Here is a 72,089-nt window from a genome sequence, read left to right on the forward strand (position 1 = left end):
ATCATGTAGAAGAGGGGAAATGTATTCTGTGTGACTAAGTAAGGCATATCAAAGCCAAAGATAGAAGTAACAGTGGGAAAGAATTGAAGGTTACTTGACTTTAACAAGCAATGAGTTTCCTGTTATCAGAGATATTCAAGCTGAGAAATGTATCTTTCCTATTGGACAATCACAATGAATTCAGCTTATTAGTGAGGGGTGAGATATGATAATTCATGATCTCTTCACACAATGCATCTATGCTATTTTTAAAAAGAATCATACAAAAGTCACTCTTCCTATTTTAATTGATTATGATTTTGATTATGTAAAATCTTCCACTCTTTTTTTTCACCTTTGGCTATCATAACTTCCTGTTCGGAAGTGGAGGGGTAGAAAGCCCAAAGGTATCATACACATCTAAAAGCTCTTGAAATATAACATTTTGAAGAGTTCTGAAGTGAAGCAGTAAGAAATAAGTATGGATTAAATGTCTTTTTAAAAAAATGGGTGTTAAAAATTGATGGAACTGCATCTGGCACACCACACTGAGGAATTTGCCAAGCCCCCAGTGTTTGAAATATTTTTCGTTACACTTGACAAAGTCAACCCTGCTGAATGTCTCCAAAGATATTACCACTATCGTTTGGCAAAGCAACCTGTAAATCCACAGTTCAAGTTTACAAACAGTATCTTCCATTCAAAAGCAAAATGCAGTCCAATTCCATCTAAGTGAATGGACCTTTTCCAATGGGAGGGATATATTTGGGCAAGCACACTGATTGAAAATACCATCCATGATGTAACTATTCAAAAAAAATCATACTTCAGCTTTATATAGCAGATCGTTATAGGCCTTTTGTTTTACTTATGCTTCATCGGAAGGGTTTATTTTGTTTGTATATGCCATTAGTTCTGAAAGCAAGGCTTTACAGGGTGGGCTGCTGTCTGTTCATGCACTGTCTGATTATCTTTTCTTTGTCCTTTCTTATAACTTCTGTACTTTCCTCTACCCACCAACTCATCGCTCTTCACTGGCATACTTTGCCTCAGATAGGAGGAATTCCATTTCCATTTTAATCTTTCCCTTTCTGTGGGTTTAATCACAAGCTTCACATAACAACCCATAAAAGTCCTACTACAATGAGAAGTGATACATGGATACAAATGGAGCACCAAGAATGACATAAAAGAATTTCTAATCCTTAGAGACAACAAACCCAGCCTAGGTCAACCCTGATGGATTCCTTTCAAACAAATACTACTGCAAATATTCTTAATTGAATTCTTTCTTCTCCCTTTCCTTTTCCTTCTCTTCTATCTCCTTATCCTCCTCTTACTCCTCACCCACCCCTTCCTCCTTCTCCCCTTCCTCCTCTTTTCCCTTGCGCTCAGACTCCTCCTTTGCCTTCTTATGAGTAGTCGACAGACACACTCCCCTTGAGACAAACCCTCACTTCTTTTTTGCTTTAACTATTTTTCAGATATGGTTTTATTCGGTGTCCAGATCAGCTTCTGAAAGCAATTTTCCTACTTATGCTTTCTTCAAAGCTGGAATTACACTTATGTGCCACCAGAACTGGTGCCCAAATATTTTGTTCTACTTTTGCCAATACCAAAGATTAAATTAACATCTTTTCTTGCTTGGTGATCACTATAGCCTGTTCCATGTCTCCAGTGGGGTTTCCTGATGATTATCTTTCTCACACTCATATTTCTTGGCTTGCTTCAAACCATGATCATCTGGATCTAAGTCTTCTAAGTAATTAGAATTATGATGCAAAACAGTGGCTCCAGGTCCAAAATGTTTATTTTTCTAAGCCACTATTAATTTGAGTGTTTGGTTTTATATGTAATCAAATTTCATTCTAAGTATTTTGCCATTGGGCTCAGAAAATAAGATCCTAATAAGCCCAAACTGATAAGCTCAATCCAAGTGATATCTGTTCTAAAAACTAGCGATTGATTCCACAATCAGATAACAGTGTCCTTTCTTTGTGATTTTTCATTATTTTCTTTGTAACAGCATATGTAGCAGTTTTAATTATTTAAGTATTTGTTTCTCTCCTCTCTTTTTCTTAGTTATCATATAGGATTGGTTTATAGCGTGAGATAATGAACTACTAGGAGACCTAACATCCAGGAGGCCATGAGTGCATGCTGAATGAATTAAAAAGTAGAAAGTTTCAAGACAGTAAGCAAAAAATGTGTCATAAGAGAGAAATGTGGCAGTCAAAAATGTGCTCTATGCATCTACCCAAGTCACAATACACTAAAGACACTTGCATATTCATGTTCATTGTTGTACTATTTGTCATAGTCAAGTTGTCGAAACTGCCCAGATGCCCTATAATAGAGGAATGGTTCAAAAAATGTGGGCACATACACACAGTGCATGTGAGAAATTTTACTCATGCATTAGAAATAATAATATGCCATTTATATATGGAACTGGATGGACCTAAAACAAATCATGTTAAGTGAGGTAAGCCAATCTCAGAGAGACATTTTCCCTCATATGTGGAAGCTAGATCTAGCACACAACTGAACGTGATAACTGTAGAGGACTGTATGCATTCACAAATACTATCAGACTAACGGCAGATTCTCTTAGGGCAGGAACTCAAGGGAATAACTCCTCTGAATATTTAAAAAATAATACTTATCAAAATTCATTCCAGGCAATGGAAGCATGCATTGTTTTGTTGGTGGTGGTAGTGTTATTGTTGGGGTTGTTATTTGCTTTTCCTTTTAATTTTGTCTTTCCGGGGACACAAAAATGGGCATAGAAATAGAAGGCAGAAAGGTACACAAAACACAGTCATGGTATTTGATATACATTATGTAAAAATGAACTATGCAACTTGTGGTCAGGGACAGGAGGGGAAAACTGGGGACAGTGAATGAAGGAGTGACATTGTCCAAAGAAGAACAGTACTTATTACCTGACTTATGAAATGGTAACCCTTCTGCAAACACCTTCATAATAACAATAAATTATATTTTAAAAAATGTATCCTGTGATTCTTGCAAAAACCATTCCTGAAATCAGAATAAGGTTCAGTGAAGGAAAGTCGTGAAGGAAAGTATCCCTAAGACAAGCAGAGGACGGAGGTGCCCGGATGCTTCTAAGGTATTCGCAAACCACATGGAGCTACTGAGCAATAAAATGTGGCTATTCTGGATGGAAATATGCTCTTGATATCAAATACATAACATACTTTGAAGGCAGAGTTCAGAAAAGAATCCAGTGTCTCTCACTAATAATTTCATATTGATTACATTTTTAAATGATAGCTGTGAATAAAGTATGATATTAAAATTGAAAAGAATAAAATTGATTAAAGCTTTTTAGTCATGTGCCTTCCTGAAAACTTGAGTTGCTATATATGCCTTGTATTGGTAACTAGGTTTATTTTTAAATATGTAAGTACTACTTCATGAGTACTTAGGTATTAATGTCTCAGATGGTAGCTTTGGCAAAATTGGAAGACACTAAAAGCATGAAATAACAAAAAAGAATTTTTCTGCTTGCCCTAACGATTGAATCTGTTAGCAATTTTAGAATGGACTGCTTCTAGTTGGATTCTTAAATGATCCAATTTCACCATTTTTCTTTATACTATTGAGGTCCTTCATAAATTTGCCCTGTTTTTCATTTCCATTCAGTATGCACTCGGAATAATTTCCTGTATCTCAAGAAATGCAAATCCTACACCAAACTTCATCAATCAATTAGTGCCTTTTTTGTTCTTTCTCTCATATGAATGAATATTGCTTCAAAGTCTCTGTTCAACTGAGTATTCCAGAAAAGTGTGACAATAGTAAAGATTTGAAAGGAGATAATTAAATTTTTTCCATTCCTAAGTCTTATATTAAATACCCCCCAAATTTGTATCCCTATCATAGATCTCTTCCTGGTTTGTATGGATATAGAGCTCACTGCTTGTGTGTCCAAATCTAAGGTCTTAAAATTGAATTCAACCTTTTCTCTCTCCTCTAATGTTTCCTCTCCTGTCAATGGCTCTCTGGGTGGCCTCTCACTGACCTAGATCTGCTCCCTTTCTTGATTGTTGTTATCAATAACAGCCACCTAACTACTGAGAATGCAATATCCTGAGATATTTGGAAGTGTTAGGTCCTGCTGTACTTGAACCCAATGATTCACATGACTGGCAAGCCATAAACTCAGGTGAGCAGATGCTTTATGAAGCTAAGTTCTGGTGGAAGTGGTAGATCATCTGACCTCAGCCACTTTTGTCACCCTTGGGGAATCTCCTCACAATGAATCTGACTTCTTTTATTTCTAGCTATCCATGTGCAAGAAATATGTAAGCTTTATGTACTTGTATGTCAGAATATGTCAGTTTTATGTAAGATGTATTTTCTTGTATGTTTCTCAGAAACATTGGTAGCCACTGAGGAAAGGGTGACTCTGGTTTATGCTCTTGTCTTTTGTTTTCCAAGCAAAATTCTCAACATTAAATCTCAACCCACCATTCTCACTTATGTCTACCTGAAATCTATCTCTAGCCATGATTATAAGGCTTTTGAGCACTTTATTTTGTATTTAGTTCTTTTTTTAAAATAAGTTTTTTTTTTTGGTGAGAATACTGTACAGCTGAGGGGTTACAGTTACATGAGCAAGGTAAAGAGTACATTTCTTATCAAGTATTGTTGTCTCCTCCTTTGTTTTTCCCCTACAATCACTTCCCTCCAGTCTCCAAAACTATATTCTCAGCCCCCCACCCCCACTTAATTTGTAAAGTTCATTTTTTTGACATAGCATCTTGTACATCTCATTGTTGCAATGGATAAACCTGTATCCCTGTTTAAATTTTTTTCCCTTCCCCTCCCCAAATTATGCTAACATCAAATACAGTGAAAACAGGGGTTATACCATAGGGGAGGGACATACAAAGCAACAAAAAAATCATGTGGTAACTTATAAATACATTTTGTTACTGCACTTTTTATAATACTTTAAATTTTGATTACTAGCCTAGATTATAAATATACTCATGTTTTGGTTCTTTCCAATTTATTCTCTATATTGAAGCCAGAATTATCTTTTAAAAACTCATTTCAATTCACAATTTTCTCTGTAAAATCTTCCTTCTTACCTTAGCATAAAGTCCAACTTCATAATAGTGATTAATATCATTATAATCCTTATCATAGTACACATACCTTTTTGAAAATTAGCATATCATTTTATAGAAGTGTTTCAATGTGACATTTCCACTCATGAATTCAACGTACTTTGTCCAAATTCACCTCTCCATTGTCCTGTGTTATCTCTCCTTACCCCATCTTTAAACAATTTTGATGAGGTTCAGACATGTATATAAATAAGCTAAATCACATTTACCCATTCTTCAGTATATTAATCTATCCCACTGATATGTAACCCCAAATAGTCCAAATATTTTATACTCATAATTATTACTATTGTTATTTTAGGTTCAGTTTCTATATGAGATAGAACATACACATTTATCTTTCTCAATCTGGCATATACTGCTTAACAATTTTTCCAGTTTTGTTCATTTTCCTCAAGACAATATGATTTCCTTCTTTTTTACAGTGAAATGATATTGCATTATACACATAGGTAGCAGTTTCCATTATGTGTCTATATGACACCTTCTTGGTCACTTGTGGGATAACAAATCTGGTGCCAATGCTTATGTCTTATAAGTAGTGTGGCTAGCAAAATCGGTTTCTAGTTCTCTCTATTATATGTGGACTTGCATTAATTCAGCTATCTGTCCAAGAGTGACAGAGCACTGTCATGTATTATTTTTATTTTTTGAGTAAACTCCCTCTTGATTTCATAGTGCTTTCAGTAATTAACAATCTTGACGAATAAGTTGCCTTTTTCCCTGGCAGCCCTGTTGGCATTTGTTTCTTTTCTTGATATTAGATATTTTGACTAAGATATGATGAAGTTTCAATACCATTTTGTTTACATTTTCTTTGTGACTAAAGATCCCAAATGTAAGTCATTTGGGTCTTCTATCTAATGGTCAGACTGGGGGATTAAAGTATACAACTCTTATTATGTAGTCTTCAAAGTCTAAAGATGCTGAGTATGTAAATAATTACAATTGTTATTATATCCTAGTGAATCCTTGTTTTCCTTATTAGCCTGAACTGATCTTGTTACTAATTTTGGCTTGAAAACTGTGTTTTTGTTTTTATTTTTCCCAACATGAGCAACATTATTCCTGCTTGATTCAGGGTTGCAGTTGCTAAGGAGAATCTTTTTGTGGTCTTTCACTTTAAACTTGTATTTTCATCAGTGAAATATAATTCTTATGGGCAAGACATAGGATGCTCTTTTTCAATCAAATATACTACTTTGTGTCTTTTGTTGGGAGAAGTGACAGGCTTAACATTCAAATTATTTTTCTTATTGATCACTTTCTCTATTTCTCTCCTCTGCATACAGCCATTACTTGAATTCCTTTTTTTTATTATGAAAATACTGTACAGAGGGGTTACAATTACATGGGCAAGATAATGAATACATTTCTTATCAGGCATTGTAGCCTCCTCCTCGAATTCCTTCTTTATCAAGTTATAGCAGTAAGATTGTAGCTCAAAAATCTTACCTTATCTCCAATTACTTGACAATTCTCCTCTTTCTCATACTCTTCCTGTTCTGTGTTTAACAATTTCAATTTAAATATTTCCTACATGGTCTTCATTGTATCTACTAAGTTTTCCTCCTTTTGAAGGCATACTTATATTCTACAAAACTCTTTGTGGATCTCTATAATCTTCATTGATTTGTTCATTGAACACATTCTGGGAATATATCATGTGTCTGCTTGTCATGCTGAACGAGGGAAAGAATAATATTGTCCACTAGTCTACTTAGTCTACTTGGTCTATTGTCTGTCTACTAGTCTACTTAGAAGACATAATGTAATTAGTAGTTGAACAAGTAACCAGTTAAATATTATAATAAATACTAGATTAAAAAATCTTTGTACCAGAAGCTTTTGTACCTATACCTACTGACTTTAGAACAAATGTGTCTACCAAGAGGAAATTAGAAACAAATCTCTCCCCAAACACACACATGGCCTCTCATAAATACATAGGCTCAACATTAGTAAGAATCCTCTGCATGGAGATAAAGAATAATTGGATATTTACTAATTTTGTGAATATGTATGCATTATGTATGTATTTGCATGTATGCATATGTGTGAATCTCAAAATGACCCCTTATCTTTGTATGCAGACTTTAAAAGAAAGAAAAGGACTATTTGTCGTAAACATACAGAGGACATTTATGGAAGGAATAGAAATAGATTTCATCATCTTTTCTTTAGGAAATAAAATTTAAGATGAAGCCAACAAATGTTGGTAGCAGAGGAAAATCATGAAGGAAATTGTACTGAAGGAAATTTAAGCAAAGTTAACCTTGTTACTAAACAGAGGTTTAATATTCATGGGTGAGAATTATTTTGTGTTTATTATTTTATTTTATTGTTAAGGCATTCTTTCCAGATATTAGTCAGGTATTTTATCACCTACAGCACAGCTGTAGCTTTTAAAAATTATTCTTTTTGTTTTTGAGATAGGATCTTCTAAAATTTGTCCAACCTAAGATTGTTTCTCCTGCCTCAAAGTCCTAACTATCTGGAATTATAGTAGTGTTACACCATTCCCTAATGGATCAGACTAATTTTAATAGAACAAATGCCTAGGCCTCATAGCTTTTGTGTGATCAGTCTTATGTCCCACAGAGTAGGCTTTGAGGACCCTGAATGTAATTTTTAACTGATATATAGGCTAAAAGAAAGCAAGAAGGGAGGGATGTAACTTTTTCCCTTTAAATAGGATCCACATTTGACAGGGATACCAACTAGTTTTTGTTCTCATCCTGAAATTACTCTTAGGGATGAAGTAATCTTCAATTCTGAACCTAAAGTTGCAAAAAAATAGGAGAATTCACTTGATAAAGGCTCATGTGTGGAAAAAATGTGCAGAAAATGTCTATTGTATTTCATGTAAGTGAAATATATTTAAATAATTGCATCATAATTTGTAGGAATATCTATAAAAATGAAAGTTGAAAGATTCATGAGTGAGTATGAACTTTTCACTAGAAAACAAGGAAGAAGAAATATACTGTAGATATTATGATTAGACCTGCTTGTAAAGTGTATCATGCTGTGTACAGGATTGCAGAGGAATGAGACACGTAGACAACCCCAGGATTGATAAAGAAGGGAGAATATTTCTAGAGTCACAAAATATAATATTTGCAGAATAAGGGAATCAAGTAAGGAAACAAAACCCAAACAGAATCCAAACAAACCATGTACACCTTTTTTTAAATATGATTTTTATTGTGAAAGTATTGTACAACATTGTTACAGTTACATGAGCAAGGTAATGAGTACAATTCTTATCAAGCATTGTTGCTCCTCCTTTGTTTTTCCCCTACCATCCCTTCCCTCCCACCTCCACAACTACACCCCACCCCCACCCCCATCCTACACACCCCCTCCCCTAAATTGTAAAGTTTGTTTTTCACCATAGTTTCTTGTACATTTCATTGTTGCAATGGGTCAATTTGTATCCTTATTTAAACATTTTTGTTTTTTCTCTTCCCCTCCACAAATTATACCAACATCAACTACATTGTTGGTGGGAGTGTAAACTTGTTCAACTACTTTGGAAAGAAGTATGGAGTTTCTTCAAAAGACTCCACATAGAGCTCCCCTATGACCCAGCAATCCCACTTTTGGGCATTTACCCAAATGTTCACAAACAAGACCATACTAAAGCTACCAGCACAACTATGTTTATTGCAGCATTATTTACCATAGCCAAGATATGGAACCACCCAGATGTCCCTCAGTAGATGAATGGATCAAGAAAATGTGATATATATATATATATACATATATATATACATATATATACATATACACACACACATTATGGAATTCTATGCCTCCATCAGAAAGAATGGCATTGCCCCATTTGTTAGTAAATGGAAAGACTTGGAAAAAATTATAGTAAGTGAAGTAAGCCAGGCCCAAAGAAACATAGGTTCCATGGTTTCCCTTATTTGCAATAACTAGTATAAGTCTAGAACAAGCAGAAAAGGTCAAAAGCTAAATACATATGACCAGATAAGATGAAACTAAGAGAAATGAACCCCAAGATAGTGACACAAGTGTTCTTTGTTTTCTTTCTTGGTATTGTTTCTAACATATTTATATTGTACCATGTGATTTTTTTTGTTGTTGTTGCTTTGTATGTCCCTCCCCCTTGGTATAACCCCTGTTTTCACTGTGTACATCTTTCATAGGAGAATCATGTTACGATTAAGCCCTTTAAATGTTCCTCTGTATTTACTCTGCACAGGTAAAACAATGAAGAAGCTTACCCATCTTTCTCAGAGGTAATCAAAAAATATGTTCAAAGACTAATAGAACTTAATAAAAATCCCAAGATTCTCTATTTCACGTCTTTGATTGACATGTTTGGAAAATGTGCAACGAGAAACTAAATATCCTGATAATCCATGGAATAAATATTCTGATCCCCAATAAATCATTTTGAGAGGCCAGTACAGCGGAGAGAGACCGATGCTTTCAGACCATGAAAAGACAAAGTGAGGATCTTTTGCTTTCTTGGGGGCCAGGCTCCATAAACTGTAATTGGGAAGATCTGGAATGGCTCTCCATTTCTCTCTTGCTCCCAAAGGCGAACGGGGCTTCTCTGTTGACATTGCTGATCAGAACACTAGCAGAGGGCAGCAAGAGGCGCTTTTTGCTGTCTCCTGAGACCAGGTATAGTAAGCTTTCCTGGGTACAAGGAAGAAAATCCAGCTCATTAAAGCCAGAAAGTTTTCTCTGACATTTTGCTCTCTTTCTTGCACGTTTCCCCTCTTGTCTTCATTTCTCAGCCTGACCCTCTCATCTCACCTCTGCCCACAGGGTCAACATAACTTCATGGTTGACACTGATTTTTCTAACAGCAGCAATTTTAACCCAGTAAAAAGTATCCCCAAAAGCACAAAAGGTATCAAATTAAAGTGCCTCTCTAACAACTTGATACCCTGGCTAATTCACAAAGGCATCAAGTGAAGTATGTGTTGTTTTGTTCTTGGCTTATGAGAACAAGTGGATGTTCATGTGCCCTTGTCTCACCCTTTGGCTTTTATGAATAATCACTTTTCAACTGTGGTGTTTGTGAATAAAAGTCACATTCATCCATTTGTTCTGAAGACGAATACCTTCATGTTCTTGCCACTGTAATTATCTTTGTACATAGCTATCTGTAAAGCTCACAGGCAAAAGGATTCAGTCTCTGGCCTTAAATTAATTCGAACTGTGTAAGTTTATCATGGAAAATTTACAATATAATCAATAAGTAGTAATACGTGTAAAAGCAGTCATTTTGAACACTTCACCTATGTTAATTTTTCACCAGCTTCATCCAACATGGTTCTGTATCTTATTTATTTATTATTTAGTTATTTTTATTCTTTTGGCTCATCACAATTATTTCAAGATACATCTCAGAAAACCTATGTTTTCACCTCTAGGTAGTTCAATGTATTTTAAAGAAATTCAACATAATAAAATCATCCTATATGTAGGCTGCCTCAAAGTAATAACATTTAGTTACTTTGAAAATGCTTTAGATTTTATTTATTTAATCACAATCGTAATCTATTCATTGTGATTTGTAAATTTTTTAAAATAAGTTTCATTGTGAAAATACTGTACAAAGGGGTTACAATCACTTGAGCAAGGTAATGAGTACATTTATCAAGCATTGTTGCCTCCGCCTTTGTTTTTCCCCTATAGTCCCTTCCCTACCTTCTCCACAACTACTCTCCCCACCCCCGCCTAAATTGTAAAGTTCGTTTTCCAATATAGTGTCTTGTACATCTCATTGTTGCAATGTGAAATGTTTTTAATTGCTTTTCAAATTCCAGATGAATCCTTCATATTCCCTTTTCATGAAAAATATTTCTTTAAAAAAACTTTGATATTCTATTCTGAATTTTTCTGATCACATTTCAAATAGTGCAATTTCCTATTTTCTCTGCATCCTTCAATTTGCAAAATTGACCAATTTTTGATGAAGAGGTTTAATCAGATTGAGGTTTTATCTTTTTGAACAATGATGCTTGTAAGTGGTGTCATGCAATTGCATCACCAAGTATATAATACCTTGTCATCTTTCTTTGTAACAGGATACTTTCTTTTCCCAAATTGAGTTCTCCATGACCTAGATTACTTTAAAGTTTATTAATTTTATTAAATTTTTTATCAGAAATCTTACTGCTCAATTTTATACAGTGACACACTTCAAAAGCTCTTATAGTCTTCTCCAATAACTAAAGACATATAAATGATAAAGAAAAGAGAAGCAGAACTGATTTAGAAAATGACATTGGATCAAGTGCCTTGAAGGAATTAACTGATGTTTTAAATCTTGACATAATAAAGAAATATTACATTAAGAAATTTAGCAACTCTGGGGTTGAACCCATATTTTAGCTCACATTTTAATTGTACCACAGAAAAAAGTGGAATTGTGTTGATGTTGGAGGATCAAGTATGTTCAATGTGTGATTATGAGTACTATGCAAAATGTAGACACACATCACAAATATTTTAATATAAATCAAGATATGCTTTTATAAAAGCATTCATCTATAGACAAATGTGGACATATTAAGTTGAGTTTTTCTGCTCTAACATAACATATAACCACACCTCAAATTCAGAATATCATCATTTATCCAAGTAATCCCTTATTCCACCAGTAATAACTATTTGCCTTTGAAGGGTATCTATGATTGTGACTTCTAATAATTCACATTGGTTTTGCTTATTTTTGACCTTTTATACAATGCTATCATACACTGTAATTTTTATGGGTTCAGTTTCAATTGTTCAATATTTTGTTGGTAAAAATACTTCTTGATATAACATGTAGGATGTAGATCTCTAGTGTAGCTATCCTTATCTTGTTCATTTTCTCATTGCTTATTTGTTTTTTGGTGGTACTGGGGTTTGATTTCAGGATCTTGTGCATTCGAGTTGATCCAAATGTTCCAGTCACTTTAATTTTTTTTTCCTTAGGTAAGATTTTGCAATTTTTGACCCAGCTACCCTTGGACCATGATCTTCCTACCTATTCCTTCTGTACAGATGGATCACAGGCACAGTTATATTTATTAATTATAATACATTTCTATATTCTATTATTAATGCATGGTTGAGTTTTTATAGGTTTTTTTTACTATTATAGCATTGTAACCAGTTTCTTTTGATATTTGTTTATGGATTTATATATCTGAAAGTATAATATATGCCTTGTAAATATTCATGAATTCAGGTTTACCCTTTGTTTTCAAAGAGTTTTCCATAGTTATTTGCACCAGTTTACATTCCATCACTAATGTCTGAGAACTTTAAAAAAACACATCTGCTTGTGCTTTAGAATCCCAGCCCTATACATTTTAGTATATACTTCATCAACATTCTTTTTGGTTTGTTTTCCCTTTCCACAAAGGTTAATAAAAATAAAATTTTGCATTCATTGGCGATGCAATTTTATTCTTTATAAATCTCCCTTTTTATCATTTTTCTAGTTTTTTTGTTGTTGGGTTTCCTTTTGGTTTCAATGATAACCTTTAGCTTTCTTTGATTACTATTAAAATGAAGGATAAATCCAATATGTTACAATAAAGAGTAGAACTTTAAATTGTGTATATTTCATCAGTTTTTGTTTTTATTGTAAAAGCAATGTACAGAGGGTTACAGTTAAGTAGGTCAGGTAATGAGTACTTTTCTTTTTGAAGAGCATCTTTGATTGTTTTCTCCCCATTTTTCCATCTCTAATGCCCTCCCCATCAATATATGTATAGTTCATTTCCAATACAGTATATTCTGAGTATCACTGCTGAATTAATTCATCCTTTGTCCTACTATTTCTGTGCTCCTCCTTTCACTCTCTAAAGCAAGTAAACTTACGTGCAAGACAAAAGATACAGAAATCAAAAGCAGTGACAAAAGGGGAAAAACTAAAACAAAACTGCAGGAGGGTATTGTAATATTTCCATACATAACTACAAAAACCCTCATATCAAACTCACCTCCACCATCACTCTCCCTATTCTCCCTTCTCAGCAACTTAAAGTAATTTTAATAGGATTCATTGTTCTATTTTCATACGTTTGTATAAAGTACCTTGACAATATTTACCTTCATCCCCTATCTTGATTAGTTTTCTACCTCTCACTGGTACCAATCCCTAAAAGAATCTGTTTTACTTGTTTGCCCTTCATTTTTCCAGCTTTTAGGGTATATTAATTGCCAAAAGCGGTTTCACCATGGTATTTCACATGTACTTATATTATAATTTATTGAAATTGACCTCCCTATTGCTCTCTTTAATCAGTTTTATATTGTCAGTTTTAGCGATCAGTCTTCTGTAACTGTAACATTGTTCTTCAATGACAAAACAGTCTTGTTTAATTCTTTATGAACATTTAGAATATATCTTCTAATTTTATATCTAGCATTTAATGAATTATTTCTTTCTAGTCACTGACTCATACATAGAAAAATGGTCATCATGGTCTGAGATTGTGTTTTGGCCCTGAATACAATGGTTAGATCTTTTGCATCTCCAGTTAAAGCCTAAATGTTTGAGATTCTACTTATCTTTATTGCATAAAAATCATTGATTTTTAAAACAGGATTAAAAGTTACATAGAATTTCCCCAAACCTGTAGCATATGCCCAAGACCACAAGTCTGTTTTCTCCAGTTAAGTACCATATAAGCTGGAAATAGCATAAATGTTAAAGTTCTAGGTTTGAGCAAAAAAGCTCAGAAACAAGGTTTTAGGCCTTGAGTTACAGACCCAGGATTGGCACACACACACAAAAGTAAATAAAAATCACCATCCTCCACTTTCTTAAGGAACTATACACAACATTATATTCTGCTAGATGAAAACAAAACAGACAAAAAGAAAATAAAAATCTACTGTAATCCCAAGATAGCTGTGAACCAAAAATCATTCCTTTCACTTTTCTTGCCTAATGCCTTTGCATAGAAAAGACAACAGCCATTCCTTTCTTACCTATTTAGAGAATCAGATAATACGACACATAAGAAAGTGTTTTAATCAAAGCAGAATTAAATTTTCAGATGGCATTATTAATCTGACAAATACTTTATGGACTTACCATTTACTATACTACATGTTAGAGGCAGCCTGTTTTAAAGGTGAATAAATTCAAGTTTAAATTAAATGATTTATGCAAATCCTTGCTGCTAGTTTGTTGTGAATGGTCTATAACTTACAAATATTGAGTTGCAAGTGGGTCTTCATAATGTTACATATCTCCTGGAACTTCATGCTGAAATTTGTCTTTAGAAGCTAGAACCTTGTGGCAGGTCAGAGAGACAAACAGTTCTGTTACTGAGGCTTCACTTCCTTTGTTCAGCAGTTGAGATGGGTTAGGTGAAGTACAATTTCTTTATTCACTTAGCCAGATCTATAGAAAAAAGAGTTATTTGGAAAGCAAAAAAAAAAAGTTATTTGACGTATTAGGAAGTTGTTTGTATAGCATAACAAGTTTGAGTAATTTATGATTTCAGAAGTTTTCCAATTTATTTTATGGATGACAAAATGAAGGCATTAAAATCTATATACATTTCTGAGTCATTGATTTAAGAGAAGAGACCACAAACACACTGTATCTTCTGTGGCGATCTACTTTGAGGGGAAGACATTGATTTTGTGGGCTGGCTGTGGAGAATCCAGCTTTATGATATCGTGAGATGACTCTGCTAGCTGGGTCAGCAGTATAATCACTGGTGTTAACAGGGCACTATCTTGTGTGGCATCTCACATTGCCTGACCATATGGCCCAAAGAAACGTGTATTTTTTTTCCTCTTAGGAAACAAGATAATCAAGAGAACAAAACCACTTAGAAATTAATCAAAGCTCAGAAACTAAGGAAAAAAGAGAACAAAATGTTGCCCTTATTTAGGGGTACAATATAGAATAAGAAATGACAGCTAACGATGGATACAAGATTAACCAGTGATTTGGATAACATGGGAAAATTGTCAAGTGCTAAAAAAATCTTAGTTAATCAATTTAATGAGACAATAAAAAAGGGATCATAATGATCCTGAAAGCTTAGAATCAAGCTTCTCAGAAATGTGAAGTATTTCAATATGCAACTGTAAAATGTTAGAGAAAAGAAAATAAAATAGAATAATACCAAGCATGTCAAAAACAGTTAAACCTAAGGTAGTTATATTATTGTGAGAATAACTTGTGTAGGTATTATCAGATTCTTGGGAAGTTTAACTACAAGAATGCATAAAGAGACTGCCATTTCTGAAATTAATGCACATGACTATTAAGGTTGAACAAGAACAAGACATGCATACAGCTAACCATAAAAATGTCACTGTTCAGAAACTCTATGTCCTTAGTGATCTCATTAAATTCATTGAATTAATTTTTATCAACCTTGATGTTAGATTTGCTTAAGTTTAAATCATGTATTGCTGCTGTTCCTTCTTTGTTTTTTGTTTTGCTTTGTTTTTTGTTTTATTTGTTTTGGCTTTTGTTCTTTTTCTGATTTATTTGTTGGTCAAGCTCCTTGGGTTCAAATTTCTGGTTTGAAATATTTTATTCCACTATTACTGCATGCAATTATTCATACAAATATTCAGTTACTCAGTTGGCGGAGGTTGGGAAGATTGTGGTTCAAGGACAGCCTGTGGAAAATGTTAGTGAGGTCTCATCTCATCAAACAAGCCAGACAATGGTGGTACATGCCTGTAATACCAGCTTGGGCATTAGTTACCATGAAAAACAACAAGACTCCATTGAAAAAAATAAGTAAACATTTTTTTTTAATCCTGAAGAAAACAAGAGACTTCAAACACCTACGAAGTTGTCACATATTGGTTTTATATGTGCCTTCCAAAACATAAATTCCATGCATATTAGCTTTATAATGAACATTCAGAAAGGGTTAGACAGGAATATATTGTAAATATGTATGGATAGATAACAATAAAATATCTCCTGGGTAATTAATATAAGCTAATAAAAATTGAGCATCCCAAATGTCCCACTCCTTTTTACATTGCACAGCAGTATCCCCCTACTTGAGCCTTCCTGCACAAAACTCAACTTTCAATGAGTGAGTCAAATCTTATATTAGTATATTACAATCATCTCTTAATAGGATATAAATCTTTTGGTTTTGAAATACCATTTTAAAGTTGTCATTGAAACATGATAGATTACCAGTTCTTAAGACATTTAATGGTTCAGTGTGAAATTGACCCAGTTGCTGGGTTGATAAAAGAGCAACCTATTTATATTTCCTTAATGAACATTAAATGTCTTTCTGGAATGATGAAGGAACAGATAGTAATACGAATCATCTGAAGAAAGCAAAAGAAATTGGACATGCCCATAAAGGTTGTTCCCTTATTTAATCCACCCTATCAGTATGTGTACCATAAAAGGGGCTTTTGTCATAGTCATTTTGGCAAGAAAGGTTAGTGCACACCAAAGGATACATAAGGTGTCTCTAAACGCAATTTATCTACACCACCATCCCATTGCTATGATTAGGACCCTAGGCAAAACATATGCTTACCTAACAAACAATAAGGAATCATGAATACTGTTCATGCTGCTGCCAGGTTAGGATTTGGGGGAAGGGAGTTGGTTTTCTTTCAATCATCTCTAACACAATGAAGGTACTTAGTTCTGTTGTCCTGTCCCATCACTGCAATCTTCTTTGTAATCTGTCTCATTTTTACTACTTCATTGTCCCATCCAATAGTTACATCAATAGACCTGATATGTGACTCTGCTCACATCAACCTTCCTATCAAAAGGATTTATATTTACTTTTCATTGCTTGAAGAATACAATGCAATACCTTGAAATAACTTCTACAGCTCCATTTCTCACCACATTTACTAACTGCAAGACCAGGTCAGTGTATCAAACTTTTTTTTTTCTTGTTTTTCTCAGATATGATTTAGGAACTTGGAAGATTCATTGTAATGGTGATTCTCCATGGTAGTGACACAGTAAAAACAAGGTCACAGCTGGGCATGCTGGCTCTTATTTGTAAATTTACCTATTCAGGGGGCTGAGAGCTAAGAATAAGATTTGAAGCCAGACTTGGAAGTAAAGTCCATGATATTCATATTGCAATTAACCAGCAAAAAGCTGGAAGTGGAACTGTTGTTCAATGGTAGAGAACTACACCTCAGCACAAAAATGATCAGAGATAGTGTGTAGGCCCTGAGTTAAAGCACCAAAAAGCCTGAATAAACAAAATCAAAGTCACAAATTCCAAAGAATCCCTGTGTCTCTCCAGAATGCTCCTCTTTAATCTTTCTCCCTCTACCTGTCCATCTCCATTTTTTCAGGTTTCTCCCATCTTATAGTCTATAATGACCTTCTATCCATTCTCAATAAAAATGATACGTTGTGTCACCATATCTATTCATTTTTGCAGATGTATCCTTGGTTGCGCCTCTATCTATCCTCTTCTCCTTTGTCATCAAAAAGAGGAAGACAACACTACTGGCAAAGCTATCAAATAAAATGGTGGTTGGACTCTGTATCTATCAGAGTTACCCAGAGAAATGGCACTAGAATATTAGCTTACACATGTACATAGACCTGTACATACGTACGTATACATGTATGTACATTTATATGTGTATTTGTATATGTAGGTATATTTCCTGTATATGTGCATATATATTTATATGAGAAATTGATGGAATAGCTACATAATTTATATTATACATATGATATATAATGTGTTTTGTATGTAAACATTTGCTTCAGAGAATAACTTTATTTTATTCTGAGATCTGGAATGTTCAAATTTGTAAATCATAATGGAAACTCAGGAATGACCCGATATAACACTGTTGAAACAACATATTTTTTTTTCTCAGTGATATCTTGGTTTGACTTGTGTGGTCTTTCTAGTGACTGGATGATTGCTACCACATTATGGAGAAAAAGACTATTCACTGGACAAATTGTAGATTTTAAAGTATAAAGTCTCTTCATAACAGTATCTAAACAATAGTATGATTAAATAAATTACTTACTATACCTAGAAGAGTTGATTAAAACCCTAATCATCACTGGATCCCTACCTTACTGTGTGAATATTTTTTCCTATAGCAATTTGTACATTGATATGAAAATCTTATATAACCAATTGCTGAAAGTTTATTGCCTGAGCAACTGAAATTTGCTGTGATAGGTAACTATCACAAATAATATGCAAAACATGGCTTGATAGAAATCTTTCTAGGCCTGCTTCAAAGAGTAGATAAAAGTAGCTTGTAATTAAGCATTAAATGTTGATATGCTCCTAAATTTTACTCTAAGAATTGAAATGCGTTTGCTTTCTTTAGCAAGTTAAACGCAAGCTAATATGTGGATAATGCTTTAATTCACCCAAGATGAATATATTTTTCATGGGTCTCTTTGAAGGTGAAGATTCATCCGATTCATTTTGCATCATCATCACTTTGAAATTATTGGAGTGAACTTTGCTAAGGTTTAACAATGTTTTGATTTCAGATTAAATGTTTCTAGAAGGGCCCGTACTATTAGCTTGACTGTATAGACAGTTACAGGGGCATACATGCAGCAGTCACATAGTCTTAGCATGCAAACTTCAAAACTGCATAAGCAATTGTTGGCTTGATGTGGTTGATATTCAGCCAAAAGCTATGAGCTCCTACTCATCGGTTTTAAACTATATTTACCATTACCAGAATGAAATTCAGATCATTCAATGTGTAGCCCTAATAATAATCCTATCTGACTAGGGGCTGCATCTTCCACATTATTTCCACCTAATTTATAATCAAGATGTTCAATTAATAATTTCAGCACTTTACGCAGTGTTAAGTCAGCTGAAAAATATGTGATTTTTCCACTTTTCATTTTTCACAATGCTGAGGAATGCATAATAACCTGATAAAATGGGCATGCCAGGAAAGCAATGATTATTAAGAGACTAATAGGAAAAGGAAAGGATTTTAAGAGAAAAAAAAGCTAAAAAGTTGATTGAGTTCTATAAAAATGTAAAGTCACAAAACTACTTCAAAAAATAAAACAGCTATGTCTGTTCCACTTTTTTTTTAAATGATTAAAGACTCCTTTGAAAAAGAAAATGGATCTAGAAATAGAAAGTTGTACTCCTCTATGCATGCTTTCCAGAAATCTATGGAAATGCTTACATATGCTTTGCTCTCCCATGTTAATTTGAAATATTGTCATTTTTAACTCTATTCCTCTACCCTAGTGCTCTTTTCTGTTTTGAAGCTAGTTCTTAAATGCTAATATAGGGTAATTCAATTCCTTACCAATTGTATGAATACATAAAATATGTTTAATTTTTAATTTTTGATGGTTCTGTCTTCTTTTCTTTATGCATGGGTGTATTCACATATATATCTAAAGGGTGAAAGGTGTAGCAGTGAAACTCATTGGACACTGATGAATGTGAACTATACAGCTCCTGAGTGGAGACAGGAGGGAGGGACTGCGAGAGCATGAGGGAAGGGAAGGGAAGACACTGTGTGAAAGGAAATGCACTCATTACTTGACTTACGTAATTGTAATCCTCTGTACATCACCTTTAAAGTAACAATAAAGCAAATAATAAAAAGATACATGTATTTTTGGAAAAGAAGAAATATATAGACATACATATATAAATAATTATATAATTATTCATGAGAAAAGTTTGTTATTTATTGCAAATTGGTTTTGAGAGAAATTTGAGATATTCCTAAGGCACATCACATTCATATGAAAACAATTTCATATGAATGGCTTAATCTCTAGATGATGGTATTATTGAGAGGTTGTAAAACGAAGAAAATATGGCCTAAGTTGATTTCTTATGAAATTATTTAGAAGGAATAACTAAAGGTATGTGTACTTGTGCCCCTGTCTCCTTCTGTGTCCCCCTCTCTGATTTCCTAACACCATGACCTAAGTTGTTTTTCTCTGCCAGGATCACTGACCCTCCCTTCCCCCCCCCCCTCTCCCCAGCCACCAGGATAAATTAACACCACCAAAATCTTGAGGCAAAATAAACGATTTCTCCCTTTAGTTGGTACTTTCAGGTATTTGATCAGTAACTAACACCAGGCTACTTACTAAATAAAGGTAATGTCTATTTCTGGGAGAAATGAAGTTTAGTTTGCCCCAAATATAGAGACACTGGACAAGGAGAAACTTTAAAGAGGGAACCCAATTTGTATACCACATCAGCTTCTTTATCAAAATTAAATACAAATAAGCTCTTGTCAGAAACACAAAAATAAACAGACTGATCACATTGAGTCTTTCAGCTACTGAATCATGTAAGCTAAGGTGATGCAATTGAGACAGAGTCAATGCAGTAAAAGTTAACCATGTACATTATGCTAATAACGTTTCCCACTTATCAAGGATAATTGATCAGTGTTTTTATGTATTTATTTTATTTTGATTTTTTTCTGCATTGCCCATAAGAGAATCATTCACATCATGGCATCGAGGTAGGGTGAAGCACATGTATCTGAAGTGGGAGTGGGAGATGAGGGATAGATACAGTGGTCCTTGAGAAGACCAGGCCATTTGTGGGGAATGGGGGGAGGGACACATAAATGGATCCAAGTCATTGGAGAAGAGAAGTAGGACCTAGCATGTTTACCGAGTCACAGTGTAACTATTCAGGTTCTTTTCTGTTCCTTTCATATACTGAGATATGGAGCAGAAGGAAATCATTTCAGAAATCAGACAAAATTAAAAACTATCCTTGACAGTTTATAGCAATTCCCTTTCCTGTGTGATTCAGAAATGATTTCATTCTTCCTGACCTAGGCTTAGAGCAGGGTTCAATTAAGCAAACTGCTTCTGGGCTACAGAGACTAACTGTACATAAAATTAACAAGCAAATGATAAAAAGTTACATACAATTACAAGAGCTAAAAGTTTCATGTATTTATTTTTTAAGACCGGCAATGTTAGACTTCAGAAAGTTAGATAGATGATGTAGTAGAATAGAAAAACATTTTGCAGAACATTTCACTAAATTCTTTAGTTATGTTTTTAGATAAGAAAACAATTTGCAGAACATTTAGCTAAACCCTCCAATTATTTTTATAATGTGAAAACTTTTTATTTATAAAGAACTGAAGGTAGAACAAGGCTTAGTGATATGCATAAGGTGACAGCAAATGAGAAATTGTTATTTCCAAATAAATATCCCACAACGCCACACTGACTCTAACATTAGGAGAGAATTTTATAAAGATAGGAGGGCAATATGAGGATTTTGCATTAAAGCTTTCTGTTAAAGCTGTATCAACCTTGTATGTGATTGGCTCTTACTGATGAAGCAGGAAATTTATGATGAAAATTAATTCCCTTGATATCTTAGAAACCAGAAACTCCTTGAAAGAGAAAACAAGAGATACCACTGACTCTTGAGTATGTTCCAATGCTGACTGTACTGAAATAAATCCAAATCTTTGAGAGAATGGGAAATGTTTGGTTTTCCTTTTATTAGAGAGAACAAATAATAATTTCTTAATAGACATCTCCACGGGTAGAAATGACTATTCATATAAACTCAGCCAAGCTGTTTGGAATTAGTTATTGAAAGGTGGTCTCAATCATTTTCAAGGTCAGATGAGAATAAAATTTTATTTTACAAATATTGATAGTATTTATACCAGACTGTCCTGCAAGACTTGTCCACCTATAAAGTTTAATTTGAGGGGTATGAAGTTTGTACCATTACCAAAATGTCTCGATAGCAATGTCACCAATGCTGTAGATTAAATCTTTGTACATTTCATTTTGGATCTGTTTAGTCTTCCTGAATTGCTTTTAGAAATGCAAATACCTTCTATGAGCTAATACTTTTAGCCTTTATCTGCTAAAAATCCTCTGGAATTACTTAAGAGTATTCTGGGAGCACATGGTCACCTAATGGTAAGGAAAGGAAGGCAGACACACTCAGAAGCTGGGAGGTATTAAGAACTTGGAAGAGAGGCTATCAAAAGTGAACCTTGGATGTAGCATGATTTGGCCTGTGGCTTTGTTTGACCTTGGAAGGAAAAGAGGGGTTAATAGGTGTATTAAGAGTAACATTTTTTCCCAATTGTCTTAAGTGACATTAATTTAAATTAATTTAAAACAGGGTGCTTTAAATTAATTTTCTATTCCTACAAACTATTTTTCAATTGTTTGTATGATACAAGCTTTGGACATATTGAAGGATTAGTCAAGCAATTCTTCTGCATTTAAGATGATGCATTGCGGGCTGGGAAGGTGGCTCAGTGTAGAGTGCTTGCCTTGCATGCCTGAGGCCCTGGGTTCGATTCCTCAGCACCACATAAGCAAAAAGAAAAAAAGCCAGAAGTGGTGCTGTGGCTCAAGTGGTAGAGCGCTAGCCTTGAGCTGAAGAGCTGAGGGACAGCGCCCAGGCCCAGAGTTCAGGCCCCACGACTGGAAAAAAAAAAAAAAAAAAAAAAAGATGATGCATTGCAGAGTATTTCCTTATCTTGTGCCAGTCAAGTGTGAATTGTTTATTATCACTGTGGAGGTATGAAGTGAGCAACGTGTAGACATTATGGGAAGCTTGAGTCATAAAATCAGAAGCATATTTTTTCACTGAAAAATACACATTGCTTCACCACCCAATGCAAAGGAGTTGATGGGCTCAATTTTAAATAAGATGCTACATCATATTAATTTTTTTGATATATTATTTTTTATTTGATGGTTATTATATTTTATTTGATGAAGCTGTCAGGACAACCTTGCAATGTCAGTTTCTTTGATTTTTAAAACAATATTTTCTATTTTCCATTTTTTTATCATTCTTTTTTGTACTTGTTTATTGTAAAAATACTGTTACACGAGCAAGGTAATGAGTACATTTCCTACTGAGCATTGTTGCCTCCTCCTTTGCTTTCCCCCTACCATCTCTTCCCACCCATCTCCACAACGACTCCCCCCCACCCCCGCCTCAAGGTTGTAAAGTTCATTTTCAACATAATGTTTTGTACATCTCATTGTTACAATGGGTCAACCTGTATCCTTATTTAAACATTTTGGTGTTTTTTTCCCTTCCCTTCCCCAAATTGGAAAAGTGTATATACAAGATTCAGGGCTTCGACATCAAATACAGTGAAAATAAGAGTTATACTGTGGAGGAGGAACATACAAAGCAACAAAAATAAAATCACATGGTACACTATAAATATGTTAGAAACAATAAAAGAAAAAAAAAGATATTTGTGTCCTTATCTTGGGGTTCATTTTGCTTAACAACATCTTATATGGTCTTATGTATATAGCTTTTGGCCTTTTCTGCTGTACTAGTTATTGCAAATAAGGGAAACCATGGGGCCTCTGTTTCTTTGGGCCTGGCTTACTTCACTTAATATAATTTTTTCCAAGTCTTTCTATTTCCTAACAAATGAGGTGATGTCATTTTTTCTGATGGAGGGATAGAATTCCATTATATACACATATATACATATATGTATATATACATGTATGTATGTATATATGCACATATATACATATTGTGCATATATATGTATATATATATATATATATATACACACACACACCACATTTTCTTGATCTGTTCATCTAATGAGGGGCTTCTGTGTTGGTTCAGGCTACATCATATTTAGTACTTACTTCTCCTGTCTTTGTGTGTGAGATGTTGATATATACACAAGCAAAATATCATGACTTTTAAACACATCATAAAAGTACATGCATGCCAGGAAAGCAAAATGACTAATGAGATCTTTGACTCTGTGTCTTGCTGCAGAACCAGTACCTCGATGCCTGGTTGTTCCACCATATTTAACTGGTGCTCTGGCCAGAGATCACTGATGTCTTCCTACCCACCAAATGCCTAGAACAAAGGTGTGTCCTTCTTTGTCTCTGGCATTTGCACTCTCAGTCATCCACAATTTATTTTAAATTCTATTCTTGGCTGTAATCACTGGGAAATGTTCTTTCTTTTTTAAAAAATATATTTTATTGTAAAGGTGATGTACGAGGGGTTACAGGTATATAACTAAGGTAATAAGTCCATTTCTTTTTGAAGAGTGTTTCCCTCTCCCTCATTTTCTCTTACTCTCACTCCCACTCCCTACCCTGCAAGCTGTAAAGGTCATTTCCAACATAGTGTCCAGTGAGTATCACTGTGGAATTGGTTCATCCCGTCATGATTCCCCATCCTTTACCCAAATCAGATAAACTTATATATAAGACAAAAGATACAGAAATTTTATAAAAAGTAGTGACAACAGGGAAATGTTCTTATACATTCAAATTTCTGTTCCTTTTTCCAGTCTCTCACACCCTTTGAATACATTAGCCTATAAAGTTTAGGCTCTAAGTCTTCTACACTTATGAGAAGTAGTAACCGTAAGTGTTAAGAAAAAAATAATGCCATAATGTTATTTAGTTCAAGATGTGACTTTTAAAAGGTAAAAGAAGATCCAGATGCCAATGGCTCATATCTATAATCCTAGCTATTCAGGAGTTGGAAGTATGAGGATAAGGTTCAAAGACAAAGGGCTGGGGTATAGCGCAATGGCAAAATGCTTGCCTAGCAAATGCAATGTCCTGGGTTCGATTCCAAGTACAAAAAAAGAAAAAAGGTTCAAAGCCAGACTTGAAAGGAAAATATGAGGAACACTGCAACTCTTATCTCCAATAAAAACTACTAAAAAGAAGCCAGAAGTGAAGCCAGGGCTCAAGTAATAGAGTGCTAGCTTTTAGCAAAAGAATCTCAGGGATTAGTGTGTAGGCCCTGGGTTCAAGCCTCAGGATTAGCACAATTAAAAAAGAATTTAAAAAGAAAACAAAGAAAGACAGAAGAACAATTTGCTTTTTCTACATTTCTTTTATACATATTAATTGTGCCATGTGTAGGCTTTTATCCTAATATTTCCTTACATTCATCTAGTATTCTTTGGTCATAATCACCTCTTCTATTACTCTTTCCTCCATCCCTTTTTATCCTTGTTACTTTTTATAATGGGACTTGTTATGAACTGTTTATTCATGTAGTATACAACTTCAAGTACCCAATGTATTTGAATATTATTCTCCCCAGCCTCAAGTTTTCTTTTCTCCGTGCCACTCTGGTGATTCTTTTTCTCAGTTTTCATTTACCCATTTGTGTTCTTTTCTTTTGGTGCCATTTTTGTTTTGTTTTGATCCAACTTCCACACATTAGGAAATATATATATTTTTTCTCAGACTTATTATTATATGTAATACCCAATCTCATATTGTCTACCTCCACTTTTATGATGATAAATACTTCCCCTAAAAAAATCTGTTTGAGAATCTTATTCCCAGCTATAACTGTAGAGTTTGTAGTTGGATGATCTAGAAGAATATCATAAAATAAATATTTTCAGACTTATCTCTCATCTAGAGTCACAACTACCAGATGTAGGCTTGCTTCTTTAATCCTAGCTACAAGGGAGGCAGAGATCAGAAGAATCATGGACTGAGGCCAGTTAGACTCCTCCCATCATAACCAATTTAAAAAGTTTGGAATGTCAACCTAGGGACATGGACATATAAATAGGAAAATCATAGGGTTTCAGGATTTCAGTTATTATAATAACAATTATTGTCACAGTTCTCTCTTAGGCTCCAGCTATAGGAATTTACTTTGACCTTCTTTGTTTTCCATATGTAATCACTGAATGTTATCAATTCATAATTTTGTTGTTCTCCTGCAGCAATGTTTCTTGCATGGAATCTTGGAGAGATTGAAGTATAGAGTTACCTTAAAGGATCTTTTTCTCATTTTTTCCCTTTTATCTCTTAAATATACCCCTTAAAGGACACACACATACACACACACACACACACACACACACACACACACACACACACACGCAGAGGCATATGTCTGGGACTGAACCACTATAATACTAATATTTTTTTAAATTTTATTTTATTGTAAAGATCCTATACAGACGGGTTGCAGTTACATGAGTAAGGTAATGAGTACGTTTCTTGTCAAGCATTGTTACCCCCTCCTTTGTTTTTCTACTACTAGCCCTTCCAATACTAAGATTTTTATTTGTCTGTCTTCTCACTTGCTCCAAAATAACTTCTCTCTTTGGGAAAATATTGCTTCTTCTAACAATGTATAGTTATTTACACACACACACACACACACGCACATGTAAAGAGAGAGTTGTAAAATATTACAATAGATAGCTTTACAGAAGCTTTAGAAAACCCAGCAATGTTTTAAAAGCCTGGGCTAGAATATATGATATTTTACTTGCATAAATGTCTTTAAGAACTAAGATAAAGGATACTTTTTCAAATGGAACTTCAAAGTCTAAGTAACAAAGCAAACAAAGTCCATCTGATCTAACTGCTTCAGTAATATCTAAAAATGAAAACAAACATCTGTCAGTGTCTGCATGCTGCTTCTATCGAGTCTGTCTGAGAATTACTAACGGTTACTAAAACAAAGACTGTTCTAAGTTCTTGACTCACTTGGTATAAATTAGGGCTCTGGAATTTGCATTTTTCTTATGTTCCCAAAGATGCCCCTGCTGCTTTGGAAAGCCCACTTGGAGAAGCACTGGTTTATGGGGAGGGGGGAATGTTACTAAATATTATATTTGGAATGTTTTCTGCATTTACAATAGCTAAGGCTCCTTCAAGATTTAATTGGATTACTAAAAGTCACAGCTAAGTCCCTTCCTTGAAGACATTCAAATTTTATGCTGGTTGCGTACAGAGTTTATGTAGCAGATCAGGGGTCAGAAGGGAGTGTGTGGCTTCACAAACACAGCCTAGTGACTTTTGCAAATAAAAGTCTCTTCTAGTGAATTTCAGACCAGGAAGATTTTTTTTCCCCCTGGGGACTATCCATTTCTATTTCTAAAGTAGCAGTCCTCTTTTGTACAAATATTAGCTATTTGGTTTCCCTTTCCCTTCTAATGTGAACTAGTTTTTATTTGTTGAAAAAGGGTTATAGTTATCTGGCTGCAGAAATGCAAAATTCCATAATTTCCTTTGTGTCAGGAGCCAGGATTCTAGCTGATTAGTTATTGGAATCCTAGAAATGTAAGCACAGAAATTCTGATCAAAGATGTTTGATTAGCCTTGAGAAAGCTAGACAAGAATCACAATTGCAAGGTCAGAGATACAGAGAAAACATGTGAAGTGAGCCATGTTGCTTTTTTCTTCTGTCCCTGAGCAATGAGATACTGCCTAAATTATATGTTTTTTTTTTCAAGACGAATTTTAATAGTGAGATAGAGAGTGAAATAAGACAAACATGGCTTTTTTTCAGAGGAGTACTTCAAAGAGAGGTAGATTAGTTTAAAAGTTAAAATAGAAATATTTTTTCTAAGTCCAAGAAAACCATTTCCCATTTGTTTCTTAACAAGTGCTGTACAAACTCAGTCTATCTCCAACTGTGTCTTTGTGTCTAAAAAAGCCAGGCTACAAATTAGCACTGACTTGCCTTTATTGTGCCCATGGGTATGTAGCTAAGACTAGAATGTGCAGTCTTTTACTTGCATGAACACCTTTAAGAAGCAAGACAAAGTGAAATCTTAAAAATAGAGCTTCAAAGCCTAAATAACAAAGCAAACAGAAAGCCTGTTTGATTTGGCCACTTCCCTATCTTACAGATCATACTATCGATTCAAGGCACATAGATTAACTCCCATGCACTAGTACTCATTGTCTGAGATAAGCTTGCATTTGCCTGCCCCAGTCCACCTGGCTTCCTGGATAACAATTCTTAGGAAATGAGGGAGGCTGAGGCAAAGCCTTAGATAAAGCGAGACACTTCTCTTTGTTTCTTCTACCTTGCTGTTTCCTCAGATTTTCTTCCTTCTGACTTTCATTTTTATGCCTGGCAAAGAAAAGAATTAATAGAGTGGAAGGTTTAGATCTTAGGCAGGTTTCATTGGGATAGGTTCTTTGTTCCCCAACTATCCTAGCTAAGTGGCCAGTCACTGAGAGACTGTACACAAAGTTGCTCTTTGGGGAAAGGCTTCTTAAAGTTTGAGATTATTATGTATCAACTGCTGAATAGCAGACATATCATGTATACTTAATTTAGAACCCTTTAATCTGTTTATTCAAATCATTGGATTAAATAACTTAAAATGACTCGAATGGATGGATACACACTGAACGTATAGAAGCACTATACCTCATTGTATGCCCCAAATTTCAAGTTGTTTCTTACTTATCTTCCTTGTGCATGCAGTTTCTCATCTCCTTGTGACATGGTTTGGAAGAGGTTTTATTTCTATTTCTACTTTTAAATTGTTACAATATCATATAATTCTACCTAAAACACCCTTTCATTTATTACTCTTATGTATCTGCCATTGGTTCTGACACCAGGGCTTGAACTCATGGCCTAATACTCTCATTTTGCTTGTTTTTACTCACAACTGACGCTTTGTCATTTAAGCCATGTCTCCTCCTTGCTGGTTAATTGGAAATAGTTTTATGGAAAATTCCTTCATAAAGAAGCTGGATCACTTGGCCACAATTTGTGTTCCAGTTGGCTGGCTGTACCCCCATTAAATGAAACAACACTGACAAAGAAAATAAACGTTATTGTGGAAGTAAAATTCAAAATTGGACAGATTAATTTTGAGTTGTCCATTTATATGTCTTCCTGAAAAGAAGACATCATATATTTATTGGACATATGAGTTTAAAGCTCAAAGAATGCAGAAATTGTACTCTTGATGCCTTGATATTATAGAAACAATATTTAAATTTGCACTGTTAGATGACCTCACTAAGGGGTAGACCGTAAATGCAGAAAAGTCAAAACTTCAAGCCTGGGACATTAAGACATCGAATAAAAATGGAGACAGAAATTGAAACAGACAAGACATATTTAACATAGGAGGGAACACTGGCGTATAGTATGTAAATATACTTTATGGCCAATTTAGTTTACACAGGAGGAATGGTCAGCTGTGTCAAATGTTATTGTTAAGTCTTTTGATGAGGACAGATGATTACACTTGGTATGTCAAAATGCAGGTCATCTGTGACTTTGCAAAGGGATATATGCAGAGTGCTGGAGATTTAACTGCAATGATAGCACTTTGAGAGTAAATTGTGTATGAGTAGAGGGCTCCTTGAGTTCAGGAAATAGTTTATTTACATTGTTATGTTAGTTTCTTTTTTGGGGGGGGTTCTTTTTTTATTGTGAGAATACCGTACAGAGGAGTTACAATTACATGGGCAAGATAATGAGTACATTTCTTATCAAGCATTGTTGCCTCCTCTTTGTTTCCCCTTCCCACCTCTTCCCATACTATCTCCACCCTTCCACCTGATCCTCCCTCCCACCAAAGTTGTAAAGTTCGTTTTCGACATAACTGACTTGTACATCTCATTGTTGCAATGGGTCCACCTGTATCTCTAGTTAAACGATTTGTTTTTGCCCTTCCCCTCCACAAATTATACCAACATCAAATACAGTGAAAGCAGGGGTTATACTGTGGGGGAGGGACATACAATGTTTGTTCGTTTCTGTTGAAGGGAAAGCAGAGAAGTAGGGTAGAAGAGGAGATGGAAAGGAAATCAAGGAAGGATTTTTTAATCCTCATGCAATGAAATCATGTCTTTTAATTAATGAAATGATATATATTGAGAAAACAATTGATGGTATGAGAGACAATATTTGGGGTGAATGATAGAGTCAATGCTTGAACTTGAGTATTAGGAAGGAGATGGGGACTCAGAGTCCAAACGGCTGTGTGGACTACAATTAATACCAGATCATATGCTTCACTATCAGACAAAAGGAGCAAAAGCTCCTTTTGAGTCACACTGTAGGGATGAGATAAATTTGAGTGAAAGGTAAAATATGTGAAACAATGAGTTTCTACAATGAGAAAGACATTTACTATTGAGGTATAGTAAGATGTTTTTAAATATGTTGAACAAAATGTAAGGGATATAGTTAACAGGGTAGTGATACCTGTAGTAATAGGTGATTCTTAGGTATAAACAGAGAGGAAGGAGTTAGTCAGAATAAGAAGGGCTACTTTGTGTTTCTCTCCAAAGAATATCCTTCTTTGTTGTCACTGTTGTGAATGCCTAGAAACCTGTATAATTTATCATGTCCCAGTGTGTTGTTGTTGCTGTTGCTGTTGTTGTTGTTGTTGATTTCCTTCCCCCATCTAATATGCTTACTTGTAGACTTGTAAACAAAATCTAGCAACCATAAATGAGGAAAATCATGCAACCTCTGTTTCTTTGGGTCTGGCTTACTTCACTTAATACAATTTTTTTTCCAAATCATTTCATTTCCTTATTAATGGTAGGTTATCATGCTTTCTGATGGATAATTAGAATTCCATATTGTATATATGCCGCATTTTCTTGATCCATTCATCCACTGATTGGCATCAGGGTTGATTCTGCATCTTGATTACGATAAATAATGCAGCAATGAATATGGTGCATCTGATCACATAAAATAATAGATATCAAAATGAATTCCGTGAAGTAGAAACAAGATAATTTTTGTTTGTTTCTGTTTTTGTTTTCCTTTACTGTTGATGGGATAAAGGGTGAACAAATGCAGCAGTAGTACTCACTAGATATTACATTGAAAATGAACTACGCAACTTGTGGATGGAGATGGGAGGGAAAATCTGGGAAAGAATGAGGGAAGGAGTGACATTGTTCAAAGAGAAATGTACTGTGGCATGTAACTGTAACTCTTCTGTACATCACCTTCAAAATAATTAAAATGCATGGAATTAAATTAAAATGCCAGAGAAGTAAATGTGAACAGTATTTGCAAAGGTGTGTTCATATTATTACTGGGCTATAAAAATGCCATTGGCTTAGGATGGAGTTAAAGATGAGATTGTGAAATCACACATTGGAAAAGCTGCAGTCAACTGATGGGATACGAAAGACCAGAGTGAGTGATCTGAGATGAGCGATGTGTTAGTAAGAAAGTAAAATGCTTGGATTCAATATTTCAGTAGTATTGGTGATAGCTTGGTCTAGATTGTAAGCTTGGGAGTAAAAGGCTCATCTGATATGGAGTTAAGCTCATTCTGAGCAAGGAGGTCAAGAACTGAGAAGATAGAGCTTTATATATATCAGTGGATGTGAAATCTCTTAGAGGGTAAAGGTGAACTATGTAAGTAGACAGCCTGAAATCAAGTTTCCCAAGGTGATATACTTATTGATTTTGGCATACTTTTAACTCTAACATTCTACCATAATTTTTTCTCCATTTAATTTCCTCTTTGTTCCAATAGAAATAATTGTGAGCTTTCAAAATTTTAAGCCTTTCCCTCTTCAAAGTTTTCTTTAAAAGGTTAAGAGAAATACTTGGTTCATGTAAAAATTATGATATAAATAAATGAATAATAATCAGAAATGTTTCATTAGTTAATATTAATCAGTGATAATGGAGTAATAAATGTTTCTTAGTATTTTAGAGATGAAACAGAACTTGTATGTATTTCAATGCTTTTATTTTCTATACAGAGTAATTGAAACCAGAGGTAAAATTACTCTGGATTGTATGGCTTATTTATACATCAACTGGGGCTATATCCAGATATTAAAAGCAACATAAGTTGTAAGAAAAATGTTTTAAATACATGGTCAACACATAAATGTCAACATATAAAATGCAAACAAGGGCAAAAGAATAGGGTATAAGTCAAAATTTTAATATTGTTGATGGGACATACCCCATGTACAAACTAAGAAAAAATATCACAGCTTTTCCCCAATGATTTGAAACTGCATAATTCTATGGCATTTCTGCTTGTCATATTGTCTATTTGCAAAGCAAAATTCACATTAAAAGAGCATATAACTTTTTGATTGTTCTAAGTAAACCAGTGGGCAGGGAATATAAAAAAAAAATTGAACCAAAGTGGTACTTTCCACAATGGTATGTGAAATTCCCTGGTCAGATGTATTTGCTACTGGAAGTGGGAAAATTGGGTATGTCAATAAAACATGAGGACAATTCAAGAGCCATAGTAAAATAGTTTATGGTATTTAGACCTAAGGGGATTCACCAGTGAAAGGACCAAACCAGCTAGGAGAAATACGACAGGTTTCTTTACAATTATTATGTCTCCCATCCCAATACATTGGCTATATTTGTGGTTTATTTGTTAATATCAAAGTAGCTACTCACATTATAACAGCTTCTAATCCCAAGTTGATAATTATTTGTCCAATGGTGAGAACAAAGTTTAGTTTTACACATTTTCTTTTAATATGAGGAATGTGTAAGTTAACTTTACTTTTTCCACTTTGTTTCCCAGATTATGAGTTCTCCATTCTACACTCTGGAATTCAAAAAGCTAATCAGCCATATTCAAAACACATTGTTATGTTTAGTTTGGTTTGCATGATATGAATTGTCCTTTACCAAAGATACCATGGACAGGCAGAAAATGAAAACAGATTAAGAGGCAGAGAAAGTGAGAAGAATCCTGTTTCCCATTAACTTTTTCTTTCCCTGTGCTATTATTGTACTCTGATTAAGTGTATGTGGGGTAAGGGTAGAGGTTGGAAAGATGGCATTGATAGATCACTTGTATATTGAGCCATGACCCTGAACTCAAGTTGATTAAACAAAGATATCTAGACAATATTCTGAAGTCTAGGAGTGTTTTGTTTCCAGAACTAATGTCACTGAGATTGACAATCTCTTATCCAAAATATTAAAGATCAAAATGTTTTAGATTTGTGTTTCCCCCCCCTACCCCCAGTTCTGGAATATTTATATAAGTATGATGAGGTCTCTTGAAAATAAACCAAATCTAAATATGGAATTAATTTGTCTCATATCCTAGTCTAATTTTAGTTATGTATTATTTATGTATTTATTCACTATTGGTTATTCTTGGGTTTGAAATCAGGACCTCATTGCTTACTATATTGATACACTGTTGCTTGAGCCAAAGCATAACTTCATCCCTGCTTTTTGACTGGTTATTTTGAAGATGGAGTTTAGCAATGTTTTATCCCAGGATGGTCTCAAGTCATAATCCACCAGAGGTCAGCCTCCTAAATATCAAGGCTTACAGGCATGAGGGATCTATGAATTCTATAGTCTTTTTTAGTAATTATATGTATACCAAAAATATTTATGATGCAATATTTTTTGTGCTAAAGCATATGGGTACTCAATTTTTTATTATCTGTAGTATCTCCAAGTTCAGGTTTAAAGATGCTTAATATTTAATGCCTTTAAAAGAATATATTCACAATGGATATATTCAGACATTCATAACGAGTCAATTTTGGTTCTACCATTCCCTTCTTCCTTGTTAATTTCTCCTTTACACAAAGAATATTTTACATATTCCATAGATATGTCTTGTGAAGTAAATACTGCATACATTTTATGTTCTTTCTTCTATAATCTGTATCCTAAGAGTATCTTCTTATGGAATCAAGTACTTGAATAAGCTGAATACTATTGATATCATCACACAATTTATGGTAGTGAAAAATATATATTCAATTTGCTTCTAGAATACTTACAATTTAGCTGAGAAGACAAAATGTTTCTAAAAATAGTAATTATAATTATTACCAATAATGAGTGTCCAAAATAGCTAATGTGTAGTTCAAGCTGCATTAGAAGCAGTAAGACTGGTAGGATTACAACCCATGTCAATGAATAGAAAAACCAATGAAAACGGGAATTAAATATACTTTAATAAATGCTAGAGTTGGAGGAGATTACACAAATATTTAGTTTAAATATTTCCATTTTTAAAAATGACATAAAAACTCATAACATGATGCATACTGTGTGTATCATTAGTATCAGAACAAGTGAAAAAGCCAGCACAGAAGCAGAATTTATAGAAATTATATTAACAAATTATACTCAGTACAGGAATATGTGAACCAAGTACATCTAATTCACGGACTGCCTTACAACACAAATATATCCCTTTTGCTCAAGCAAAATTACCCTTTAGAGTTAGCTCATTTGATTGTGACATTAACACTGAACCATTTACACAATATAAGGTAATACATTTTTGGTGTTGTGTGAGAGAATGATTCATCTTTACAGCTACCTAATGAGATATATTATCTACTCTCTCTGCCTTGAGCCTTGATATTCCATTGATACAAAGTTCAAAGACACCATCAGTAGTATCAAAAGGAACTTCCAAATTGATGATTGCTTTAGGAGGACTCTGTATTTGACATCAAAGTTGGGCATTGTGTGGCTTCTGTTAATCAAAACTCCTTTGGAAAAGGATGAAAAGTTGAAACATTAGATCTATGGAGTGTATGTCTCAGCAATCAATATAAATTAAAAGCCAACATCTATATATCTAAGCATATCAAAAGCTAATCCTGTATGCCTCTAAAGAAGAAAGAACACAAGAATGGGTCTCCTTTAATAAGTATCAGTGGTTGCCAGTGGGTATTTTATAATGTGAGAGTTCTGAGAAGAAGTATTTCATATAAGTCATTCTCCCCAGTGATTCCTACATCAGTAGTTTTTCCTGTTTCAGGCCTCTAGGCCAGATCCCCATACCCTGACAGAGTGCAAGCTTCCATGTGTAGTTTAATCAAACATACACCAATAAAATAAGAATCATTAATAATGAAAATGACACATCAAAACATGTAATTCAACACAGAAGAGGTGAAATCTATGGGAAATATTAGCAAATTCCATAAGGCTAGAAATAAATTAGAGATGTATTTTCTATTTTTGACTCCTTGTTGAGAAGTAATCACAAGTCAGGGAATGTAATTTTAGAAGATAGGCAGAAGAAGGTTTAATCAGAAGCATGATTCCATTTGATATGGAAGATGAGCTCACCAAGGTCCTGCTCAGCCACACTGTCCCATACCAGGCCTTTCCACTGAATGACTGTCACCCTGACCCTTCCCCTTTCATAACCAACACTGGTGGACTCTGCTTCCCATAGCTTGTGATTTATGACTCTGGACAGTACTTCATTGATTTAGAGTTTGTGGGAATTTATGTCATTACACAAATTATACAAATTGCCATTAACTGAAGTAATGTAGTATAAAGAACTGGAAGCATGAAGAAAAAGATATTTAAATTTTCCTTCTGCAACTTTGAAGAACTTTACCATGTAATTTTTCAATAGTGTTAATATATTTATATAATATGGTATTATATATTTATTTTAGAAAAAGTAGCATCTGGTTCAGCACATCGTCACATTTACTATTATATTCAATTATTTATTATATTACAGACAAGAATAAAAGCTGTAAATATCAAGTCTGCCAATATACTAGTAACAAGAAAGACAAGGTTAAAAGTCCTGAGGAGGAAGAACATATTCAAGGTACTTGAGTAAAAATTAATCAACGTATTTTAAAAAATCAGCTTTTATGGGACATTATCTGTTAATGTAAATAGATAAAAAAAAGCTCATACTTAGATTTTTTTATTTCCATTTTTCCTACTTCTTCATTTTTTTAGTTCTGATGACTGACATTCAGAATCGATTCAGGAATTTCAATGCAGGTATATCTTTGTCATGTTTACGGATGACAGCAATCATTGGTAAGGACAATCCAATTACAGTACTCATAATTGCCAAGGATCCACTTAAATAATGTTTTTTTCTGCTCCTAGAAAGCCTAAAGCAGAATTAGAGGCTAAACAAACTATACATAATCAAAGGATCTTCAATGGGTACCAACATAACATAACAGGTCTAGAAGATGGGAGACTTAAAACACGAAGGTAGAAATGGAAGAAAGGGTTAGAAAATATTGGATATGGTAGGAAATAGAGACAGAAAACATCTTAATATATAATTAGCCTTCCTATGATCTCATCCTCACCCAACTTAACATTTCCATCACTTCATCCAACATTACAACATACTGATCAATTATGACTGACCCACTAATTTCAAAGTTTTATTTCCTCTATCTACAATCCAGATGTTTTCACAATTACAATATGCACATGATCTCAGCAATTCCCAAATTAAATTTGTTCCTTAGTTGGACCTGTTAATTAATCCATAGGTAAGACCAGCCATCAGTATCTCTCACACTTTCCTTATCTCCTCTCAAATGGCTGTACTATCACTTGAAACACATATAATCCTCTGGAAACAAAAGCCAACTGGACTATATTAATATTAATGTACACCTCATTATAGAACCTTCCCTAAAGGAAAGCTTAATTATAGACAGAAATTCAGTACATTAATGTACCTAAGAGGAATAAGGAATAAAGAGGACAATACAAAACAAACAAACAAAAAATAAAACCTCCTGAGTTTATGAAATAAAGAGGATCAACCTCCCAACACTTAGAAGAAGTCATCCAACACATCCAAATCATGATTTTCCATCTTTACTTCCAGTTACAAATGTAAACAAAGCTGTAGTTCCTAGTAATACCAGCTATCAAGTAAAGTTAAAGTCAGTATGTACATATAATTTGGACCCTTATTCATGACTATCTTAAGAAGACATAATTTGTTCACGGTTTAGCATATGTTGATCTTGCTAAAAGACCAGAATTCTTACTGACAAGCTAAGAAATCAAGAAAACATTGATACTAGTGAGGCTGAATGTATAAAAGCTGAGGAACAGGAAAAGTTCAAAATGAAGCCTGAGTAAGAGAATTGATACTGTCATCTAAACTCCAGATTCATTAGTGATCACCAGTGTTTTTTGATCCTAATATAAATTCTCTAGTATTTTCAGAAGGGTTACTTAGAATGAATTGTATATATACATGGATATGTATATATATATATATATTATATATATATATACACACACATTTTATTTGTAAGCATATATACATATGAGTATTATATAATGCATATATTAATGCAACATATAAATTAATATATACACATGCATTTAATATTCTTAGTATATGTATAGTAGATACATATAGTATACAAACAATATATGTATATATAATATATACATTATACATGCTCTCTATCTAATGTGCATATGTACATATGTATATAATATTTTATAATGGAGAAAGTTTCTTTTTTTGCAGCTTATTCTCAATAGTATAATAGTAAAGGGCCCTGGTATTTGTGTCTGTGTAGCTGCATTACATTTATTGCAATGATCATTTAGATAGGAGAACAGTGAGGGATTCAGAGTAGTAGGAAAAGGGAAAAAGAGCTGTGTAAATTCTATCTACCTGTCCAGATACAAATTCCATTCATAGTGTAAAAAGTGATTTATCCTTTTTTAAATAAGTTTTTATTGTGAAAATACTGTACAGAAGGTTTACAATTACATGAGCAAGGAAATGAGTACATTTCTTATCAAGCATTTTTGCCTTCTCCTTTGTTTTTCTCCTACCATCCCTTCCTTCCAATCTCCACAACAACACTCCCCACCCCCCACCTAAATATCTGTTAGTTGCAACTTGTACTAGCTTTTCAAATCTTTCATTCTCTAAAACATCAGTTGATACTGATATCAGATGTGATTTAAGCAAGATTCCTTATTGAATTCAGAGCACAGGGTGCTTCTAACACCTCTTACTATATCTACAAAGCCAGACTTAGTCACTGGGATGAGGGAAACAACATCATATCTGCTGCCAAGAAACTTAAATTCTTTGTGGTGACAGAATTAACCCCAGGGCTTACTTGGAAATATATATTTAAGCATGGAACTATGTTTTAGCTTCTTTTATGGGAGGGATTGAAGAAAAAAAAAGGTATCATATTAAAATATGGGTGCACATTCTACCCTTTAAAAGAGCTTTAGAATGAATGCTTAAGTAATATCTGAAAACCTGAAATATTGGCATTTAATTTGATTATAAGGGATAGTTCCAAATATATATGCATAAATGCATACATATACAAATATATGTGGGTAATTATATATCATATATACTCATAAAATATTATTTTGAAAAGGTAGATATCTTGAAACTTTCTTAAGTTTCATCAACAACAAATTAAAGTGTGTGTATGTGCATGCAGATATACACATTTACACATACATATACACAAATGTGTACACTACAAAATGCTGAGCAGCTTTTCTGTGCTGATTAACCTTACCCACTAGATATCATACTGTAATTCTAGTTATCGACCATATTTGTCATCAGTCACCTATGAAAATTTATTTGTGGACAGTTGATACATTTGAATTTTAATATCTATCTATCTATCTATCTAAGAACAAACAAATATGTGTATGTCTCAAAGTCTTTCCTTTCTCTGTCTCTCCCTATCTCACTCTTCCTTCCTTACCTTTCCCTTTTCCTCTTTCATTTCATATTCTACTCTCACACCCTCAAACACACTCTTCTTGGAACTCTGTGTGTGGAATTTTAGAACTTTAACATTTGTTAAAGAGCTTCAAAGAGTATGTGTTTGTAAGTAGGGAGGAAAATTCCCTCTTCAGAAGAGTATTTCAGATAAAACCTGACCATCCTAATTTTTGCATACCTGTGTGTGATGAACAATCAATAATTTGCTATTTTTCTAAACTGTCAAGATAAAAGTTGAGCTTACCAATGTCAGGAATCCTAGCAGAAGACATGAGAAAAGAAAAGAAGTGTGCTACTTAAGGCTAATGACAACAGTTATATGGCTAGCTAGCATTCTGTCACCAATTTCATAAGCCTCAACTCTCAAAGTGTAACAGACAGACAGAAACCTCAAAACATGACTCATGCTACAGAGAAAGTGTACTAAGCCCAAAGTCTCTAAAAATTTTATAATGAATAGTAAATATGTTTTTCTCTTTGTTTTATAGAGAGATCATGTTTTTATTCCCAAGATTACCAGGAATCCTGCCATTGGAGTTTTGTATACAAAGATTCTTTTGTAGATTAAAACGAAAACAAACAAAACCAACAAAACAAAACAAAACAAAAAACAAAAACAAGGAAATTCAATGCTTCTACTAAGACATAGAAAAACACAAAACACTCTTGGAGAAATGTTTCTCAACTCTTTTGCAAATGGAGAAATGCTCTAATAAATTCAGCAACTTTGACTCCCCTTGGGATCTTCTAGAGAGATATTTCTTTCCTCCCATTGCCCCCACTTTTGGAACTAATGAACTTGAGCTACCTAGACAGTGGAAAACGAAACAAAACATTAACTTTGGTCTTTTAGTGTTGGAAGAGGGTCTAAAGCAATAATCCTTGACATTTATCTCTTTACCTTTTATTGTCTAAGCACTTTGTGAAATTATCTAGTTAGTTAATCTTCCTAACGCATTTGTGAATGAGGTTCAGTGATGCAGGTTCTAAAATAGATATATACAAATTATAACTTGATAGGTCTAGTAATATGAGTTTGGACTATAATTGTTCCTAGTGTTTGGTGAGATTGCAGCCATTTTATGGGCCACTGGATGTAGTTTCTTCTACATGTCCTCTGTTTTTATGGTTTAGCATCCGAACTATACAAAGGGAGAGTGGTTCTATGAAACCACTGTCTTTTTCAAAGAAGTTTATCTTTAAAATATTGCATTTTAAATACATTTTACTATCATTTTCACTCAGAACCCTATTTAATTCTAGAGATCATTACACAAAGTATCGAGCATATTAAAGTTAGATAAAGATGTAAAAGACCTTGTGGGTAAATTCTACCTTTAATGACTAAATTATTTAGTACTGACATTTTTTAAGTGAAGTTCACATTAAGTAAAGCATTTTGTAGTAAAAGAGGTCACTTTCTGTTTAATATTTTGTTAATATAAGGCAATTAGTACAAAAAAATGAAACATTGTCATTTTCCAAACTCAGCGACAATTTATCTGATTCATACCAATAAACTCTCTATAACCTAAAACAAAGATTCACACATTGTGAAACTAGAAAAATTGATTAAGTATAATAATTCAGTCTCTCTACTATGACAGGCAAACTTACATAGAATCTAAATATATAAAATGTCTGCTGTTATGAATGACATGTCTTTGTCAAGTATTAGGTGCTGATCAGAAATCCATATAGACATCTAAGACCTCCCTTGCTACCAGGTATGTTAGGTTCTGCACAAAATGAAGTTTTGCTTCCACATTTATTAATGTATCTTGACACTCAAGGGCTTTAGGAAAAAAAGGATCCAAGTGAACATAAATGATTATGAGGTAACCTTTTTCAGGTCTTCATGAAAATTTCAGTTTTCTGAAGCTTGAAATCCAAAGCCACGGTGGATTTTTTTCTGCTCATTTCCACTGTACCTTTATTCTTCTTCCTATGGAGCAATGTACAAAACTGTCTGTCTGAAGGTGTCCATCAGTATACAAATTAATTTTATTTTTATGAATCTTCTTCCTCAATCTCAATAAAAACAATACTGTTTAGTTTTCTGATACAATTTTACATTTTTTAGGCCAGCTTACTATCATGTCTGGTAATCAAGTCACATAACAAAATCATTTGTGCTATTTTTCTTGTTGAAATATGACATTTCATTCCCTCTTTTTTGTTAGATTTTTATAAGCCCATGTTTTCCAATTCAAGCTCAATAATCAAATTTATAAAACATCCATTTTGATCACATTATCTGCTTTTCTTAGATTTTAAGATCTTCATTTTCATTTCTTTATGTTTGTAATCTCTTCTACTCTTCTCAGCCCTTGCAAATTATGATACATGTAACCAGCCTGATCATCTAACCTTAGATGATTGTGGAGACAAAAATAAATGTTTACAAAATAAAAGTTCAGCACGCTAGGTGCAAGTAGCTCACTCCTTGTAACCCTAGCTACCAGGAGGTCAAGATCTGAGGATCACTGTTTGAAGACAGCTTGGAAAGAAAAGTCCCTGTGAGATTCTTATCTACAATGAACAACTTGAAAAACCCAGAAGTAGAGTTGTGCCTCAAAGTAGTAGAGCATAAACCTTTAGCAAATAGCTCAGAGATAGTGTCTAGGCCTTGAGTTCAAGCACTACAACTGATCAAAAAAAATCAACTTGTTTTTCCACATAAATTTCAAAATGAGCCAAAAATTGCTTTGGGGACAGATAATTAGGGTAAATTGTCAAGCCTGCAACTTAATCCTGTGTAAATCTGCTGCAAGTCAGCTCTGAAAACTGAGGGTCCTAGGAAGACAATTAGCCAAGGACACAATAATCTAGAAAATGTTTTAGAAAAATCTGATCACATTGATTTTTTAGTTCACCAGGGAGTATCTGTCAACAGCAAACTTCCAGATTATCTGGGGTCTGTGGCTTTCGTAAGTAATCCTCTAATGTTTTTTTAAAGGTTCCTTTTGCCTTATAAATATAAAATCATTTTAACTGGCTGATAGGCTTCTTAGTCTTACAATGGAGCAGGCAAGTAAGGAAGTAAGGAAAAGCAGACCATCAGAATAATTCACAAGCCATTAACATCATGGATGCTAAAACTTAGAAAATATCATCCATGATGTCAGTGCCCTGCTATGGAGTGGTACATAATGAGTGTAGTTCCTGAAGAGAAAACTCACAGCAATTCTGTCTCTGACTTTGACATTTTAAATCAAGCATTGTAGAATATTATATCTACAGTGGTCTCAATGCTTGTATGTGCTGCTTACTTCTCTCTATCCCACTCCGGATGCCATCTCTCCAAAGTCTTGTTTCTCAAACACTGATGCTAGAATTTCCTCCCACCATATGTTTTCTTTTAATGAATTAAATCAATTCATTGGTTTGTTTCTCCCTTACACTGTAGTCGAATTCAATCCTTTCCACAACATGCCATCCTTAGCTACTCTATTTGAAACTTCATTTTCCTACCCTACAACCACACCTAGTCCTGTCTTAATAACACTTCCATGACTCATTATAGAATTCCAGTCTCAAGTTAGTTTGTTATCACCCGTGCCTACTTTGGATCTCAATTGGACAGATTCTTCCTCTCAGTGTATATTATGTCGTTAATGAAATTATTCAGAGGGTAATGTGCCTTTTCTTTTCTTTTTTTCTCTCTCTCCTATAATCACAGCTCCATTGCTGTTCATGGCTATCATTTCTTCCTTGAAAGTCTGTTCTCTTAATCTCTCAGCTCAAGCATTTTTTGTCATCTCTTTTGCTTTCTTCTTTCAGTTTCCTCTATAAAACCACTCTCAATGGAGGGCACTCCACAATTATTCTAGCTCTTCATTTTCTGTACTGCTTTCTGATTTATTCCCTTGGCTCCAATTGCTTCTTTCAAGTTGCTGATTCTCATTTTGTGTCTTCAGCAACTTGATCTTTGTCCCATATGCTCAATTGCCTAAAGGCATTCTCACTTAAAACGATCTCCCATTTGTGCCAATCTCAACATATTCAAAAGTGAATTAATCTTTTCCCCACAATTGGGTTCTATTTTTGAGCTACATTTCAATAAGTCAATTGTCCCTGGTTGATTTCCTTTCTTTGTCTACATTTAATTTGTCACAAGTTATTTCTTTTCTTTCCTTGAAAAGAAAGTTGTGTTAGGCATTGATGACACATGCCTATAATATAAACTACTTGGAAGATGAAGATAGGAGGATCACAGTTTGAGACTATCATAGAGAAAGAAAAACTAGAAAAATCTTTCTCACAGAGCAAGTTAGGAGTATTCATAACTTTAATCATAATCTGAGGCCGGCCTAATCAAAAGCAAGGGCTCCTTCCAAAATAAAACAGAGAGCTTCTGGTGTGGCTCAGGTAATAAGAGCATTTGCCTACCTTCTAGCATGCCTGAGAGAGCTCAAATCCTAGTATTACTAAACAGAAGATCATATTCTTAGATATTGTAGTCCTCTCTGATTTTTGTCTTCTTTCTTTCTTTTTTCACGCTCTTTTTTAATGAATTTTATTTTATTGTAAAGGTGATATACAGTAAAGTAAGCAAGGTAATGAGTACATTTCTTGTTGACCATTGTTACCATCTCCCTCTTTTTTCTCCCACCTATTTTTCATCACCTTTCAGCTCAAACTAAAAATAAATTCATTTTTATGAGGTTTTATCATTTTTATTGTACTTCTAAAGTTGTAGAAAGATCACCCCTATTTCAGAATGTTTTTATCACTTTTAAAGTACACCAAGTAGTAGTCAATCTTGACCACCTCTTCTTCCTCAGCCCTCAACCTCTCTCCACTACAATTGTACTTTCATACTTTGAATTGTCTTATTTTTAATTTTGTACAAATAGAATCAGTATGTGACCTTTTGTGTCTGACTTCCTTCCTCATAGCAATATTTTCAATGTTCAACCATGTTTCAGGAGATTTATAACTTCATTCCTATTTAACTGCTTAATGATATCCTTCTGTGTAGGTAGTATTCCACATTGTATTTATCTGTTCATTGGTTGATAGACACTTGCCATCATTATCACTTCTTGGTTATTTCAAGAAAATACCTGTCATACTCACTAGACACTATGTTGAAAAAGAACTATACAACTTGTGAGGGAGAAAGATCAGGAGGTAAAAACTGGGAGAAAACAAAGGAGGGAGTGATACTGGTCATAAAAAGAAATTTACTCATTATGTAATGGTAACCCCATGTGTATTACCTTTACAATACAAATTTAAAAAATAGATTTCATTTTTAAAACATATAAAACTAAAGCAATATAGAACAAATTAGGTAAATGAATGTCAACATTTGGTATGGAGTTAACTAGAACACTTTATGAGTTGAAGAGACAGATGAAATCGAGGACAACGAATCTCAATTCATAAAACCATGGGATCATTGTGACAAAGAAAATTGTGCATTCTGGAGGATGCACTAAGATCTGTAAGTTGGATATTTGCTTTCCTTGTTATTTGGTATTTGGCTGCTCCATAGAACTCATCTATGTAATATATTTAAACCTGAAAGTGTCATAGATACATTGAAAGACCTGCAGAATATTTTAAGTAAATATACATATATAATGTAAAACTTTAAAGGCCTCTTACCTGTACTTCTGTAATATATTATTCTTTTGAGTTGTATATAACACTATTCTCTCTCTCTTTCTCTCTCTCGCTCCCTCTCTCTCTCTCTCTCTTTCTCTCTCTCTCTCTCTCCCAGACTAATACTTGGCTTAACCTATATCCTGCATCTACTCATGCCTCTATTCTTTCCTCTGCTCTTGGTATATATAGACGCCAAGTACTGCCAGTTCCATCCCTGAAATGCTTGGTGTAAGCCACTTCACTTGTCTTGTACTTATTCCTCTTATTTCTCACAGATCCTCCATCTATGACCCCTTTCTCTCTCTGTCTCTCTCTCTCAGTCTCAAGATTTATTACCTTAAATTTGTTATCAGAACAACTGCCAGTACTGTTCAGAAAATATATAACTTTTGTCTGTCTTGAAATAGAAATGTTCAATGATTCCTATAGCCAAACACCAAGCCTGAAATTAGTGCCTTCCACTTCCTCAAAGCCATTGTATACCATCAGTCACATATAGTCCTTTGTATGTATATTATGCATTCTTATGTTTGTATATTTCATATTTTATAAGGAAAAAATAAAATCCTTTTTCTCTCATGACTTTATATAATTTCACTTACTATTTATAGATGAATACATTGCATATTTTGTTAGACAAGTATTAAGTAAATTTTTAAAAAAATATTATTCCTACTCTACACACAAAAAAAGTATTTCACAGTCTGGATGCTCAAATGATGGCCCATCTGAAATTCAGTGGCTTAAACAGAAAGCTGGTAACACCTATCATCAGATCCAATGGCATAAATTATAATATATGTATCTATTAAAATATTTAATAATTTAGTGTTATAGGAGAAAATGTTTGCATGTTTTCTTCTCTCTTCATTTGGTACACAAAAAGAAAAAATATTTTACCGTAAAATTGTCTACATAAAAGTGTGAAAAGTACTACAAGAAAAATATCAAGTACAGAGCTCCCAAACTGACTGTAGTTGGAGAAAGCAGCATTTCCAAAGACATTGAGTCTCGCTCAGATTCAGATGCTTGTGTTGACATATAATTAATATAATCTTTCCATATTTTGAGGCTGAAGTTAAACATCTCCTACTTCGAAGTTAATATCTTGAGGTCCAGATTTTGAACTTAGAAGAGATTTTTTGTTAGTATCAGAGTTTTCTGTATGAACTTAAAACACAGAAAAATCTCAAATGCTTCAGATGAGGGTAATAAAGGAAATGGATGGAAGGGATAACATTGAAGAAGGTGCATCGTACTAATAGACTCATTTTTTAAATTGAGACCCCTTTTTACAACTAGTTATACACAATATACAATAATTTAGACAGATTTTATGCTTCTTCCAGCTCTGAGGCTTTGTAAATTTTTTTGATATTTGGTTTATATTCTTTATATTTTAAGATAGAGTGTTTACAGAGAACTGATCCTCCAGAAAATTCTTTCTAAACTTTCTAAGCTAGATATTACATGAATAGATGGATGCACATCTTTCGGTGTGCACTTGTCCAACAAAAATGAGACTCTGTTAATTCATGTTCACATTCTTAAGAATTAATCAAATTATACTACTTATAGGAATCCTTTCATAATTAATCTAATAATCATGTTAGTTATCAAGCATCTATATATTTTTAATTTATTTATTGCTATTATAAAGGTGATAAACAGGGGGGTTAGGGTTCATAAGTCAAATAAAGAGTACATTTCTTTCTTAACAATGTCACTCCTTCCCTCTTTCTGTCCCAAGTTGTCCCTCCCAGCCTCACCCACAGGTTTCAATGACCAGTCCATTTTCAGCATAGTGTCTAGTGATGACCGTTGCTGCATTTGTTCAACCTTTGTTGCACCATTCCTGTGCCCCTCCTTACCTCTCCCAAACAGACAAATGAGCAAAAGACAAAAGGAAATGAAAACACAAACAGCAATAAAGAGGAAAAATTTAAAACTCCTTGTTTCCATTTCCTGCAGCTCTTGTCAATAAATATTCTTTTATATGGTCAGATGCACACAGTATTGAACCTGACCCACTTCTCATGTCCCAGTGTATTTTTTGGTTGTCTTTTGTCATCCAGTGTATTTACTCGCACATTTATAGGCACATTCTAGTTTCCACAATTGAGGGAAACCATGAAATCTATGTTTCTCTGCTTCTGGCTTATTTCACATAATATATTTTTCCCAAGTCTTTCAATTTCCTTTTGAATGATACAATAACATTATTTCTGATGGATGAATAGAATTCATATATAGTATATATGTATATATTGCATTTTCTGGAATTTGGGTTAATTTCATATTTTGGCCAAGGTAGACAATGACACATACAATAACACTTTTCTTCTGGTAGCCTTAGTATGGCCGTGTTTGTGTTCTATTGGATAAATGACCAGGAGTGGAATTGCTGGGTCATATGGAAGCTCTATGTTTAGTCTTTTGGGGAGCCTCCATACTGCTTTCCAGAGAAGTTGAACAAGTTTGCATTCCCTCCAACAGTGTAATAGAGTTGCCATTGGCCACATCCCCATCAGCATTTGCTATTGTTAGTTTTCTTCATAAGGGCCATTCTAACTGGCATCAGGGAGAATCTCAGTGTTGTCTTGATTTGCATTTCTTTTATGACCTACATATTTTTTATGAAATTGAATTGTGTTTTCTACCATTTATATCTGTTGAGAGTATTGCTATAACTTTCTTCTGATGGTTAGTTTGAGACTATAATTGTAGAGTTTGGGGTGGAGTGGATAATTGCTCTCTAGCCCACCCACCTATGAATTTTGCTGGATGGAGGCTTGAGTAGAACCTGTTTCCTGTCCATTTTCTGTTTTGTTTTGTTTTATTTATTTATTTTTTTTGCCTCTTTGAAGATTTCCTAGGCACTTTAGCAGCTTCCTTCACCAACACCAAACTTCATCTGAATGAACAGGGAGTTAGTAGATGTAAATAGTTACTGGAATTGCAACCTGACTGGCCTCTGAGGAATGACTGATTGAAAAGATTCACTGTTTCTAAATGTTTCCTTATAATATTCAACATCCACTAATTTGCTCCTTTAAATGCAGTTATAATGTTATTTCCTTTCTTCATATTATCTCCTACTATTTATGGTTTCCACAATTATCTCCAATGTAAATTATATACCATATGTTACTTCTTAAAAGCCAATTTTTGAATGAATTCAATATGGGAAAATAGATTTGCTCGAGGTCCTCATGGGGTGACCCCAGAATACTGTGACTCAGAAACCATAAAAAATAAAAAAATGAGAACAGGAAAAAAATCAGTTCAGTGGTAATGTTATATAGGAAATATGTTTCTCTTTCTTTAAAGCTTTCTGTTCCATCCCTCTGGGAACTCTAACCAGTCTCTTGGGAGAAATAATTTTCTGTATATTTCATATTATACCAAATTTACAGTGGCATATTTTAATTTCTTACTGGACTTGATTTTGCTAGAGACACCATCTGTTCCAATAATACAGGAACAGAAATTTTCCTCAAACCATGACTGAATTATCTTCTTTAGACTCTGCTATTCACCAGTAGGTAGGAAAAACAAGCTATTTGAGTTGCAAAATGGTAGAAAGGACCAGTGAAGAGTCAGAAAATCTTTGTTTTTTTCTACAATTGCACCTATTCAAACATACTTTCCAGGCAATTAGTGAGCATTATTGCTATTTACTTAAAGCCAGGCATTACTACATTTTTACTATTGAGAGCAATTGATAGATTTGCTTTTCCCATTGAGAAATTTCTCAAAGCATGGTCATATAAGAATATTTGATGATTGTTTGTTAGGGCTTTGCTTTTCAAATAATTTTTTATTGAAATTAGTGACGCTTGTGCGTATTGTTATGACTACTTCTTCACAATGTGGCAGAGTTGAGTAGTTGTAAATATCTGGCCTAAAATATTTTACCAACCCTTGGTTTAAGTAACAAAATTTGCAAGTCACATCACATATAATCTTCTATCCAGATTTTCTATTAAGGGTATATACTGTGATACTAAAAAAAGATAACTTAAACAACAAATAAATGTCTCCTTGAAAAGTATGGAAATGATAGTATTGATAACACTTTAGAAACAATTTGGCAGCTAATCTCCTGGGCTTATCTTTATCAATTTAATGATGCTATGCAAGTTACCCAATCTATATTTTCCTACATATAATTTTTAAAAATTATCTTCATGGCTATTTTGTTTGAAAAATCCAGTATACTTTTCCCATGAGGTGAGCAAAAAAGGTGTTATTTACTTCCCATTTAATTTATAGTAGAAACACCTCTAACTGGTCTATCAGGTATCACTGGCTATAAATTCAAGGAATTTGTCTTTTGAAATACTTTACTAGGGACTAGTTTTATTGGTTTGTACGGACACAGGACTTTGGCCTAATGCCAGTGATTCCCACACCGTATCACAAACAATATTCCTAATAAAATTACCAATCAATTTGCTATTCTTGTGAACCAATGGACTGGCAGTTTTCAACAACACTATGATGCATAACTTCCTCCTATTTGATCTTGATTATAAATTATTACTATTGAGGTAAAAATCACTCAATCAATTAAGACAACAACCAGTTGGCTATTGAACTCTGGGCCTGGACACTGTCCCTCAGCTCTTCAGCTCAAGGCTAGTGCTCTACCACTTGAGTCACAGCGCCACTTCCGGCTTTTTTCTTTTTGCTTATGTGGTGCTGAGGAATTGAACTCAGGGCCTTATGCATGCAAGGCAAGCGCTCTACCACTGAGCCACCTTCCCAGCCCCAGTAGCTTAACTTTTTATCAATAAATTCATAAGAGTTATTTATAGAATCTTTTAGAAGATGGCCAAATTTAATGCTGAAATTGACCTTTATGTTGGTAGATTTTATCTTTAGCAAAGATGGCTGATATTATGTATAGTTTATTGAATCTTATCAGCATTGGAAACTCTTGAAAATCTCGAAACACTATTCAAGGATCTATATTTCTTACTGGAGGGAAATTGATTGTGTTGAAAGAGCTGGAAAACTAAATGGGACTAGATGTCAGACATTGTGTGTCAGACAGATCTTGGATCACATGGATCAACTTTAGTGGAGCCCAGAGTATTATTTTATGTTTCTTAGATGGAGAGATTATCAGTCTAAATTTGCGTGATCTACATAAGGCACCACTGGGAGGATGAATTCATTCTAAGGGCATGCAAGCATGTTAAGAGTTGAGCTTCCGATAGAACACAGTGAATATGATTTGGAATAATTCTCTTAAGACAATACAATAAAAATTAATTGTTTTCTGGTTTTTGATGGGTTCTGATTACAAAAGTACCAAATCTGTTTACTTCTCAGTGGGAGATCTGGTTTCCATGGGGACCAAGCCATCCTCATCTGCTGTTTTGCAGACCATGCTCCATACACCACCTCCACTTTGGCAGGACAGAAGAGTGGCTGAATGCAGCTACCCTGGCAATGTGCATGCTATCTATACAGTTTCCCCTCATGTTCCACCCCCTTCCATTAGCAGAACCAAGGAGGGGGCTTCAAGGATGTGCTTTCCTCCCACTTTCAAGTTGCATCACTTGAAATGCTCTTTGAAATGAGAACATTGTACATGATTGTGATAAACATCCTCCATGTGTCACTATATTTCTTCAAGTTAAGTGTCAAAAAAAAGAGATTGAGCTTCCGTATTAAAAGAGTTTGCATCTTGGACCTAAAATCTAGAAGTTCAAGTTTCCCTTTCTATCTCTCTCTGTCACAAGTTTCCCTTTCTATCTCTCTCTGTCACAGGGCAGGAAAATACACACACACACACACACACACACACACACACTTACAAATTTTATTTCATTAGTGTTATTTATTTTCTTTTTTATTATAGTCTAGATTTATTGTACCTTATAAGCCTGAGACTTTTGCAATAGTTGCTCTCTATTATACTGTAACCCTAATCTTTGCAGGTAATCAACTTCTTCTACTCAAGTTGAATGACAAGTCTCTTTATCTTGACATTATTGTTAATTTCCAGTCCATTTAAGGCAGATTTACAAACCACATGTCAACTTATGTTTCACACCTTCATATTTTTTATTACTTAAAACAGTTTCCTCCCTTCTCACCACAATCTATATTTGTGTTCTGAACACATCGTTTACATTTCATAGAATTTCATATGATTTAGTAATAGAGCACATATCTCTTCTAGCTGCTTTGTTTGTGAAATTCACCCATACAACTACATGCTTCCATATCTCATTTCTTTTTATTGCTGAGTATTCTTCCTCCACTTTGTTTATCTTTCTCACTGTGGCTAGACATTTGTTCTCTGTCTAGTGTAGGATTGTATAGTAAAGTTTCTGTGATGATTGGGCACATAATTTTTTTTAATTTTTCAGAAATTAAGAAGCTGTTTTCAAAAGAAGCTACAGTACTTTATTACAGGCCAGTAAAGCAAAAGCAATCCAGTTTGTCCATATCCTAACCAATACTTGCCATTTTGCTGTGGAAATATCTTGCATACTTGTATCTCACTGTGGTTTAATTTGAATGCTTCTAATGATGATGGCTTTCATATGTTTTATAATTGCATTCTTACTGTTATTATTATTTTTTTGTCAGTCGTGGGGCTTGAACTCTGGGCTTGGGCACTATCCTTTAGCTTTTCAGCTCAAAGCAAGTGCTCTACTGCTTGAGCCACAGCACCACTTCCAGTTTTTTAGTTGTTTATTGGAAATAAGAGTCTCATGGACTTTCCTGCTTGGGCTGCCTTGGAATCATGATTCTCAGATCTGAGCCTCCTGAGTAGCTAGGATTACAGGCTTGAGCCACTGGCTCCTGGCCTCATGTTCTTATTTTTTTTTTATTACAAGTTCATTAACATTATAGATAATTTTCAAGTATTTTATCTGTGTTTGTAGAATATATTTTGATGATGCCTCTTGGGAAAGAGTTCCCTAACTTGGAAACATTTGCAAGGTAGCTCTACTGAGCCAATCATACTTCACATGAGGTAGTTCATGCCCCAGGAATCAATGTCCTGGTACTTAATACTTGGTGCTGAAAAACAGGGTATAAGAAATATAATGATTGCAGAGAGAGAGAAAGAGAAAGAGAGACAGAGACAAAAAAGAGACATAGAGATAGAGGAGAGAATAAAGAGAAAGGAAAGATCCTAATATTGCATGTATATTGTCAACTCCTTCTAGTTTTTAATTTAATTTAATTATTTCCATGTTCCCCTTACTGCACTTCGCTTGCAAGACCAAGCCAGCAGGCTAATGTTACCTGATGTTTTACCTCTGTTTATTCATATTTTATTTACTCATTTACTTACTTAGAATTAAGGTATAAACATAAAGCCTTGCATTTGCCAGGCAGGCAATCTATCTCTTGAGCTGGACCCCTCAAATAAAGGTAAAGCACAGAGGGATTATGCTTACACAAAAGTCAGGCAATGAGTAAATTTCTTTTTGGATAGTGTCACCTCTTACCTTGCCTTTTTAACTTTTTAGACATTTTTCTTTTTGTGTATGCTGGTCTTAGAGCAGCCTTTACTTTGGTTGAAATGTATTTCTACTAATTATTTTGCCTCACTCTCTTATTTTTCCCTTTTATAGGCATGCATTTCAGTCCCTAGCCATTCTCTCTTCTTACAATGCAGTAATGTCAAAAAACGTTTATACCCCAGAAGACTTCAAGTGATGCATGCATGCATACAGCATCGCACCTTGAGCTTCCTATTCAGACTCTCATCAGTACTTGACACAATTGGCCTCTCTCAAAAATAACATCTTCTGCCTACAAGTCCGTGCTTCTGGGTACTGCAGGGATATTCCATCAAAATGTAACTTTTCTTACACATTCATTTCACATGCTTATTTATATCTCTTATTTTTTGCCTTTTGGTCTCTCTTCTAAGAATCTGATTCATATCCAATCATTTGGCTATCTCAGAGATTTCAATTCAGTCTGAAGGCAAATATACTTCCTTTTGGTCTTGCCGCCTACACGGTCTATCAGCAAGCTGGGTTCTATCTTTAAAGTAAACCAAGAATCTGATTATCTTTCTTTCTCACCAAGTAACTTTCTCACCATCAACTCTCATCAGCCTGGAGAACCAGAATTACCTCCTGGACTGGTTTTCTTTTTTACATTCTTACCCATTTTTATACTTGTACAATAGTCTGCTACTTTTGTTCTCACATAATATATTGGCTTCATAATACATGAAGTGTTCCTTTAAACATCATATGACATTATTTTCCTGACATATTTTAACCACTTTTTCTGACTCCTAGAATAAATTTCAGCAGCCTTTGCTTGGCTCCCAAGATGCTGCTCACATCTTGCTTAGTAAGCTATTGTTTCACAAGGCATTTTCTCCTTCTCAATGAGAAAGGTTCTTTGTTTTCTTGGTAACTCGTTGATGGCTAGGATTTGCTCTTTTTCTGTGTCTTTGTACAGTATTCCAATCCTTGCCATTGAAGTCTTTGCACATCTCTTCCTTAAAGACAACTGTCTTGATTAACTTTGGTAACATCTGACACATACCAGTCAACTTTGATATTTTATTGTCTTCTTAGTATTGTTTAAAATTATCTTGATTATTATTTCAATCACTTTGATGGTCTCTCCAGTAAAAACTGGAAGAAAAATTTATTTTTTTGTTTTTTCTTTGCATACTCAACGCTAAAATAGTGTTTAAGTCAGTAAAAAAAAAGAAACATTAATTAGAACAAGAGATGCATACTATTTTCTTATTGACCTGAAGATGTACCCTAAATACTAAATATATCACCAAACATTGCTGAACTTCTCTCTCTACTACTCTTTGAAGTTATGGCTAAATACTCCACATATATCTTCTGCCATTTTCTTTTCAATGTTTCTACAAATAATAGGTGCATTTCAAGGGTGGCTCCAATTCTCCACCCTTTAAGCCTGGCCGTTTTTATGTGACTTTGTAGTTTTTACTATTTATTTTCCTTTGTGCTTTTAATTTGAACTGAATTTGTATGGCTTTCAGAAACAGAAAATGCCAGAAGTGACACCATTCCCATTCCCATTCTAGGCAGAAATGTTGAACACTATCTGTGATTTTTCTTTTTCTGGCTCAAATCCTGTACTTACCACATGAAAAAAAATCTAGGTTACTTGCCAAATAAAGAATGTAAAGTCCAGTTTGTTTCTGCTTTAGTTACTGATTCAAAGTGCAGAGCCAGTTGACAGACATAAAACAGTGCCTAGTCAATGCTAAAAGATTGACTTTCCCAACCCATAGACACAAAACAATCCATTTCACCTATAGGCTTGTGAGCACTAATTATGATGCTTGCTGATTTGAACCAATGATGTTGGGGTGGTAGGTTACATAATAATAGGTGGCTAATAAACACTTGTTTGTACTTTTCCTCTAAAATAAAGGATCACATAGCAACTGTATTTTTAAGCAGTCTAGTTGATTTCTATATAAGTTAATACTTTTCAAACATGAAAGATTTTAACAAATCATGTTTATTTATATGTTAAAATCTGAAGTTCATTTTGTTTCTTTCTGTTGTTTGTATATTTTCCACAAATATTACATGGACTTTTCCTATACATTCCATGTCAGCCATTATAAACTTTTGACATATACTTATTCAAGGTGTGAATACATTCAATAAAGAGGAATGTGTTGATTCTTTCCAAATTTATTTCTTTTTACAAATAATCATATTATACATCATATTTGAATGGCACATATATTTTCCATTGTATGCAGTTTCCAATTCTTCTCTGCATCTGAAATTAGTTATTTAAAACAAGAAATGTACTTATTGCTTTACTTATATAACTGTAACCTTTCTGTACAACACCTTTACAATGTATATTTTAAAATACTTCTTATCTACCTCTGTGTTAAGCACTGGGACTTTCCCATGATTTGTTTGATCAGTGAAACCTTTTAGAAACTTCAAGTAGATTGTAGAAGGTAATTAAATACATGTGATGAGTCATAAAAACACACTTTTTAATGCTTTTATATTTGTGATCTTTTATAGCATGGTATTATTTGTTATATTTGAAGCAACTTTTTCTATTAGCTTCTGTATGACATTGATTGGTAGTTATTATTTTTGATAGTGTTCTTGGTAGTTTTGTTTGCTTTTTGTTGTTGTTGGTGGTGGTGGTGGTTGTGGGGTTTGAACTCTGGGCCCGGGCACTATCCCTGAGCTCTCCAGCTTAAGATGAGCACTCTAACACTTGGGCTACAGTGCCGCTTCCAGTTTTCTGGTGGTTAATTGGAGATAAGAGTCTCACACTTAATATATATTTTTCCAAGTCTTTCCATCAAGTGAAGTAATCCAGGCCCAAAGAAACATAGATCCCATGGTCTCCCTTATTTGCAATAACTAGTATATGTCTGAGACAAGCAGAAATGGTCAGATAAGTTGATGTTAAGGGAAATGAACCCCAAGATAAGGACTCAAATGTGTTTTCTTGCTTGCTATTGTTTCTAACAAATTTATAAGATATTTCTTTGTTGCTTTGTATGTCCCTCTCCCATGGTAAAACCCCTGTTTTCACTGTATGTATTTGATGTTGGTATAATTTGTGGAGGGGGAAAAACAAATTGTTTAAATAGGGATACAGGTGGACCCCTTGCAATAATGAGATGTATAAGACGTTCTGTCAAAAAATGAACTTTACAACTTTGGTGGGGGCGGGGGGAGATGGGAAGGGATGGGAAGGGGAAACAAAGCAGGAGGCAACAATGCTTGATAAGAAATGTACTCATTACCTTGCCCATGTAATTGTAACCCCTCTGTATGGTATTTTCACAATAATAATAATAATAATAAAAGGTCTCACAGACTTTCCTGACTTTGAACCGCAATTCTCAGATCTCAGTCTCCTGAATAGTTAAGATTACATGTATGAGCCACTGGTGCCCAGCTGCTTTCTTCTATTATTTATTTATTTATTTATTCATTTAATATCCCAGTACAAATATCTCTACAATATAACTTCATTTTTGTTTTAATTTATGCACTAAATGTTATTGGTTATAAGGGTGGACTATTATTTTTTTCCTCCATTACAAAAACAGAAACAAAAATAAAAAAACTGACACATTAGTAATTTTTGTCTTGAAGAAACAATCTGTGACTAATTATTCCAGAAAAGAAAAGCTGGGTAACCTTGTGTACATGTGATCAAAGACTGGTGTGTGTGTGTGTGTGTGTGTGTGTGTGTGTGTGTGTACTCAGGAGAAGGCTCAAGGTTAGCTTGAAAGATGATTCCTTCCTCCTGACTTCCTGAAGCAGTCTAGTCCAAGACAGTAGTTCATTTCTTCCTACTGGAGACTTTCCTTATCACTGCATTTTGCTGAGGAGCTGCTAAAATAGGGATGTTAGTATTGCCATGTACGAACAGGATCTGGACAAAGAAGATACATGAGGATCAACCAGAAAAGAGTGGTGACTGAACTCTTCTTTGCTCTTGATATTCAGAGCTGCACCTTGAAAGTCAGTTTGACTCAACTGGTGAGCTTGCCAAGGTGACTTCAGACTGTGTCTGACTTTAATCTGAGCGAGGGTAAAATGAACACAAATCCTTTTCTTATTGTCTTGAAATCCCACTGTCACATTTGTATTTATCAAAAATGGATTGAAAGTTACCTGATTATGACTTGAAAGGTATGTCATGAAATACAACTTTTCTATATGCTTAGTAATCTATATGTTTTATTAAAGAAATCAAAGAACTGATATTAAAGTTGGATCCTTTCTTATAAAGTTACCTGTGCTCGAGACAATTGCAAGAGTTACCTTTTCCCCTCAGTAGGAATGTGCACTCAGGTAAGCTGAGAGTTCCAAATTTTAGCTGCTGCTAAAGGCTGAAAAAAGTTAGGAAAGCCTCTTTTATTAAGTTTAATTATTTTAGGGATTTCAATTTGCAGTTAGAACGTGGAAGTTGGGGCAGGTGCTTATGGCTCATGCCTATAATACAAGCTTCTCAGGATGCTGAGATCTGAGGACTGTGATTCAGCCAGCCTGGGCAGGAAAGTCTGTGAGACTCCAATAAACCACCAAAAAAAAATGAAAGAGGCACTGTGGCTCAAGTGGTAGAGCTCTTCTTTGAGCTGAAGAGCTGAGGGACAGCGCCTAGGCACAGAGTTCAAGCCCCAAGACCACCACCACCACCACCACCACCACCAACAACAACAAAAAGTGCAAGTTGGGAGATTTGACAAATTTGTCTGTTCTGAGAGCATTTAGGCTACAAAAATATAATTATTATTTATGTACCATCTTTTTCTTATCTTACCTCAGTTGCCCATTCATGTAAAATACTTAACTCTTCTTACACCCTTTTTTTCCTTCTTGTTTGGGATCTGTGCAGGTATTATCACCCCAAAATTCTGGCTATATTCCATTATAGTTCATTGTTTTGAAATTTTATGTATCACAGATCTAGTAATTTCTGTGAAATGGTGTTGCACAGGGTTCTGTCATTTATGTATATAGCTAAGCATGTTGGGTAAATCACAATGCACAGGTCCAACTTTATTGTAGAAAGGAAATTTTGTAGAAACAATACTGCTTCATAGTGTTTTGCTTTTAACATTTAAAACATGCCTTCTCATTGCCTTAGTTTCTTTAACTTGGGCTATTGTAATTGATTTGCATTATCACCTTGGCAGAAGTGAACCTGTATTTCTGAGACTTCACTGTGTCATTCTGGGTTTGCAGGAGATTCAAGAAATAGTTTTCATTAGGGTTGAAAAGTAGAAGGGAGTCAATCAACATAGGTCCTTAAATATCACAAGGTTGGGGCAGTGCCATAGTATAGAGTTTCATCTCAGAATTGTCCATTATCTCTCTACTTAGTATTTTGGCAAGGCAACAGACAGGCTTAGAGACCATGAGCCTTACTTTTAGATCTTGTTTCATCTTTTCTCACTGCTAGGTCCACTTCAGATTTTGATCCAGAAGAAAAGCCTTTAGTTCTCCTGTAAAAAATAATAAAATAAATAAAATAATACATATGTATGAAAAAAACCCTCAGTAGCTTTGCCAAAGTGCATGAGAGATAGATAGCCTTGTTAGCGTATTATCACATAATATTATGTTTCTTTTACAATATTTGTGTTCAAAAAATAAGAATGTAGAGTTGAAAAAAAATTACAGCATCTTTCCATGAAATGCATTTAGATTCTTGATACAAATATCATGTTTTCCAATCATCAACATCATTTTTCTAATTCAAAAGTGTCAGATTCATTTTCCCTTCTCATCTTCAATCTAAGATGTTGAACTCTGGAAATACTAAGTTTTTAGAAATGTTTACATCTGTGCATTTCTAGCCTTAATTCCTCCAGAATTTAATGCCACCATTTGTGCCAACGTGCATCCAAATTCTAAGAGTGGAAGGTAATCCCTGTTTACAAATGCTTCTAAGAGTTCCACTTCCCACAACTTAGTATGGCTCCATAAGCATGGCTAGTTGAGATCTAGGAAACAGATCAGAAGGAATGATACATATATCACAAAAGAAGATCTTGTTGTGTTGAAATAGGCCATAGGAGTATATAGAATTGGAAGGCTCTTTAGTGCAGCACACATTGCTAACTGGATAAAAATAAAAATAATTCCATACCAATGGCAGTAGAGTCAGTGCCCTGTTAATCATTTGGAATTTATTTTTCACTAGTGAGAATTTAGGAAATATACGTAGCACTTAGTTCTTCAAATGCAAATATATCAACTTACTGTGTGTAGCACACACACACACACACACAGCAATGGGATATGATCTTTAGGAATCATGTGAATTTCATAACAAAAAGTGATTACAAATGTGAACACAATGGGTTATGATCTTTAGGGATCATGTGAATTTCATAACAAAAAATGACTACAAATGTGAATGCTAGCAAAATAAAGCCCTCTTAGTAACAGGAATTTCTATTTTAAAAAAACTGTAAATTTCAGATAGTCCCTAGGAGACAATTTTTCAATCTTTCTGTTTGACCTTGCAGAGCTACAAAAGTTAAATGGAGCACAGGTTGAGAACATCCATTGTTCTCATCCCAGATGCTCCAAACTCATAGAGCACATTGTCAGTGAAATGCAAAAGAAATTAGCAGCTCATTTTGCGCAATGTGAACTTTTCTCTCTGTCTTGCTCGGGCTTGATGGGTGCACTCTCTTTGATAAATCAGTCCTTATGCCTTATTGCCATGCAAGGAATGGAAATAAGAAATGTTTAGAAGCACTCCCCTGCTCCCATTAGAACTAATCAAGTTTTTCATCTGCCAAGGTGAGTAGTTAACTTTTATTCAGATGCCTCTTTGGGGGTGGATCAGGTTGTGAGGGTAATTAGGTAGATAACAGAGGGCAGATCACTCAAATTGTCCCAAACAACTAGGCATTGAAATAGTGATGTGCTGTGTGCACATGAGCAGTGACTGTGGAGAAAGGCATGAGGATATTACTTTCCTGAGCTTTCCTGAACTCCCTGTACATAGTTCAAATAGAAATTAAGGCTCGATTAAAAAATATTGAAAGAATCAATAGAAATTAAAGATAGATTCAAAAATATTGAAAGAATCCGTCATTTTTGAAAATGTTGTGGGGTAACAACTTGGTAATACTTTCAGCCAGCCAAGGAAAGAAAAAGTCAGCAGGAGCTAGCTGAACGTGCAGATGTGGCATCACTGGAGCATCTAGAGATGATGGCAGACTCAGTATCTGCTGAGTAGCCAACAGTTCTGGGACAGTAAAAGCTGTTTTAAGGTCACAGGAATCACTGTGGAAATACAATGTATTGGCAGTAGCAAATATTCAGGGAAAATTGGTACTCAATAAAGACTGAAGGTCAGCATTTCTAGGGGAAAAAATGAAAGTGAATATGTTCTTTATGAATTTGCATTTCATGAATAATACCTTGGAAAAGGTGACCTCCTTTGGCAATCCAATATAGGGACATTCTTCTTAATCACTCTGTGCTGGTGCTCAAAGTACACAGCCTGAAAAATGATAAGAAAGGATGAGTTTTCTGCAGCTATATCAAAATGTTTGGATCTTATTGGCAAGAAAAGTAACTGCTCGGAGAAATAAAAAAGAAACATAGTGGTTTGGTTTGGTTGTCTGTAGAACATGAGAGAGCTAAGTAATCATTGAGTTCTCTTTTGCTTTACATTGTGTCAGAAGCTTGTTCTGTGTGTGTGTGTGTGTGTGTGTGTGTGTGTGTATCATAACTCATTACTATCACTTGTTTTAAAGAGAAATTATATTCAAGTGATTATTTAATACAGACCTTAATAAAACACCTAAATGTAGTTGTTAATGCTAAGTTGCCAGGGATCCAAACTCTTTATGCCTATATATTATTTAATTTGTATACATTTCTGTTACAAGACAATTGATAAAACATGGTCATATTCATGTTTTAGAGAAACCAAAGCAGGATAAATACGGGAGAAAATTTGATTTCTGTTTTTTTTTTCCTCCAGTCATAAGGCTTGAACACAGGGTGCGGACACTCTACCACTTGAGTCACAGCACTGCTTTCCAGTGTTTTTCTGGGTAGTTTATTGTAGATATGAGTTGCACAGACGTTTCTGTGTGGGTTAGCTCAAATCATAATCCTTCAGTGTAGCTAAGATTACAAGCATAAGCAACTGGCACTCAGAAGATTTCTGTTTGCTTTTAAAAATAAAAATATGAATAAGTTGAAGCCTATAGGTTCGATTATATTGTTTTATTATAAAAATTGTTTTCACATAGCTATTCAAAGGGTTTCAATTTATCATGCTCATTTATACATACAATGCATTTTGCTTAGTTATCCCTTCTATCATTTCCAATCTATCTGATTCTCCTACCTATGGACTCAAGTTTCCTAGTTTCTTCTTAACTCATGCATATTAAATATTTTGACTATATCTTTTAAGCCAGAATATGATCACATGATCATACTTTGATAAAGTAGAGTTAGGAGTTGAGAACTTCACTAGAACACATAACTACCTGACTAAAACAAGTCTCTGGGAGATTACATATGGATACATTCAGTCACAGATCTTCCATATTAATGTATTATAGAAAATGGGAAGCTTTAAACCAAACAATAAATGTCATCCATTAAGAATTTATAATCTGAGAAATTGTTAGCAATCTCAGAATATTAATAGAGATATCTAAGTAAGCAAACTGATAGATGGTATATGTATTATAAATGCATGCAAATTATTGACAAAAAGCTTAATATTACACATTTAATATTATAGCTAGGAATATTTCCTGGTATAGAATAGGAGATAAATATTATTTGAACAAATTGATTATAAGTACTGACATATATTCATTGAACAAATAATTTTATTAAGTCTTTATAGAATGATTGGATGCATTAATACTTTATAAGATTAGGACTCAAAGACTATAATGATAAAGAGCGACACTCATGATGTTGAAGTTATTAAATGATTAGTTTAACAGAGATGCATAACAGTATAAATAAACATAATTAACAACATAATGTTTGAGGGGAAAACTGATAGAATCCGATGGTAAATAAGACCACTAGTATCATACAGTAATAGTGAGAATATTCAATACATATTTATTTAAAAATTAGTAAGATAAAATTATTTATATTTACTGATTTGGGGTACTGATTTAGCCTTGTGTTATTGGAGTAAAACTGCCTTGATTATAATATATAAATATATTAAATTACATAATACTTAGTTGCAACATCTTATCCCTTCCTTCCTTCCTTCCTTTCTTCCTTTCTTCCTTCCTTCCTTCCTTCCTTTCTTTCTTTCTCTTGTTCTTTCTTTCTTTCTTTCTTTCTTTCTGCCTGCCTACCTTTCTTTCTTTTTTTTCTTCTTTCTTTCTTTCTTTTTTTGGAAGTAGTTTAGTATGAGCAGTTCTAATTCCTTTTTTGTCAGTTGTGGGCCTTGAACTTAGGGTCTGAGCTCTTTTGCTAAAAGCTAGCACTCTGCCACAACTCTACTTCTGGATTTGGGGGAGTTAATTGGACATAAGAGTCTCACAAGGACTTTTTTGCCCAGGCTGGCTTTTAACTGTGATCTGCAGATTTCAGCCTCTTTAGTAGCTAAGATTACAGATGTGAGCCAGCAGCACCTGGCTTGTTAACTCCTCTTTAAACATTTGCTAGCATATTATCATAAAATGATTTGGACTTTAACATTCATTTGTGGTATTATTATTATTTTTTATTTTGAACTTCTCTGATTGGGATAGGGTTTTGTAATGATCTCCATAACTGTTTTAACAGTTAGCATTTTTCATGGAATAGGTATTTTTTTATTTATGTCTACAGTCTTCTTCAAAATTCAGATATTTTACAGGGTAATATTGTCTATAGTGATGACTACTTAAGTATTCTTTACTTAATTAATAAACTTATTTAATTACATAATTTTATGACTCACTAGTAAAATGACTCACCAAGATATAAATTTCAAAACTGGGTGAGAGCAAGGGAAGTGGTGACTGTTCAAAAAGAAATGTATTCATTAAATGAATTATGTAACTGTAAACCCTTTGTATTTCACTTCTACAGTAACAATAGAATATACTTTTAAAGATATGTGAATTTCAGGAATATTTAAATATTTGATTGTTCAAGAAAGTCAGTCATTAAGTGAAGAAATTCTTGAGTAAGACAATATGAAAAATTTAAGTCATCCAGGAATGATAATGAGTTAGACGTAAAAGACAATAGGCAAACTACTTTAGATGGTAAGAAAGCAATAGATAGGTAAGCATGGTGAAACACAAATTTGTATTGTGACAGGGAGAAAATACTGCCAAAGATTATGAAAATATTCTTGCTTTGACCTTTACACATCATTCAAAATCAAATTTAAGCCTAATTTCATTCTGAATATTTTAGCAACAAGTCTAACCTTTCTTGACGTTATGAAGCACAATTAACATGATAATTAATTACTGTCTGCAGAAAATATTTGATAACTTGTAGAGCTTTCTGTCTTCTTTGGTTTTAGGTACTGCCAAATAATATGCCTAATTAATTCTCTTTTCTGTAATCCCTTTGCTAATTCTGTAATCAAGAGTCTCAAATCCACCCCCCTCCCAAAATTCTAAAGCTTCTTAACATGTTTCTCATACTAGATTTCACCCACCTTCCTCCAAGAACTTATTTTCATCTCCCATTCTTTACCAATCTATTCTTCATTATTTTGCTAAAATAATGTGCTTGACATTTCATACATACCAACTTCTTTCTAAAGTCTTTTTGTATGCTTGTCTGCCACTAAACAAAGCTGGTTCTTGCCTTCTATGTTTCTATCACAATATATGTCTCAGACTGAAAAGCATTTGTTTCTTTCGAACATCTTTGTCAAATTTTGTATGTCTATAAACATAGTGTATCTTATTTCTAATTATATTCTTGATAGGCTACTTATATCCTTAATATGTTAGTAGTGTTTATTTCATATAATACTGTTGCCAGAGTCCACTCTACATTGGCATAGATTGCTACCTAATTGCTATTTGTTGATATAATTTATCTTCCTATTCTTTCATCCTTGACATAGATCAGACCATCTTTTCTCATTTTGTTCACTGTACCTAAGAAAAAACTGTGCGTAGAGACATTGTTAAATGGAATTGAAGACCTTGTTAAATGGAATTGAATTGAACTGGAAGTTTTAGAAAAAGAGGAGATAGCCAAATTATTTTTCTTTGTTTTCCCTATTGATTGCAAAACTTTGGACAGCTCACCTAAATACATAGTACTTCATTTTCCTCATCACTTAAGCAGCAGTAATGATAGTTACTTTCCTCTCTGCGTGCATGTAGAAATAACTAATGTCTTTTGTAAGGGATTGGAGAATCTTGGAGAAGCACTCCATTAATCATCATCAGTAACTGCAGAAGAAAAGACGTTGTTAAGTACTGATATATGCATGATTGTGTGTAGAGCAAGATAAGCAAGTTCCATATCCTCTCAGAGCTGAAAATCAAAAATGGACTACACATCCAGAGGTAACAAACTCAAGAGAAAACACATCCTTAAAGGTACTGAACGACAGAAGTCAAAACAGTGTTGTAAACTTTGTGATTAACACAAAATTTATTTAACAAAGTAAATAAACCAGCCATGTGAGAAAAAAGATACTTTGGAAGATGTTATGTGTTCTGAGTACCAATTCACTGAAAACATTTAATCAAGTTAATATAGAATCCATGCAGGTAAAGAAATGACATATTCAGGGCTGGGAAGGTGGCTCAGTGGTAGAGCGCTTGCCTTGCATGCATGAGGGGTCGATTCTTCAGCACCACATAAGCAGAAAAAAAAAGCCAGAAGTGGCAATATGGCTCAAGTGGTAGAGCACTAGCCTTGAGCTGAAGAGCCGAGGGACAGTGCCCAGGCTCAGAGTTCAGGCTCCACAACTGGACCCCCCGAAAAAAAAAAGAAATGACATATTCATAAGATATCCTGGATTGACTAAACTGCTAGAATGGAAAGAAGCATATCCTCATGTTCATGTATGAGAGGAATGGTGGGAAGATGAGCATTATGAGATGTAGAAATAATAGGAAGAAATAGGTTGTTATTACATCAATGTGAACAATTAATATTTTATTTAATTTTTTTTTGGGTCCGGTCGTGGGGCCTGAACTCTGGGCCTGGGCGCTGTCCCTCAGCTCTTCAGCTCAAGGCTAGTGCTCTACCACTTGAGCTACAGCGTCACTTCCGGCTTTTTTCTTTTTGCTTACGTGGTGCTGAGGAATCGAACCCAGGGCCTCAGGCATGCAAGGCAAGCGCTCTACCACTGAGCCACCTTCCCAGCCCTTCAATTAATATTTTAAAGCTCAACACTCTTGCTTAAAGGGGAAAAAAGTAAAGATGGGAGGTCGGTAGGTCTGGTGGGATAAAGTCTTTGGCAACAGTGATGGTGTAAATAATTCTGAGACTTTGTTTAAATGAGGGTGATGTAAGTAAAATTACCCAGTTAAATTAAAGCAATGGATAGATTCTGACTTTTTATGAGCTAAGTAGGATCCTGTCTGTCATGCCAGATCAATGACTGGGACAGATTCCCAGTGACTGGGGAAGAATAAAGAACAATCAAGACACAACGTGCTTCATTGAAATGATCCCATAATTAGTTACATAGAAGTAAGGCATCACGAAACACTATAGAGAGTGGTATGATAAAATGTTCAATTTTTGACCAGCTATGCCCATCATGCCCCAGGAAAAAAAAAATTGAGTAAGACTACTTAGCCCCTGGCGGCAAGGGGCAGCTCAGGACCAAAGTGGCGGCTTTTTGAGTCTGTATTCCAGGGGGCTGGCAGGACCCTGGCACTTCACCACTGAATCACTTTGACCCAAAGTCATTTGTTCAATCATGGTTGACAAAAGGTAACGGAGACTTTCCACTGTTTGGAAAACAAATGGATCTCTTGACTGTTTTCATAAAGATCGACGGGGACTTAAAATAGCCTGAGGTTAATATTATAAATCTTTCTAAAAGAGATTTTCAGAACATATTCTTTATCCCAGCATTGGATCAATCTCACAAGATGACATATTTTCAAACTACAGTAAAGCAGAACAACTTATTCTTGGAAAAGTTGAAAATCCTAAGAAATCCTTTCCTTTCCAGGCTTTTTTTGTTTTGTTTTTATTTATTCTTTTATTCTTGAACATCCACTGAAACGAAAAAAAAAAGAACTTGAACAAAACGTGTGATGAATGAAGATTGACCTTTTTGATAGTTTTGTAGCTATCTCCCTACTCTTTACGGGTATCTGGGGAGTTGCTTGAATGACCATTCTGGATATGAACCTGTGATAGGCTGTTGAAAGAGATGGTTGTTTAGCACCGTCTTGGAGTACAATATAAAAGAAAGACACAACAGGCTGGAATAAAATAAATTTGTATCTCTAATTTTTATAAGCCTGAAGATCTGTCACAAATTTAGTACTAATAATGTTGACTAATAAATACTTCTGACATTGTACTAAATATTGCCAAACAGATATGAAATAATAACAAAAGTTAACTTCAATTTTTATCAAAGGTATGAGACTGAAATCAGGCATAAGGAGTCAGAGTTAAAAATAAATCTTATAGAAAGAACAAATTGTAATATATTTATAACGCTTAATGATCTATTTTTTTTCGGTTTCATTCTAACAACTAAATATTATGAACCTGCCTACCCTTTCTTTTCACTTGTATTTTTCAGTCAAAATTCATTGATGTATTCTCTTGCATTGGAAATCTTTTGGAAGAATGACCTGATTTTGAATTGTAGCAAAATCATCTGTTGCTGTAACCTTAAGGTCTGAGTACTCACATTGTCAGGCATGTATATAGACTTCACCCTATTACCTTCCACACTTGATTCATTGTCTCAATTTGTTTATTTTGTGTGTGTGTGTGTGTGTGTGTGTGTGTGTGTGTGTGTAGAAGAATTGCATAGAAATCCCTCCAGTTTCATCTGAACTGCAATTTGTACTGGAAGCAGAGCTCAACCTCATTACTTCTGAGTTTGAAAAAGCACCATGGTAACTACAAAGGTTAGTTGTTCTACAATTATTTAATTTTGGGCGAGATTGTCTGGCTAGTATGCTGTAGCATGAAAAAATTCTACAGTGTTACCTACACCATCTTATTCATTCTGCCCCAGAAGGGTGGTTGTTTTTTTTTAATGATAATGCACTCATCCCCTTTCTTTTTTTCCCTAACACTAATTTGAAATTGTTTGTATATTTTATATATTTATTTTTAAATTTCATTTTTATCTTTAAGTATTTGCACAAGAGTGGTCATTTTAGAAAGTAGCACATGTATACCATGCATCTTGATCAATGTTTCTCTTTGATCATTCTCCCACATCCCTCCCAACACCACCCTTTCTTTCCTTTCTTAAATCTGAAGAATATGTATAGAATTTTATAGCTGCATTCCTCTCTTCATTTTTCTACATTCCTACTGTGATACCTCCCCCCACTTTTGAGCAACTGATTTTTTTTCTTTTATTGTAAAAGTGATGTACAGAGGTTTTACAGTTACATAAGTAAGGTAATGAGTACATTTATTTTCTAACAGTGTTACCCCCTCTCTCATTGTCTCCCTCTCCCCACCACTCTTCTTGCCCCCCAAAATTTAGAGCTCATTTCTAGCATAGTTTCTAGTTAGTACCCCTATTGCATTGGTTCATTATTTGTCCCACCATTTCTGTAATTCTCCTTCTTCCCATCCTTATATCAGACAAACATATATATATATATATATATATACATATACATGTATATATACACATATCTATATACCTATAGATATAGATATAACTATCTATCTATCTATGACAAAGGGTTCCAAAATTGGAAACAATGACCATGGGGAATAAGCATGGGAGAAAAATAAATAAATAACTGCAAACAGTACACTAAAAAAATAAAAAAGAAAAAAACCAAAACAACCTCAAAAAATAACTTTCTTATCTCTAAATGGTGAAGATCATTTTGATTAGCATCATTTTATATAGTTGTATATACATAGCTATTGGGCTATTATGAATTTATGATAGAATTATCCTAGATCTATACTAATTATCATAAATGAGGGAAAACCATGGAACTATGTTTCTTTGGGTATAGCTTCCTTAACTTAATATGATTTTTTCCACATCTTTCCATTTCCTAACAAATGGACTGTGTCATTCTTTCTGATGGAGGCATAGAATTTGTATATATATATATATATATATATATATATATGTGTGTGTGTGTGTATGTATATATATATATATATATATATATATATAAAACACCATCTTGATCCATTCATCTACTTGAGGGGCATCTGGGTTGGTTCTATATCTAAGCTATCATAAATAATCCTGCAATAAATGTAGTTGTGGTGGTGGCATTAGTGTGGCCTTGTTTGTGATCATTTGTGTAAATGACCAGGAGTGGGATTTCTAGATTATAGGGGAGCTCTATATTTAGTCTTTTGAGGAACTGGCATATTAAGTAAAAAATTTTAGGAGTTTATTTTTTGGACTGTGAGTTAGCCTTCCTAAGGAATTATATCACTTGAATTCTCCCTTCAATATACCATAGTTCACTTCCTACATTTGTGTACTCTTGGATTCTACCCGAAGTGTGTGTGTGTGTGTGTGTGTGTGCGTGTGTATGTGTGTGTATACATATATACATATATATATATATATATATATATATATATATATTAAGTCTAGCTTTCAAATACATCCTTTGTCTCTTTGGTTTTGACTTACTTCATTTATCATAGCTTTTTGAAGAAATTTTTTGTTGTAAAGGTACTGTACTGAGGAGGTTACAGTTACATGAGTAGGGTAATGAGTACATTTCCTACTGACCATTATTACCTCCTCCTTTGATTTTTTCCCCCACCATCTCTTCCCTCCTCACTTCCCCAACTCCTCCCTCCATCCCCTGTGCCCCAACATTGGAAAGTTCATTTCAACATAATGTCCTGTATATCTCATCATCATAATAGATCAACCTGCATCCCCATTTTAGCATTCCACTATATCTCTTCCCCTCCCCAAATTACAAAAATGTATATACAAGATATAGAACACTGGAATCAAATACAGTGAATATAATAGGAGTTACTCTGGGGGAAGAACGTATATGAAAAACAAAAGAATCACATAGTTTAGCATAGTTTTAATAAAGGAAGTTTGGCCAAGAGAGTCCAGTGCAAAATAGACACACTGAAAAAAAGCCATTCTAAGTAATGATGACGAAATGAAAGAGTTGAAAGGATTACTGAAATGTAAAATTAAGAAGAATTTTTTTAAAACTGGCACCAAATTTCACAACCATTTTAGATTTCTGATACAAGAAGGGTCCATGCTACAGCCATTCATTTCTATATGTCTGTGCTTAGTGTGAAAAACATGAACAAGGCAAATATTCCTTTCAAAAATATGTTCAGGGCAATCATTCCTTTCAAATGTGAGATAAATGTTTATCAAAATTAGGAAAGAAAATTTATCTCTGGTGTAATGATATATGTAAGAAACTAGTGGCTCTCTGTAGACATGTAAATAAAGAGAAATTTATTTCCATAATTTCAGCCTTATAATCATTAAGAGTGAAAGTTTCACATGTAGCTATAATACATAATAGCCTTTTATGGAGGAAATTTTGTGGGAATAATGCTATCCAATTCAGAAATTAAATATTTTTTCTCATTCTCAAATATCAACAGGGGTTGTTTTTCCTTTTTTGGTTACATTATGCATGTCTATATTGTGCAATGTAAAATAACAAAAATAAAAACTAGAAGTTTTTAATTAAAATAATATTGACTTTCATATAGCTCTCTGAGAGTAACTTGATCTGGCCTCCTTCAATTCTGTGGGATGAAAGTGAAAGCCCTCTTCGTGAGCTTGAACTCAGGGTCTATGCTGTCATTAAGCAATTTTTGGTCAAGGTTAACACTCTACCACTTGAGCCACATCTGCACTTCCTGCTTTTTGTGTATTATTGGAGAGAAGAGTCTCACCAACTTTTTCTACCCAGGCTGGCTTTGAATTTTGATCCTCAAATCTCAGCCTCCTGAGTAGCTAGGATTATTGGTATGATCCAATAGTGCCTGGAAAGATTGTCATTATATAAGTCTGATCTTGATTTTTTTTATTCCTGCTCTTTTCTACTCTTCCAAAGCATGTTTAAAGAAAATAATGGTACCAGAGAAGTAAACTCAGTGCTTCATGATTGCTTAGGCATATGCTTGACCACATGAGCCATATTTCTAGCACCTCCTAGGCTTTTAAGCTTGAACCTTTCAGAGTCTCAATATTTGCAACTGTAAAATAAGGTAATTGAATGTGTGGTCTTTAAAATCATGCTTAGTATTTTAAAAAATACATTGAAAAATGTGGTGGGAAAGGAAGACACTGAGGAACATTTCACTATTTGTTCCTAGTGTGGTAGGGAGAAATATTATTTGTCCTTCACAGATTTTTTTGTAGCACAATTCAATATTTGGGTTATATGGTTTCCTTTGATGCCAGATAGAAACTCTGCTTGCCTGGAATTGTACTTCAGAAATCTATGCCAGTGTATTTGCACACCCACAAAGAATTCAAGGTTCATTACATTCATATATTACTTTGATGAATGACAACTTCATTGTACAACTACTTAAAGATTAAATGAGAAATTAAAAATGGAATTCAGTTGAAATATCTTTGTTCAGGTAAAAATTAAAATGCATTTGACTTCCCTGAATGTAAAGAAGTATTGAAATGTTCAATGTGTGTGCTTGAACTTTGCAGGCAACAGTAGCATTTATTTCAATTACTTTCCACTGATCATGGAACTAAGGCAGAAAAAAATGAGAATGGGACAAAGTATTAGAACAGCCTATGCTTTCATTGTTTTTAACTGTTAAGAGTTATACTGCAGTTTTAAATTTCACATGGAATTTGGAACTTAAGGACTTTTCTGGGATGAAAACAAGAGAATATAGGATTTTTGATTTTAAGAAATATTACTGATCCCAGAAGTGCCTTGTGCAAACACTCTTTTTGGAATTCTTTTCTAAAGGGGTTTTACAAAGCCAATGTCTATGGATTAAAATGACTCTTAACCACATGTGTTATTTCTCTGGCAACTGTACCTCAGAGAAAAGAAATGCTGAAACTCAAGCCTAAACTTGAAGTCAGCAAGACTGGAAAGAGCTGCATGACTTGAAAATGTCCTCTCTGATCTATAGGAAAGCAGTTTTTGTTTGTTGGTTTGTTTTCACTCTAAATCTCAGGCAACATTTTGCCCTAGAGTGGTTCAAAAGAGTACCTGCAGAAACAAAAGTCTCAAGAAAGAATTTCTGTCAAAATTCCTGCATGTCAGATGTCTATATACTTTTATGGCTTGAACTTAGTTCAATCTTCGAGAAAATACTTCAACTACTGCCACACTTTGTTTCCTTCAGAGAAAAGTGTGCAGTATGGCCTGTGATGGGAATTGCTGTGTGTTCCCTCAAACAAGATCGTCTTTCATAAGGAAAGAGAAAATCAATTTTAATTTTACAAAGAAGTTCCAAGTGGTATTTGATATTTATATTTGAAGGAGGATCATTAGGCATATTTTTTAAATTTTATCTCTCTGCTGTGGGATTTTTAGAAAGGAATGATCAAGAAAAAAGTAGACATGTAGTAGAACATGAAAAAAAGTAGTATATGAAAATAAAATTGAAAGCCAGGCGTTGGTGGTTCACGTCTGTAATCCTAGCTACTCAGGAGGCTGAGATCTGATGATCACGGTTCAAAGCCAGCCCAGGCAGGAAAGTCATGAGACTCTTATCTCTGATAAAGCACTAGAAAACCAGAAGTGTCTCTGTAGCTCAAGCAGTAGAGCGCTGACCTTGAGCTGAAGAGCTGAGGGATAGTGCTCAAGCCCTGAGTTCAAGTCCCACGACTGACAAAATAATAAATAAATAAATAAAAATAAAATAAAATTGACACACTAAGAATAATCTTAAAACAAGAGTTGGAAAAATGGTGTCTACCTACTGTTGATTTAGTGACAAATTTGATAGGAAAAACAAGTATTTCAGTTTATATGTTTACATAAGAAAGTTTAGTTTTTACACACAGGATCAATTTGATCACACTCAAATTGTCTTGGAAAAAGTCAACAATGAAATTTCACCAATGCTAGTCACTTATTAGCATTCAGTTATGGAAGATAGTAGGAAGTGATTATCAAATATTTATTTGCTGGAATGAATGAGTGATTATCCCATGAATGTTTGGAGGAAGATAGGGATCATGGATAATTTCTATTCTGCTGAAAATAGCATATCTTACTTTTAACTTTGATAATCTATTTATGAATGATTTTTCTTGGAGATATTCTTTTGTTCTTCACTCATTGGGTACATGATAATAAAATATGTAAATTATGAAAACAAGAATTTATATGGATAGGATAGGATATGGATAGGACAACATAAAAGTACTAACTTTTTGGGTCAATCATTGTCTGATTATATCCAAACAAGTAAATGAGTGCTTCTCTAGGCATTAAGAGCTAAATGATAAGAAATTTAGCAACTAGAGGGCAATATAAACATGTGCCTAGGTAGCAGAGAAATAATGATCAATAAGTAAAAAAATAGATGGTATGATAGGCAACAGACTACATGATGCAGTGTCTAAAAGTATAATTTAGTACTAGATAAGTCAAAAATTAATTTGAAGTTTAAGTATCTTCTAATTCTGAAATCTAGAGCAAATAGCAGCAAGCTTCACAAAATATCTCCAGTTGACCTCTAAGATATACACCAATATTCATTTTATGTTCTCAGGAATAGTGAAAAATATAAATAAAATATCTATGACATATAACCAGATATAAGAAAAGATTAAGCAGTAGAGATATATTCAGCTAACATTGCTTCTTTATTGTTCCTGCTAATTTTATTATTATTGTTTATAGTTTTAACAACTTCCAGACAATTTCTGGTTCTATAACACAAAGCATATATATATATATATATATATGTCAGAAAAAATTCATATGTGGTAACAGATTTTATGTAAACAAAGTATCTTCTGAACTTTGATACTCCATCAATCATTTTTCTAAGTACACATTTAGCATCTTCAAGGAACCCAGTTGTTATGTATTCTCTGAAGTTTCTGAAGACATTTTATACCTCTGGGATTCTTCAACTATAATTCACAAACTTCATAACAAATTTCTGTGCAGATTTGAGTGAATTATGAATTTGGGGGAAGAAAAAAAAGCATCTTTCTCTTCACTAACCTCTTGCAAAAATTTATCATTTTCTTCATTTATAAATGGAAGTGACAATCCACAGTATTATTTGTAGAACTTGAGGCTGTCAACAATAGACAGCAGAAATATTTTCACATTACATTACTATTGTCACAGACACCTTGAAGTATCTTTCAAAATTATGGTAGTTAGTAGATCTGCTGTTAAATCGTGTTATATGTGTGACATTCAAACATAGTACTGCATTGCAAATT

The sequence above is a fragment of the Dipodomys ordii genome, unplaced genomic scaffold, assembly GCF_000151885.1.
Source record: "Dipodomys ordii isolate 6190 unplaced genomic scaffold, Dord_2.0 Scaffold25, whole genome shotgun sequence".
NCBI lineage: Eukaryota > Metazoa > Chordata > Mammalia > Rodentia > Heteromyidae > Dipodomys > Dipodomys ordii.